Below are 55,394 nucleotides of genomic sequence, written 5' to 3' on the forward strand. Positions count from 1 at the left end.
TTTTAAAATAGAAAAAAAAAAAGACTGTTAATATTCTTCTACACACATGCACACACACACACACACACACACACACACACGACTCCGTTGATAAAACAGTCTGGTCAATGAATCCTTAATTAATGACCAATTGCAATGAGAATTCCCAGCCCCAAAGCCTTAACGTCTCAGAGGAATGACTCTCCCAGGGTAGGATTTCCAGCTCAAGACCAGTTCAGGGGGTATGGCCATTTTGTCAGGAGTCTCCCACAGCCCCTAACTCCCACTTGTAAATGTCCCTGGCTCTTGATAGCTGTGGGGCCTCTGGGCCTGCCCCATCTGTAAAATGGGAATGTCTACAGGTCTCAATGAGATAATATTGTTAAGTGTTTAATACAGTGACTGCTCCTTCTGTTGGTTTGCAAACTGGTCCCTGAACACAGAGGGCAAGGAGAGACCAAATAAAGAGACAGCCACTCCAGAGGGGTAGGTGACAGGTTTAAAATCACGGGAACTTACATATCAGGCTTGTTTTGGGTGACTGCAAGAGGAGTAGATCTCCACACCCACCAGCCAGCATCTCTAAACTTTATGTAGAGGCCTTATCTGGACTTAGTTGTATATGCCAACCAGATGGTCTCAAAACACTTGAGTATTTTAAGGCTGTGTCCTTGGGGCAGCTTCCTGGGGGATGGGAGCAGGGAGAGGGAAGCTTCTAGAGGGGAAGGCAAGCTGAAGGCACATTCCAGGCACAGGGGAACGTGTGAGGAGCTTCCGATTGCCCTGGTCTAGCTTGCGGGTCAGCTGGTGGTCCTGTCCTCTCAATTACCCCATCCTTCTCCTCCTCCGCCTCCTCTCTTACCTCCTCTTCCTCCTTTTCTTTGAGAATAGGAACACCAATTACATGGTGATTGCAAATAGCAGGTCGTGGATTGAAGCCTGGTGGGATCTGGAGAAGAAATGCTGGCAATCAAGTCTTGAGAGGATAAGAAGTCTTGTGATCAAGGAAGCCTGGGAAATGAGGTGTGTGTGCTGAGAAGGAAGTTCCTGGTAGAAGGGCATGTGATGTGTTGACAGGCTAACATTTCAATAGTGTGTACTTTTCTCTCCAGTGAAAAGCCCCACAGAACCAAGAGGGCTAGTCTCTGGGAGGTTCACTGAGGCTATGGTCTGACATTTGCAAGATTCTAGGAGAGTCCTGGGGTCATGCACTTCTACTCTTTTCAATAGAGATGACTTAGAACTGGCTTGCTAGATGTAATTGTTCATATTCATACCTTTATAGGACCTGTCATTACATAAATCAACCCATTGAAAAGAATCTTCTCTTGACAATTATTTGTTTAGAAAATAACCTTGCTTAATCTGCTGGGTTCACTTTCAAGATGTAGAGTGAGGTCTCTATCTGCAGGTTGGGGACTTCTTTGGAGCTTGGAGAGCACCGTCCTACCAGGTATGGCCACCAGGGGGCAAGCAAGAGAGCTTGGGTCAGGTCTAGAGAGAAAGTGCATTAGGAGCAGGATGCAAAGAGATAAGGAAGAGGACAGCTAAGGTTCCCAGTCACCAGGAAGCAGGGAACCTCCCAGGCCACGGAGATTGGAATTAGTCTTGCTGCCGAAGCCTGGTCCCTGGTGTTACCTGTGGGGTGGTTGTCACTGAGCCTGTGCACGGTGCCTAAGTCCTAGCCTGGGCCTTGGTGGGGTCTGCTCTGAAAAGACTGGTGCCCTAGAACCATACTGGCTGCCTGGCTGCTTTTAGGACCATCTGTCCCAGTGCTGTGCTGTTCAGAAGAGAGCCTTGGGTAGACCCTGCTGGAGCTGGACCCAAGGTTACCCTTTGCAAACTGCACTTAATCTTTTCCATCGGGCTTCCTTTATCTCCGGAATCTATCCAAGTTGCAGCTGGGTAGAGATCAGGGTTTTCTCCTGACTGGCAATCAACTCGCCTTCTGATAAGAGCATATTGCTCTGCACGCCCCACGCCTCACTGTGTACAACCTTGGGAGAATCAGGATGCCTCTCCCATGCCAAAAGGGGCATACGTGACCCGGCCAGCCCAGCCAGCCTCTCCATTTCCTGGAAACTGGATTCTTGAGAGTAACGGAATAGGGTTACAGCTGCTTTCTCCTGACAACAGTGTCCAATAAAGTGTGTCTGATGGTTCCTGCTGCCTGGATTCCCAGAACTGTCCTGCATCTTGTCTTCATTGTGACCTGGCTGTTCGGCTTTCTTTGTATTCTGAGAGTTACCCTTCCAGGGCCTTTAAACAAATCCTTTTTAAAAAGGCAGCCAGAATATGTTTCTTTTCCTTGCAACTAGAGAATGCTAAGTGACACATGGGCTGAATCTCACAAGATGACATCAAGTGTAAGGGATACTTGAAAGGGCCTGCAAATGGCTCCCAAACCCCCTGCACGTGGGCCAAATGGTGGACACAGGAGCAGAGTGTGAGACGAAAGCTTGGGGATTCCCAGAATAACACAGCAGGAGCCAGCAAGGCAGTGAGAGTGCGCTTCCCACCCCCCCAATTATGGTTTAATTAATGAGATCAGGTAATGGGGACAAGCCAGGTGACGCTCACGCGGCGTCCTGTAGAGTGATCTGTTCCTGCAAGACAGGTCACTATGGGGAGGAGTCTGGAAATCCCTTCAAAGGAGGAATAATTGGAGGAGCAGAGTTGTTCAGCCTGGAGCAGAGAAAGCACGCTATCTTAAACAATTACTTATTCAATCATCTGACAGTTATTCCTGGCATGTCAGACACGGCTAGATAAGGAAAGACACATAACTTACAGTTTAGTGCCCTGATTCGGGGGAGCAGAGCTCTGTGGCTGTGCGTGCTCCAGATGGGGAGTGGGCTTCCTGGAGGAGGGGGGTATCTGAGGTGAGTCTAGAAGGATGTGTAGGAAGGAGTTATTCCAGGAAATAGGCAGGGAGGGAGTGGTGGGCATGGGAGAGGGACTTTTAGGCAAGGGCAGTAGCAGGTGCCAAGGGCTCTACGGGAAATGGGCAGAGTGCCTTGCATAGAGTGGGTGCTGAGTGTGAGGGAGCTGGCACCAGATCAGAAAGAGCCTCAGAGGCCAGGCCAAGGGAACTATTGAAGGTTTTTAAGTAGAGAAGTGACACAGTAAGATTTGCTTTGTATGTGTGTATATATATAATATATATATATATGTATATGTGTATATATTTATTTATTTATTTTTGGCTGTGTTGGGTCTTTGTTGCTGTGCACGGGCTTTCTCTAGTTGCCTCGAGCGGGGGCTACTGTTCGTTGCAGTGTGCGGGCTTCTCATTGTGGTGACTCCTCTTGTTGCAGAGCACAGGCTCTACGCACGTGGGCTTCAGTAGTTGCAGCACACGGGCTCAGTGGTTGTGGCTCGCGGGCTTAGTTGCTCTGCGGCATGTGGGATCTTCCCAAACCAGGACTTGAACCCATGTCCCCTGCATTGGCAGGTGGATTCTTAACCACTGGGCCACCAGGGAAGTCCAAGATTTGCATTTTTAAAATATCACTGTGGAGAAAGATTTGGAAGCAGATGAAGCCTAGAATGTATGAGACAAATTAGGAGTTAGTTGGAATAGTCCAAGGAGAGAAGGGGCCTGGGCTGGTGGAGTGGCAGTGAGGGCAGGGAAGAAATTGATGGGTGAGCTTATTGGGGTGGTAGAATAAGGGGGAGGAGAGGAAAAGAACAGGTCACGGAAGGCCTCGTCCACCAGGTAAGACATTAAGTGGTGAGGGTGGCAGCTGGTCTGAGAGCCATCCTGGCCACGGCAACAGAATCTTGGGCAGCCAAATGCCACTTTGTCAGGGCAGCTAGACTGTATCTGGTTTTCAGAGGCTGACACGCAGTAACCAGGCCCATAAGGGACTGCCTCATAGTTCCAAATACCAATGTGTTAACTCTTAGTAGGGAATCAAACTTTGGAAAATCTAAAGAGATCTTTAAAGAGGGACGAGAGTACATGTGCCCGTCAACAGGCACTTCTACCCCACTCATCAAGGGCCCTGGAGGCTGGAAGGGTCATCAGGGGTCACCGAGGGAGAAGGAGAATGAAGGCGTGTGTGTGTGTGTGTGTGTGTGTGTGTGTGTGTGTGTGTAGACACTGTAAGCCTATTTATGAAGACTCTGAGCAACTTGTTGGCAAGGACTGTCAACTGAGGTCTCCATGTTGCCTGTGAAGAGAAGGCTCATGTCTGCCCAGTTCAACGTCTCTCATCCTGGAGTGGATAAATTACCAACTTTCAATAAGAGCCTATTGTATAGCACAGGGAACTACTCAGTACTCTGTAATGACCTATATGGGAAAAGAATCTAAAAAAGTGTGGATATATGTACAGGTATAATTGATTCACTTTGATGTACACATGAAACTAACAACATTGTAAATCAATTATACTCCGATAAAAGTTAATTTAAAAAATTATCAAATTTCATCTTTCCCTTTGATCTCCATTTCCTGGATGTCTTCCTCGTCCTATTTTGGTCCACTCTTTTCATATGACACATTTTTCCACTACAAGAAGTGCCTTATTTCTTACATACTGCGGAAGTTAAGGATACAAAAGTTGATAAATAGATTTACATGTCATATGGTAGAGTCCATTCGTAGAGCTCATGAATGCTATAAAATTCCATATTACATAAATGAGTATTTTTTTACAACTCAGCATTGTTTAATTTATACATGATTTTTTTTTTTTTTTTTTTTTTTTTGTGGGACGCGGGCCTCTCACTGTTGTGGCCTCTCCCGTTGCGGAGCACAGGCTCCGGACCCGCAGGCTCAGCGGCCATGGCTCACGGGCCCAGCAGCTCCGCGGCATGTGGGATCTTCCCGGACCGGGGCATGAAACTGTGTCCCCTGCATCGGCAGGCGGACTCTCAACCACTGCGCCACCAGGGAAGCCCAATTTATACATGATTTTTTTGGAGAAACATTAAAACATTGTTTTTGCAACAAGTTAATGACATGAAAAAAAAGCAGATGCGGGGGATGGTAGGGAACGGAGAGACTGTTCCAGAACAAAAGAGATTTAAGAGCCGTAAGGTGCCCTTAAAATGCATTGTGTGGGCTTGTTTGAAGTCTAATTCAAACACATCAGTCGTAAAAAGACTTCTTTCGGAAACAGTTATTGAATACCCAGTATTAGAACATGGCAAAGAATTGTTGTTATATTTTAAGGTATGATAATAACATTGGGATTCTGTGAGAAAATGTCTATATGTTTTAGAAAGGTAAAATATGGGATGAAATGACAGAACAGAGCACCATAATGTCTGGAATTTGTTTTAAAATACTTCAGCAAAGGACAACAGTGAATGAACCTGCGGCAAGATTTTGGTAATTGCTGAATCTAAGTGATGAGTGTATGGGGGGTTCATTGCACTCCTCTGTTCTGTGTGCCTTTGAACATTTTCATAATCATAAAAAGTTAAAGATGGAGTAAACAGTAGCAGCAATGAAAATTAAATTTCTAGGGTAATTTCTTATCACCCTGTTTTCATTCTCTCATCTTACTGAGGAGACACAGGAATTAATTTTGAGGTTGGGAATGAGGGCTTGCTGATGCTCGTTTTTCAACAGGGATTTTGTAGAAGATTGAGTGGAAGATTGTGATGTGGATGTGTTTCAGTGACCTTTCTTGAAAATTTTCAAGAGGAAATATTAAACACTTCTTTGCTTGAGAAAGGACTCTAATGGGCTGGTTGCCTGCCAACAGTTTTGAAGACCCAGGAAGCAGCAGCGAGCAGGAGTGAGCAGTCTAGCTTTGGAAGCAGGCAGATAGGGTTCCGGTAATGTCTTTGATCCTTAATTACACAGGACTTTTTTTTTTTTTTTTTTTTTTTTTTTTTTTTTTTTGCGGTACGCGGGCCTCTCACTGTTGTGGCCTCTCCCGTTGCGGAGCACCAGGCTCCGGACGCGCAGGCTCAGTGGCCATGGCTCACGGGCCCAGCCGCTCCGCGGCATGTGGGATCTTCCTGGACTAGGGCACGAGCCCGTATCCCCTGCATCGGCAGGCGGACTCTCAACCACTGCGCCACCAGGGAAGCCCTACACAGGACTTTTGATAAGTTACTCAATCGCTAAAAGCCTCAGTCTTCCCCTCTATAAACGAGAACCGTAATAACCACTGTGTAAGGTTTTATTAGGATTAGTTGAGATATTTCTGTGCTTGTCACATAGTGAGTAATCATTAACCATTAACTACTGTTATTATTCTTGCTGCATTTGGGTCACTGACATTTCTTTGTCGTTATTAATTTATTTTGTAATATGACTTTTTCAGTTTCCTAAAAAACATGCATATAGGAAAGAGTAGGGGAGATCCCACTCTCTGGAAGCTGGACGACTGCTCACATCAGCTTTTACAGGTTCTCTATTATTTGTGGGAAACACCCAAGATCTCTCTGCACCACTGCTGCCTTTCCAGAAGTTGTTTTAGGATCCATAGTGGAGGGACATCTTTGCACTCGCAATTAACAGACTTAGAGTATATATGGAAAGCGATTCAGGTCCACACTTTGAAAACAGAGGAAATGGAAATAGTAAAGAAAAGAAAACACAGACTTAAAAGGAGATTCAGATGTACATTTTGAAAACAAGAGGAATTGTAGTACACAGGTAAAGAATTTATCTGAAAGGAGATTCAGATACATATTCAAAAAGAAAGGAGGGGGGTCATGGTATTTGCTCTGAGGAATTAGGAATTCCTGCAAGAATCCTATGTTGGTATTCATCATGTGTGTTCCCGTTCATACCAGTGATCCTAAGGTGATTTATCCTGTGCTCCAGGTAGATGTTTTTGATCTTAATCCATCCTTTTATTTTTTATGTATTTTTTGGCTGCGTTGGTTCTTCATTGCTGCGCACGGGCTTTCTCTAGCTGCAGAGAGCGGGGCCTACTCTTTGTTGTGGTGCATGGGCCGCTCATTGCTGTGGCTTCTCTTGTTGCGGAGCACGGGCTCCAGGCGCACAGGCTTCAGTAGTTGCAGCACTCAGGCTCAGTAGTTGTGGCATGCGGGCTCAGTAGCTGTGGCACACCGGCTTAGTTGCTCTGCGGCATGTGGGATCTTCCCGGACCAGGGCTCGAACTGGTGTCCCCTGCATTGGCAGGGGGATTCTTAACCACTGCGCCACCAGGGAAGTCCCCCATCCTTTTAGAGACATCCCATTTCTTCATGTTTTAGATACAGCCCTGGATACACAGTCCCATCATTTCACAGGCGTTCTTTATTTTTTTTCTCCCAGTTTTATTGAGATATAATTGACATACAGCACTGTATAAGTTTAAGGTGTACAGCATAGTGATTTGACTTACATACATCATACCATGATTATCACAATAAATTAGGTGAACATCCATCATCTCATATAGATACAAAATTAAAGAAATAGAAAAAAATTTTTTTCCTTGTGATGAGAACTTTTTGGATTTGCTCTCTTAACTTTCATATGTAACATACACCAGTGTTAATTATATGGATCGTGCTGTGCATTACATCCCTAGCACTTATTTACCTTATAACTGGGAGTTTGTACCTTTTGACTGCCTTCTTCCAATTCCCCCTCCCCCCACCTTTGGGAACCACAGATCTAATCTCTTTTCCTTTGTTTGTTTGTTTTTGAAGTAGAATTGACCTATAACACTATGTTAGTTCCTGTTACACAGCATAGTAATTTGATATTTCTGTCCATTTCAAAATGATCATCACAACAAATCTAGTTACCATATGTCACCATATAGAGATATTACATAGTTATTGACTATATTCCCTACACTGTACCCTCCATACCCGTGACGCATTTATTGCTATTTTGCAACTGGAAGCTTATACCTCTTAATCGCCTCACCTATTTCTTCCTCCCTCGACTCCCTCCTCTCTCTGGCAACCACTGTTTGTTCTCTGTATCTATAACTCTGTTTCTGTTTTGTTAGGTTTGTTTGTTTGTTTTGGTTTTTAGATTCCACATATAAGTGAGATTATACAGCATCTGTCTTTCTCTGTCTGACATTTCATTTAGCATAATACCCTCTAGGTCTATCCATGTTGTTGCAGATGGCAAGACTTCATTCTTTTCATGGCTGAGTAATATTCCGTTGTATATATATACCACATCTTCTTTATCCATTCATCTGTTGACGGGCGCTTAGGTTGCTTCCGAGTATTGGCTAGTGCATATATGTTTTCTAATTAGTGTTTTTGTTCTTCGGATAAATACCCAGGAGTGGAATTGCTGGATTGTATGGTAGTTCTATTTTTAATTTTTTGGGGAACCTCCATACAGTTTTCCGTAGTGGCTGCACCAATCTACATTCCCATCAACAGCGCACGAGGATTCCCTTTTCTCCACATCCTCACCAACGCTGGTTATTTGTTGTCTTTTTGATGACAGCCATCCTGACAGGCGTGAGGTGACAGCTCACTGTGGTTTTGATTTGCGTTTCCCTGATGATTAGTGATGTTGAGCATCTTTCCATGTGCCTGCTGGCTGTCTGTATGTCTACCTTGGGTACATGTCTGTTCAGAGCTTCTGCCTATTTTTCAATCGGATTGTTTTTTTGATGTTGAGTTGTACGAGTCACAAGTCTTCTTTTAAAATATTTAATTAATTAATTTATTATTTGGTTGCGCCAGGTCTTAGCTGCGGCAGGCGGGCTCCTTAATTGTGGCATGTGGGCTCCCCAGTTGCGGCATGTGAACTTGCAGTTGCGGCATGCATGTGGGATCTAGTTCCCTCACCAGGGATTGAACCTGGGCCCACCTGCATTGGGAGCGTGGAGTCTCAACCACTGTGCCACCAGGGAAGCCCCACAAGTCTTCTTTTAAATTTGCCCTTTTCTTTCACTGCTGAACACCTGTCACTCACTCTCAGGGCAATGAGCATTCACCTTGGCCCAAACCCATTGCTCTCAGGTGCCTGGTGGCGTTCCGTCTTTTATCTGAAGTATATACTGCAACAGGGTCAGCTCAGGGTTTTCCCTTTTCCCATTCAGTCTTATAAAATAAGGGCAAATGTCAACCAAATGTCAAAATAACTGCATAGAAAAGCTAAGAATGGGGAAGGCTAGTGAGACAGCCTGAAGTGTTGGTTTGGGAGGGCTGCGAAAGTGTCCCAGATTAGCCTCTGACAGCCGACCTAGAAGCGTTGGAGTGTTTAAGTACGAAAGGGTCAGCGCTCGAACCGTGGAGGGCAGCTGTCTGCCTTGACAGGTTACGCTGTGGGGATGGGAGAGTGCGTCTGTTGCTGTCATGAGCGAGCCGGCCAGGGTTGGCTGGGGTTGCACCTTTTGCTTTCTCTCCCCCACTGACTGGGTTTCAGCCTCAGATATGCTTCCCTGAAATTACATCGGTCTCTGATATCAGGCCTGCCTGTCCCTAAAGCTTCAGGCCCACCTCTGAAAGAGGAGCTAATCTCACCCCAGATGTGTTGCATCTTGCTTGTTACATTCTCTAAGGGTGAGCTTATCAAGGCCCACGTTTGCTTCATTCCTTCGTATTAAATGCCCGGCTGATCTGTCCTTAACCCATTGTGATCTGACTTCTACCCTTCCTGTGGAGCCCAATATCCAGGGCACAGGACAAAAATCTCCAATAACCGAGGCCCCATAGCAACTGTTGCCATGGGCTCTCCTGACCTAAACCGGATAGCCCCCAACTCCATATTAGGTAAAATATTCACCATGTAGCATCCTGACCGATCACCTAATGCCATCCTGCCAGCAGGAATTCTCTTTGTCTTGAGGCTTTGAGAGTTGGCTGCTGGCCCACAAAGGAGGTGGGCTCTCCTTTGTCTGTCAGGAAGCTGGCCCGCTGTATTTGCAGCGCCCCTCACTAACACTGCTCTTTGCTCTCAGTAAAATCTCTTCTAAGATACTTTGTGTCTGGAAATTCTTCTTCCAACCCATGCACAGATCACAACACTTCCCTTCCCTTGTCTCACCTGCTGAAACTTCTGGGGTGCCCAGCACTGACATATCCCTCATGTCACCAATGTCAGCTGCAAATTCTTCCCTCTTGGCTTCCTCAACATTCTCTTCTGCTTCTCCTCTTCCTCCCTCTCCACCTACTCCTTCTTCCTCTGTCCATCTGAACTCATTGTGCACCTCACTGCCTCCTGCCCAGGCTCCTTGTCACTTGTCCTGTCCTCTCAGGAGGGTCTGTCCACCCCCATGGCTCTATCAGAGGCGGCTGACTCCCAGCCCTGCCCTTCCTCACGAGCTCTGGGTGCACCTGCCCGTGGGAGCCCCCTTCCACCAGGATGTCACACACGGCCACCTTGAACTCAGTAGGATCCAAACTGAACTCCGCAAGGGCATCATCTGGCCCCTGCTGACTTCTCTGGCTTCACACTCTCTCCCCTTTGTTGTAAGGTGTAGCAATACCAGATTGTGGTGGCCTTACAGCTAATTAAATCAACAAAGTATGGGAGGAAACAGAATATTTTTCAGATCCTTGGAATAGCAGCTTGACATAGTATCACAGTGATTCCATCTGCCTTCTGTTCAGAAACCATCAATACAGGCCCCATAGAAACTGGGATCCTGTTCCCAGACAACGGCAGAGCTCGGTAAAGGGGCTGCAATCTTGCTGGCCTACAAGGCCAGGTGTTCTTTCCATGAGTGAAGGTGATGGTGGGGGAGTGGTGAACTGGTGAACACACACCCCACCTCAAAACAGGGGACAGTCTCTTTCTTTTTTTTTTTTTTTTTGGTGGGATCTTAGTTCCCTGACCAGAGATCGAACCCGGGCCCACAGCAGCGAAAGCACCAAGTCTTAACCACTGGACCACCAGGAAACTCCCAAGAGATCGTATTTGTTTAATGGGTAGCACAGAGCAGTTCCAGAAATGGAAGCCAATTATTACTGTATCAGCACTATTGGTACATCTATGAAAAGAGCATGTTTATATGGTCAGCCTAGGAAAACAGGGTACATGAACACCACCAAGGAAGGGAAGAGCGAGCCTGGTTGATGGTGCCACAATCACTTCAGTCCCCAGACAGCTGTTCTCAGTGGTGGCTTCCCTTTTGCAGGGAGAAGATAGCCTGCCCCCAACCCCTCAACCATCCTCCTTCCTTTGGCTCTGATTCCTGCTCACCCAGCACATTTCTGATCAGTAATTCCATCACCCATTTCCCTGTACCGGGAACGGGCAGCCCTAGTTGAGCCATGTGGCCAGTACAGTCCGTGAGCAGCCTTCTGGTTGGCCCCCCAGTCTCGTGTGAGTTCATTCTCTGGTGCACTCAGAAAACCAGGTGCTTGAGACCATCACCGCTGGGGTTCTGAGCCCAGAACTGAGGAAGGGCCTGACCAAAATTGTCCTTCCTCTGAACCCCTAGACATTACCCTCATGGTCACCCCACAACTGGGTCAGCCATGAGGAACTCCTGCAGGGCCTCCCAGGAATCAAGAAGCCTGGGTTCAGTTACCTTATTTGAGAATCCAGGGAAAATAAAAATGAACACTTGTCAAGACAGGTTTTTTTGGTTTTTTTTTTTTAATAGCTTTATTTATTATGTTTTTTATTTTTATTTTTTTGGCCGTGCTGCACGGCTTGTGGGATCTTAGTTCCCCAGGCCCTCGGCAGTGAAAGCACGGAGTCCTAACCACTGGACCACCAAGGAATTCCTAAGACAGGTTTTTTTTGTTTTTTGTTTTTTTTGCGGTACACGGGACTCTCACTGCCGTGGCCTCTCCCGTTGCGGAGCACAGGCTCCGGACGTGCAGGCTCAGCGGCCATGGCTCACGGGCCCAGCCGCTCCGCGGCACGTGGGATCCTCCCAGACCGGGGCACGAACCCATGTCCCCCGCATCGGCAGGCGGACTCGCAACCACTGCGCCACCAGAGAAGCCCCTATAGTACATTTTAAACATTTACATTGAATAAATTAACACATTTTAAGACACACAACAGAATGCTGTTTAACTGTGCTATTCACGGGATAATTGCATGGACCTGCCTTTCCCAGGGCGCAGAAAGCCCTTCTCTATTTCTTCTCTCCGTTCGCCTGGTGACTCCATTTCACCACCTCATGCTTCAAAATTCAGCTCCTCTGCTGTGAATCCTTCTTTGACTTCCTTGTGAGGACGTTCTCTGAACTGATTTATGCAACTGCATACTTTTCTTATTGTAATTTGGAAGTGGTAGTGCTGCCTCCCACTGGCCTGGGAATTCCCTGAGGGAAGGGATTGTGTAAATGCTAGTATGTAACCCCAGCACCTGGCAGTGAGCTTGGCAAGCAGTTGATGCTAAGTGAACCGGATGGAGGGATGGAAAGATGAGAAGGTCCTATCAGGGACAAAGTGTTTAAAATGAGACCAAGAGCAGGAGTCCCAAGACAGGAAGTGGTCTGGGGAAGCTCCCCAGTCGGATAAGTGGCTGGGGAGCTGTGCCTGCAGCCCTGCACTTCTCTGGATCCTGGACAGCCTTCCTGTCTAAGGCTCAGCTGGTCACCTCACCTGGGACAGCCTCACTTCTTTCTGGTAAAATCCCTGCCCATCTTCAAGCTCGATTCAACAGCAACCACCATCCGTGGCACCTGGACCCAGTCACACAAAGTTCAGAGTTGGCATGTGAGAAGCAACAACTCGAAACAGGAAATGTCTTTACCCTCATGCTCTCTTCTCCCTTCCTTGTAATATCTAAAAACAAGAACAGCTCTCCAGAAGCTGTGGTTGGCCACTTGTGAAAAGGAAGCAGAGGCTTTGGGTGGAAGTCATGACAAGACTGCCGTTTGGATGAGGAATCCTTGCTGCAATCATCTCTTTCACAGTGGTTGGTTGTAAGACAGTGCTCTATGGGCATGAACCAACTGGGAGTGAAGAAACCATTGTAGCTTCCAGGGGCTTCTCCAAAGCTTCTAAACAAAACTTACTGAGCACATGGCCCAGGGCTAGACAACACTGTCATTAGATACTTTTCATTCCTGAGGCCATGGCAGACAGAAATAATGGATCACATGACTCCTTCCCACCAAGCCAGAGAAGCAGCCCATCTCAATGTTGCAATCCAGGCAGCTGCAATCAATTGACTGAGGTTGGTGCATGCCATCAAATCGATTTAACATTTCATTTTATGGCATGCCAGGCCCATTGCTAGGAGATGCAGAGATGAATAAAACAATGTCTCTGCCCTCAAGTCTGGAGGCAGGATGTGGGTAGGGGTTGGGAAGAGAAAATCCTGTGAACACGTACTTATAACCAGGTGAAGTCTAAAACCAGGATTAGATGTCTGAATACAGTCCTGTGGAAGCACATACTAAGCAATGATTAATTCTGCCTGGAAGTACGGTCCAGAGATGGGTCTTGAAGGATGAATAGGAGTTGACTAGGCCAAGCAAGGCGGGAAGGGTATTCCTGGCAAAAGGACTAACATATACTAAGGCTTGGGATCCAGAAAACACTGGAGTGGGTATAGGGAGAAGGAAACCTATACCCAGGGTGGGTAGGACTTTTCCCTGCATCTCTCTAAGCCACAGATATGACATCTGTGAAAATAATAGTACCTACCTCATAAAGTTGTGGTGAGGGTTGAATAAGATAATATGTAATGCCCCCACACAGTGCCTGGTTCAAGGAAAGTCAGCTCCTTTTTTTTTTTTTTGCGGTACACGGGCCTCTCACTGCTGTGGCCTCTCCCGTTGCGGAGCACAGGCTCTGGATGTGCAGGCTCAGCAGTCATGGCTCACAGGCCCAGCCGCTCCGCGGCATGTGGGATCCTTCCGGACTGGGGCACGAACCCGTGTCCCCCACATCGGCAGGCATACTCTCAACCACTGCGCCACCAGGGAAGCCCGAGTCAGCTTCTTTTGATGTCTCCAGAATACCAAGGGGCAGAATTCCCTGGCAGTCCAGTGGTTAGGACTCCATGCTTTCACTGCTGAGGTCCCAGGTTCGATCCCTGGTCGGGGAACTAAGATCCCACAAGCCTCCTGGCATGGCCAAAAAAAATAAACCAGAATACCAAGGGACGTGAAGTTGATCTCTGGCAACAGAGCCAGATTAGGTTTAAAGTAGAAGAACATCAGATTTTTTTTAATGTTATATTTTCCATGACTAAAATGCATGTTTATATTAGAAAAGTTGAAAATATTTTAAAAAGAGAAAGAAGAAAAAAAAACCAGTCTGAGGATTGTAACCTGGGAGACAGTCTTTCAGAAAGCTCTGAGGACTGTTCTACCTGTTATAGAAGCTTTTGAGACAAAAGGTTCTACATCAAAGTAACATATTGACAGTTTCCATAGTCCAAGAAGGAGAGTAGTGGGTTATTTTGACCTCTTTACAGGATTGAGAAAGAAATGTCTCCTAAAGAGTTACCTTGCTTGTGCCAGGAGAAAACTGCTTTTTTTTTTTTCAGGGGGTGGGGGGGGTGACTAGGCATTGCTGTGTGTTCTCAAGGGATCTAGTTAATGTATCATACAGCTGCTCATTGCACACTAAAGGGAGGGGGTAGTGGCTCAAATGGGCAGAGAGAGAATTTTATGGTTAAAAATGTTCTTGTCCTGCCTTGCAAATATTCTTATTTTATTGGTTAGAAGGGGCTTCTCGCCACGTGGGCACTGCAAGCTCCAGCTCTGGGACGAGCCACACCCTGTCCCATTTCCAGAGATGGACCTTGGCCTTCCATCTCTCAGTCTTAGTTCTTTATCTAGGAAATGATTCTAAGATTTCAGCTGGGCACCCCTTCCTCACTGTAGCTGACCTAACTGGGCCAAGCTTTTTTACAGGTAGGGGGAGGGAGGGGAGGGAGCCAACCCAGGGGCTTGTATGTTTAATGTGCAATTTCCTGTCTCTAGGAAGACCACAGGGTGGTGATGGCTGTGGGGAGCTTGGGCATCCTTCAGTCCACTGGTATCTAGCCAGCATCTACCTAGTTTGAGGCTCGGACTCCTTTTGGCTCAGGGGAGGGGGGAGAGTCAATAAGCCAGCAACAAGCCCATGCACAGCAATGATGGCCAGAAACGGAGCTCTCACCAACCCAAGAATCAGGCCTGTGGGTCATGGCACAAGGCTTGCCTCCAGAAATCCACTCAGCTGCCCCCTTGTCAGGGAAGGCAGCCTTTCCTGGCTCCGCTCTTTCCAGACCAGGCCAGGTTTCTGAATTAGTACCCTCAGAGTCCCACGCTCTTCTCCTTTAAATGTCTTTCTGCAGTTGAAACCTTAGTAGGATTCTTTTTTTTTTTTTTTTTTTTTTGCTGTACGCGGGCCTCTCACTGTGGCCTCTCCCGTTGCGGAGCACAGGCTCCGGACACGCAGGCTCAGTGGCCATGGTTCACGGGCCCAGCCGCTCCGTGGCATGTGGGATCCTCCCGGACAGGGGCACGAACCCGTGTCCCCTCCATCGGCAGGCGGACCCTCAACCACTGCGCCACAAGGGAAGCCCTAATAGGATTATTTGATGTCTCTCCCCGACCCTTCTAGAAGCTTCAGGGCCTGGTTGAGGGCTTTGTTTCCTCACTGCAGTCGACTTGAAAAAAATGCACAACATAAGAGCTGTGAGTTGAGTTTATTCAGTTTCTCACTGAGCTCTGAGAAACTGTTCCGAAGAGGTAACGGAGGAGCCGGGATATATATATAAATTTTTTTTGTATGTCTGGGACCATGCTGGGAGGGTGGGAGGGGCTCTGGAAACACAACAGTGTAAAGAAAAAAAATGTTGCCTGTCATTCCAGTTCTACAAGGATCAAGCCGTTAGCCACTGCAGTCGCCCACCTGATGGAAAGAAGAACACCTAGTCGAACATAACAAGATTACTGCTAACCACAAAGAACAGGCGTCTTAAGTTAATGATTGAGTACTTTTCTATGTTTGGGAAGACACGGGAATCTGGGGTCATTGAATTTTTTCTTTAGATGTGTCTCTTAACTACCTAGGGGCGGTGTCCAAAGCACAGAATTTCCCTCAGGTGTACTGTGGGTAGATGGATGGTGGGGGACCTCAGCGGCTAATGGCTGATTTCCAGAGCCTCCCCTAGGCATTGTCCCTGACATACAAGGAGCACTCAACAAATGCACTGATAAGGGAGAAAGCCAAGTAATACCATTCCCTTTTACAGGCAATAAAACTGGCCCAGACAGGAGATCCAACTGCTTTACGCCCCTATTTTTATAGTAGGAGGACCAGGGAGCACAAGCCCACACCTAAGGGCCTCCCAGGTCCTCCACCTTCTTCTCCTCCTCCTCTGCTCCTCCAAGGGCACTGCAAAGCCAGGCCCCAGCCCCAGAAACAAGATAAGCTTCCCAGGGAAAGATCCTACGGCAGGAGGGGAGCAAGTGACAGCCTATTTATAACAACAATAGCACTTACAATGTATCAGACACTGTTCTTCCACAGCAACTCTTTGAGGCAGGTTCTATTAGTACCACCATTTTAAAGGTGAAGAAGTGGAGGCACAAAGAGCTAAGTGGCATGTCCGAGATAGTAGCGGGGTCTAGGTGATGGAACTGAGGCAGTAGAGCTGGAGGCTGCACTCTTATCCACTGAGTCGCCCCTGTCACAGCGCAGAACATCAGCATAGACATCGGAAGTCATGTGTTCTCGGGCTTCCCTGGTGGCGCAGTGGATAAGCGTCTGCTTGCCAGTGAAGGGGACACGGGTTCAATCCCTGGTCCAGGAAGATCCCACATGCTGCAGAGCAGCTAGGTCTGTGCGCCACAACTACTGAGCCTGCGCTTTAGAGCCCAAGTGCCACAACTACTGAAGCCCCCGCGCTTAGGGCCCGTGCACCGCAACAAGAGAAGCCCCCGCTCTCCACAACTAGAGAAAGCCCTCGTGCAGCAACGAAGACCCAACGCAGCCGAAAATAAACAACAAGAAAAATTTTTTTTAATTAAAAAAAAAAAAGTCGTGTGTTCTTCTAGCTCAGCCTTGAGTGTCCGATGTCCTTGCTTCTTCATGAGTCAATTGAGATCCTTGATAACATCTATAGCCAATAGAGTTGTTGGGACATTAATGCACTTAGAGTTTAGTACCGTGCCCAGCACATAATAAGCGATCAATGAACGTTAATTATTGATATTCTTGTTACTGTTATGGGTGTTCTGCCCCTGAGGAGGGCAGGGCTGTATCCTGGCACGGTCTGCAGTTGAGGTCACTCTGTAAACCAGGGGTACGGGGTCCCTCGCCTCCCCTCCCCAGCCCAGAGAGGGAGGGGCCGAGAGGAAGGGGGCCCACCACTCCTGGCCCCGCCCCACCAGGCTTAAAAAAAGAAAAGAAAAAAAAAGACGCTGGGCGCAGGCGCAGAAAGCCGAGCTGTAAGCCTAGCGGCAGCTCAGCATGGAGGGACGCGCGAACTCCCGGGGCGAGCCCCGCGCCTGGCCCGCCGGGCCCGTGCTGTGCCGCGGCTGCGTGGAGCCTCTCATCTTCCTTGCCAACTTCGCCTTGGTCCTGCAGGGCCCGGTCACCACGCAGTACCTGTGGCACCGCTTCAGTGCCGACCTTGGCTACAACGGCACTCGTGACAGGGGCAGCTGCACCAACCATAGCGTGGACCCCACCGCGCAGGTAGGGGCGGCGGGGAGAAGCGAGGAGCGTGCCAGGGGCGGGCCCTGGGGGCAGCGGAGTGGGCGGGGCCTGCGTAAAGGTTGGGGGCAGCCCAGTGGGTTAGGATATTAGGTGGTGGGCGGGGCCGGAGCAAAGTTGGGGCTTGACTGAGAAATGCGTTGTGGGGATGCTTAAAGCTGATCTAGGTAAAGCGAGTTTGAGGGTTAACAAAAGAGGGTGTCCACTGAAAAAAAATGCATAAACTGAGGGACTTCCCTGGTGGCGCAGTGGTTGGGAATCTGCCTGCCAATGCAGGGGACACGGGTTCGAGCCCTGGCCCGGAAAGATCCCACATGCCGCGGAGCAGCTAAGCCCGTGCGCCACAACTACTGAGCCTGCGCTCTAGAGCCCGCGAAAACTGCGAGCCACAACTACTGAGCCCACATGCCACAACTAATAAAGCCCGCGCACCTAGAGCCCGTGCTCCGCAACAAGAGAAGCCACCACAGTGAGAAGACCGCGCCGTGCAACGAAGACCCAACACAACCAAAAATAAATTAAAAAAAAAAAAAAGCACAAACTGAAAGTTGAGAATTATGTTTTATTTGGCAGACTTTCTGAGGACTCAGGCCCAGGAGGCAGTCTCTGAGATAGCTCTGAGGGACTGTTCCCAAGAAGTAAGGGAGGCGCCAGGATATATAGGAGTTTTGCAATAAAAACCAGGTAGTTGGAACATCAAAAGATTACTGTTAATTGAGGAAAACCAGACATCTCAAGTTACTGGACTTTTTTTTTTTTTTTTTTGGCTGCACCACCTGGCTTGTGGGCTCTTAGTTTTTTAACCAGGGATTGAACCCAGCCCCAGCAGTGAAAGCACCAAGTCCTAAAAATTGGACCACCAGGGAATTCCCACAAGTCAATGAATTTAGCTCTTTTCTAAGTAAGGGAAGATGCAGGAGCCTGGGCTTATTGAAATCACTCCTCTGATATGCACCTTAGCTCTCTAGAGCCAGTATCCTGTTCTGTCCCATCCTGGGTCTGTACTTGGGGCTGGCTGCAGTGGCTGAGGGCTTGGCTGTCGGCAGCCTGTTTGTCTCCATCCTGAGTTACATCAGGGCTCAGCATCAGGGGCGGCAGTAGTGGCTGAGGGCTTGATGGCCGCAGCATCCTTTGTTTGCCGATGCGGCAGGCAACAGTTTTCATTCACAGTGCTAAAAGTAAGAGAACGGATCTTGCCCATTTCCCATACCCCTCCAGTGTCAGTTTTTAAGAGTTGTACTAAAATTCTCTGAGGTTTAGGGCTCCAAAGAAAGTCCTCATCCCTATATCTCCCAGGTTGGTGATGGTGTGGGCGATGGGCAGCCCAGAGTGAGGAACGGCACCCTGGTAATAAGACTCTTGCCTCCGCAGAAAGTGGAGACGCTTACCTCCCACTGGACCCTCTACATGAACATGGGCGGCTTCCTGGTGGGACTCTTCTCGTCCACCCTGCTGGGTGCCTGGAGTGACTGTGTGGGCCGCCGCCCGCTGCTGGTGCTGGCCTCCCTCGGCCTGCTGCTCCAGACCGCGCTGTCCATCTTTGTGGTACAGCTGCAGCTCCACGTTGGCTACTTCGTGCTGGGCCGCATCCTTTGTGCCCTCCTCGGCGATTTCAGCGGCCTCCTGGCTGCTGGCTTTGCCTCCGTGGCAGATGTCAGCTCCAGCCGCACCCGTACCATCCGAATGGCCCTGCTGGAAGCGTGCATTGGGGTGGCAGGGATGCTGGCGAGTCTCATTGGTGGCAACTGGCTCCAGGAGCAGGGTTATGCCAACCCCTTCTGGTTGGCCTTGGCCTTGCTGATTGCCATGACTCTCTATGCAGCATTCTGCTTTGGTGAGACAGTGAAAGAGGCGACACCCGCCCGGCTCTTCACACTCCGTCACCACCGATCCATCGTCCAGCTCTATGTGACCCAGGCCCCGGAGAAGTCCAGGAAGCACTTAGCCCTGTACTCGTTGGCCATCTTCGTGGTGATCACTGTGCACCTTGGGGCCCAGGACATCCTGACCCTCTATGAGCTTAGCACACCCCTCTGCTGGGACTCTAGGCTGATTGGCTACGGTTCTGCGGCTCAGCACCTCCCATACCTCACCAGCCTGCTGGGCCTGAGGCTTCTGCAGTACTGCCTGGCCGACACCTGGGTGGCTGAGATCGGTCTGGCCTTCAACATCATGGGGATGGTGGTCTTTGCATTTGCCACCATTACACCCCTCATGTTCACAGGTAAAGTGTGTATGGGTTCAGGGACAGTTTGTCACAGAATTGCTGGGTGAAAACTGGGGACTGGCCACCTGCTGCCGCCAAATGTAGTTCATGCCCATGTCTTTGGAAACATCACTGTGCCCCTAGCCTGCACTGGAGGACAGACAACTAAGAAACCTCATAAAAATGCCACCTTTGTTATACAGAAAATATAGACCTTCAATAGCCAAAGTAATTCATTTACATTACCAACCATAAATATTGTTAGTAAGATAGAGCCAAAGACAAAAATATTGCTCTTACACTAATTGCTCCACTCCTTGGCCTCCCACAGCCTATATTCGTGGTGCTCTTAAGCAAAGTCCAAGCCACTAATGCCTTAATACTCACTTCTCTGATAAGAATCACAGGACCTATCTCAAATATCCTTGGTCAGCTTCTTTGGGTTTTTAAAAAAGCCAGTCTTCTCAGACCGCAGCTATCAAATTCCTGCTTCTGTTAGTTCTTCTTTTCTTTCTTTCTTTCTTTTTTTTTTTTTTTTTTGGTGGGAGGGGGCAGCTGCGAATGAGGAAGTTAACTTTCCTGAATGGACAGATTTATTTTAATAGAGCCCTAAAATGTGTACAGTCAGCCATTCTGTAATCACAGATTTCCTAATGTGGCCGCTCGCCTGGACAGTGCTGACGGGGACCAGGTACCTTTTTCTCCTGCCCACAGCATCATCCATGGACTCAGTGCTGGGCTCAACGCCTTCGGGGGTGCAGAGATGATGAAGACACTGTCATTGCTCTGGGATTTGGGGGCCTTTCCCCTGAAGGGGCCCTGGGGGGCCTCATCGTGGATGCACTTCACAGGCACCACTGTGTTTTAGCAGTTTGCAGTTTTTGTTGAGGAGGTAACAGTTGCACAAGGGAGAGAAATGGTTACGAAGGAAACAGTGTAAGCCTGTGAGTAACTAAATGTCAAGGGAAAAGGAACTTGCATTTACTGTGTGCTTGCTGTGCCCCATCATTGTCTCCTTCCCCATCAGGGAAGTTCTTCCTGTGTCCAATCCGAGTCCCTCATGGGGTAGGTACAGGACCTCTGCTACATCTCTCTTGGGCACCCCTCTCCCCAAGCCCATTTCCTTGATGATTGTTTCTTTCCTCACAGGGTACGGGCTCCTCTTCCTGTCGTTGGTCGTCACGCCTGTCATCCGGGCCAAACTCTCCAGGCTGGTGAGAGAGTCAGAGCAGGGTGAGTATCAGGGTGTGAGCCTGTGTCTGGCTCCTCATGCCCAGTGTTTCCTGAACTGCGCAGAGGGTAGCCACGGACCAGGAGGCAGCTTACCTTCCTCCCTCCCACTCTGGAGAAATAAGTAGCCAAGACAACTGCGTTGCTGTCACAGTGCCCAGGGCTGGCAGAGAACCACAGCGATTTGGATTTTCAGACCACAGCGTTGGAATTTGCAGTCAGCAGCATACGATTATGTTCTTTTGCATAAGCCAAGCAGAGGATTTACTGTTTCCAGACTTCACCTTTTCCATCTGTAAAATGGATATGACGATGCCAGAGTTCCCTGCTTCCCTGGGGTCAGAGTGTCCAACTTTGTGATGTAGGTTTCACTGTCTCCACATGGCAGATGAAGCAGAGGCCCAGAGGGTTAAATTGATTCACCTGAGGTCACTCAGTAAGTGGTGGAACTAGGATGCACACCCAGGTCTCTTTCTAAGAGCAGCAGGTCTGGGAATCTGGGTTTTAGTCCTGGCTCTGTCACAGCGGCTCTGTGATCTGGGCCTGTTTCCTCATCTGTAACACATGTGAATTGCTCTTTTTTTGTGTGTGGGGCGGGGAGGGGTTCTTTTATAGTTTTTTTAATTTAATTAATTAATCAATTTATTTTTGGCTGCATTGGATATTCGTTGCTGCACGTGGGCTTTCTCTAGTTGTGGCGAGTGGGGGCTACTCTTCGTTGCGGTGTTCAGGCTTCTCATTGCGGTGGCTTCTCTTGTTACGGAGCACAGACTCTAGGTGCACAGCCTTCAGTAGTTGTGGCACGAGGGCTCAGTAGTTGTGGCTCGCAGGCTCTTGAGTGCAGGCTCAGTAGTTGTGGTGCGCAGGCTTAGTTGCTCCGCGGCATGTGGGATCTTCCCGGACCAGGGCTTGAACCCGTGTCCCCTGCATTGGCAGGTGGATTCTTAACCACTGCGCCACCAGGGAAGTCCCGTGAATAGCTCTTGATGACGTCTGTAGGCCCTTCGAGCTCTGACAGTCTGATAGTTTAATCTCAACTTCCGTTGGGCTGTTGATTATTTTGCAAAATTTGTGTTCTGCTGGCATATCGATTCTATTTATTTTAAAATTTTTGGCTGCGTTGGGTCTTCCTTGCTGCGCGCAGGCTTTTCTCTAGTTGCGGTGAGCGAGGGCTACTCTTCGTTGCCGTGCGTGGGCTTCTCATTGCAGTGGCTTCTCTTGTTGTGGAGCACGGGCTCTAGGCGAGTGGGCTTCAGTAGTTGTGGCTCGTGGGCTTAGTTGCCTTGTGGCATGTGGGATATTCCGGACCAGGGTTCGAACCTGTGTCTCCTGCATTGGCAGGTGGATTCTTAACCACTGTGACAGCAGGGAAGTTCCATGCTGTCATATCTATAAAGAATAGCTTATCAGGCCTCTTGGTCTTTAGATCCCAATCCGGAAACATGTAGCTCATCCACTTTTTCCCATCTGCCCTGGAAGTAGGATCTGGTGATGGCAGAGACTCTGGTGCCATGTATAGCCCACCATGGGTTCTGTTATCCTCAGAACCCATGTGCCTTCATTCATTCACTCAATAAGCATTTTTCTAACACCTTCACTGTGCCCAGAGATGCCAAGGGGAACAGGAGAAAAGAACAGCTCTTACTAACTGACTGCCTTCAGGGGGCCAGGCCCTGTGATAGGTGCATTACATGCGATTATAGTGTTACCAACAATCTATGAAAGGTATTATCCTTATTTAACAGAAGGGGGACAGAAGCCCAGAAAGATAAGTGTCTTATTCGGGGATCACACAGCTGACAAGTGTTGAAACTGAGAAATAGCCCAGAAATTTATCCTAAACAGGAGATGATTCCAAAGGGGATAAACCTAAAACCATTTTATCAGACTTTATCAGACTTTTGCTAGGAGATATCACATGTACTTGTAATATAGAGATTTAATAACAGCCATTTGTTTTGTAGCACAGGTGCTTTCCATGCATGACCTCATCGAAGCCTTATCACAACACATGATGTAGGAGTCATAGCTGAGGAAGGTGACACTCAGAGAGGTTAAGTGACTCGCTCCAGGTCACACAGCTGCGAGGTAGTGGTGTCAGGGTTTGCATTTAGGTCTTTCAGATTCCTGAGTGTGCTATTTATTTCTTCACAGGCGCTCTCTTTTCTGCTGTGGCCTGTGTGAATGGCTTGGCTATGCTGACAGCCTCCGGCATCTTCAACTCGCTCTACCCAGCCACCCTGAACTTCATGAAGGGCTTCCCTTTCCTTCTGGGAGCTGGCCTCCTCTTCATCCCGGCCGTCCTGATTGGGTAATGCAGGGCCCTGACCCAGGCTCAAAATGGACCCCTTCACCCTAAAGTTATCCTCTGCTTCCTCCTCCTTCCAACCTCCTCAGTCCTGGAGCTCTTCCCCTGCGGGAAGTCCCAGCCTGCCTCTCCCCTTGCAGATGGTTGCCTAATCGTCTGGGAGCGATTCCCTGGTAGCAAGGCAGAGGCGGTAGGGGAAGGGTCAGGCTCACAGTGCTTCTTCGCAAGGCTATGTTCTCGCACCCAGTTCCCCTCATCCCCCTCCATTCCCATTTTACAGATGGAACTACGGTGGCAGAAATGTCCTAAAGGGAAGCCTGGAGAGCTTCCTTGGCTAGTTGTGACCAGGCCACACGCTAACCTGACCCACTTGTTTCTTCCCCCAGAGCCCTCTGTCTCTGGACATTGTCTTCCACCTCTCAGCTTGGGGAGGGGGATACCTGGACCAGCCCATCCGATAAAGCCTGTGTCACTTCTCCAGGAGTTGAGGGTCCCCCCGTGTTAAATCTGAACTCTCTCTCTCTGGTCTCTCACAGGGTACTGGAAAGGGCTAATCATTGCCCTGAATTCCAGCAGTTTTCCCAGAGCCCCTGATCTGCCTGGACCAGAGGGCAGGGGGCGAGAGGAGCAACGTGAACGCCAACCAGCTGGAAGTATATGCCTCTGGGTCCCAGTCCTCAGCAGCAGCGGCAGCTCCCCTCAAAGGGCAGTGTTCACCTTGGACCAGGTGGTCAAGCTAGACCAAGGCCCCCACCTCATCCACGCCGTGCCTGCCTGTGATTCTAAGATCTGGAATTGTAACCCAGACAGTCCCACTCAGGGCAGGCGGTGTGGGAGCCATTTGGAACAGGGATCTGTTAAACCCTTTAGTCCATCAATCACATAGAACCCTCCAGGGGAGAGGAGAGGTCCTGATGGAGGGACCAGTTGAAGCATGAGGGCAGCACCTCTGCTTCCAACCCAAACTGTGCAGCTCACCGTGCTCAGTTCACGGCCAAGCAGCTACCAGTCACTCCTTAGTGATGAATATGGTACCACTGGTCAGTGCCAGCTCTGGGGGAAGGGAGGGTTGTGGGAGGGACTTGGTGCCACCTGGAGGGAGAGTGCTGCTATGTCTGCGTGGGAATCAATCCCCTGGGCTTAGCAGTGCCAATCATAATAAGTCTGTATAATCACCCTGGAATGAACCTTCCAGCCCCCAAGGCATTGGGCTGTGGGGCCTTCTGTTTTCCTGTTCCTAGTTTGCCCACTGTAGGTCAGACAGCAGTGGCTGCTGGAAGGGACAGGGGCCTCTGAGTTGCCATGGGATTGGTACTGGGCGTGGCCAGCTCAGTCCTCATCTGACTGCCCATTCTCTTCTCCGGAGCTGCTGGGAGGCGAAGGGCTGCCACGCTTGCATCAGGTCAGCAGAGAAGCTCCGGGCAGAGCCCTGGCCGCTCATTTCTCAGGGTCAGAGATCTACTCCCTGAAGACACCTTGCTCTGGTCTTCCTGGCTACACCAAACCAAGCAGAATCAGTTTTTGTTACCACTCAGCCCTCTAACACCTCCCATTGCTGGGCATTTCAGCAGGGCCATGTGCTGACACCATCCCTCGAGCATCTGTAGCTCAACAGGAACCTGGAGATGGGCCCGACTCCCCAGAGAATGAGGGGCCCATTTCTAGGGCGTTAGGAAAGCCTGGACCTGAAGTTGAAAGGCAGAATGGGATTTGGTATTAAGGCACTGGCTTTGATGAGGGCCATAGGCCCCCAAACAAATCAGATGACACTTGACTCTTCAAAACAGAATTGGCCACAGGGCATGGCCCCCTGCTGGTATTTCTACCCTCATTCTCTCTCACCTGCCCTGCTAGCCAGTTTTCTGGCTAGAAATCACGCAGGTAAAACGTGGCCCAGGGCAAACTAGGGTCAGCTGTGGCCCTCTGTAGCCTGGGCCTGTTTCCAGATTACCATCTCACTGTCCCCTGTCATTGGGAGATCAAGCAAGGAGAGGCCCCCTCCACTGACTGTCCCAGCAGTGAGGGTGGTAGGAAAAAGGCTCTGGGCTGGCCTCAGGCCCAGGCTCTACTCCGGGCATTGCCTCTGGTTCGTGTGTGGCCTTGAGCAAGGCCCTCTATGAAGGGTTAGATCAGCAATGCCTCTAATCGTCTGATCATGGTTGGACAAGTTAGGAAACACTAGATTAAATACTGTTTTAAGATCCTTCCTGTCTCATACATTCTAGAATGGAATGAATGCCTCTATTCATGGACCTAGGGGAAGGATAAATGAGTTGGAGCTGGACTTTTGACTTTTGAGTGTTTCTTGGTCGGTCATGAGCAATTCTTGGTCTTGGAGAGGGGTGGGGTGAGGCTGACTCAGCCCCGACCTGGGAGCAGCAGCTACAGCCCAGCCAAGCAGAAAACCCTGACCCCGCAGACCAGGCTGCAATGTCAGAGCAGGCTGGGGGGCGGGTGGTGAAAGGCTGTTTCTCAGCCCTTTGTCTCAGGACCGGCCCTGTGAGACCACGCCTAGGTGGAAGGTGCGGGCCAGGGTGCCTGCCCTGGCTGCGATCTGGGCAGTGTTTGTTACGGCCGGGGAGGCTGGCCCCTGAACACACTGGCCTGGCCAGGGGAGGCTCGTCACTTCAGCTGCTCCGGTGGGGCCCGGAGGCTGGGCTGTGATTCCTCAGAGACAGGAGGGAGGCAGCAGTAGAGAGTGTGCCAAACAGAAAAACAAACAGTGCTGGGCAACCTCTCTGAGTACTGCCCATGAGGGACCTCAGGAGGGAGTGGGACTGATTGGGGACAAAAAGACAGAAGGCTTCCCCTGGAGGAGACTCATCACACTGTATTGTTATTGTCTCTGCTCTTGAAGGCAACATCCAGTCTGCCTCAGTCACCGTCGTATCCAGGGCACCGGTGGGCATTCATGCGGCAAGAAGGAAAAGGGTCAAGTGCAGTCAGAGGACCGGCTAGAGGCAGTATCTTTGACAGGGAGGCGAGTGGAAGGAAGGAGTTCCAAGCCTGGAGCGAGACCTTTGACTTTCTGACGATGTGGCCCAAGAGCTCCGAGGGCCCTGGCCAGCACCTGCAGGAGGTGGCTCTGGGAGCTGAGCCAGCCTTCAGGTGTGAACCCACTGCCCTCAGGAGGGGAGGGGAGGGGCAGGGCAGGTGCCCGCTGAGCCCATTAGCTGGAGCCTGCATTTACTGGAAGGAGGATGCTTTCTTGCTCTCCTACCCTGGTGGAGGAAGGGGCCGAGGGACACTCCTGCTCGGTTATTTCTTTACAGCCCCTGAGTCAGCCTTCTGTTGTGAAAGCCTGTCCCCCCACGGCTAGATTCTTTGGGGCAAGAGGGAAGCCAGCCGTCTGTGGAGCAACAGCCCTGCCCAGGGTGCAGCCTCCAGGATGATTCTCAGTCCCCCCCGGCGGTAGACTGAGCGCCAGGAGGCCAGGTCTGCATCCTGGGGCTGCCACTGGTGACTTGGGAAACTGGGCACGACATTCAGTTCCTTCTCTGTAAGATGGAGATAATACCAGGTAAGGCTGCTCTGATGATTAGAGACCATGGAGTGAAGTGTCAGGGAAATGGCAAACATTTGTGAGGCATTTGTGTTTCAGTCTTGCTTCCTAAGGTATCATTCCTTGATCACCAGCTTCAGCCCAGGTGGGAGTTTGTGAGAAATGCAGGAACTCGGGCCCCACCCCAGGTGTCCTGAATGGGATTTTAACAAAATTCCCAGGTGATTCGAATGCACCCCATGCCCTTCTTCAGGATCTTGCCTCTTCCCAGGGAGCTACAGGTTCTGCCCAGGCTACTGCTGCTGCCACAGGGGGGCTGCCTCGCCCCAGCTCCCCCTGAGCCAGTGCGGGGGCAGCCTTGGACGGGTGAGGGGCTGAGGAAGGGAGCTGGGCCACGCTGGGCAGAGGCGTGGCGCACAGCACCAAGGCCAGGTAGGGTGGCTAGCTGCTCTTCGAGAGGCAGCGTCCCCTGCTCAGCCTCAAGCAGGGGGCTCCCGTGCACCGGTGAGCGCAGGCCACGGCTGCAGACCAGCCAGAGCGAGGGCCGGCTCAGTCTCACCCTGACCCCAGATGTGGCAAAGGAGGATGCACATCAGGAAGGCTGGGAGTGGACCTGGGACCAGACCAGGCCAGCTAAGGGCACTGAGTGGTTACAGCGCAAGGCCACAGGATGGCAGGAAGTGGTGAGCCCAGGGGCCAGGCGCAGTCTCGGTGGAGAGCCATGGCTAGCCTCTCATCCCTAGCTGGCTCCCGGGCCCAAGCCCTTGCTTGGTGGGGAGGGTTGGCCATTGCACTGAGCCCTGCCCGAGGCTGCCTGCCTTCACTCTACTCAGGTTGGCTGCTGGCAGGGCAGGAGAGGGGTTAGCATGCAGCACACCCTCATTCTCCAGTCTCCAGAGCTGAGCAATGACCCTCCCACGCCCGAGACAGGACCTGGGGGCAGGGGCTAGGGGAGGTCTTAGCACCCCCAATGCCTGGCTTCCCTTCCCTTTCCAGATACTGAGGAAGCCGGGTGTGAGGTGGACGGTGAGGGTCGGGGGAGGCAGAGAGCCATTTCCTGAGAAGAGCCCAGGCTGTCTCAGCCCAGGGAAGCCAGATTGAGGAGCTGGTCCATTGGGGGGATGATGGAAATGGGGGGTCACGGCAGGGCTTGGGAATTAGGGACTGGTTAAGCGGGGCCCAGGGGTGCAGCACCCTCCAAACTGGTGTCAGAGCCCACAGATGAGTCCCGGGAGGCGCGGCCCTGCAGGAAGCGGATGATCTTCTCGATGGTGGCCTCCTGGTACTCGTGGGACCACCTGTGGGTGCAGAGGCTGGTGGGTCAGAGGGCTGGGCAGAGGGAGCTGCTGGCTGGGGGCCTGTGTCACCCGCCCCGCCCCCTCCTCACTTGATGCCATTGAAGGTGAGCACAGCCTGCATGTCCTCGGGCAGGGCCTGGGGCTCTGGCCACTGGAATCCATCAATGATGGGCACGATGTTCTTGCCACAGTTCAAAGCAGTCACAATCTCCTAGAGGAAGAAGAGGGGAAAAGGAGGACACGTGGGGCCCCATCCAGGGACCTCGGGGCCAGGCTGAGCCCAAGGGGGGATGTTGGCCGTGAAGTCCACGTTGACTTCTCCCTCATCCCCTGTGGTATGATAAATCTACATTTGCCCTTTGTTCCAGGTTCTCGGTACAGAGCTCCTAAAGCCCTCTCGCATGACCTGGGGGGTGGGGCTGTGCCGAATAGCTTCAGGATGGGGGCTGGTGGCCAGGGAGACTAAGCTGTGATTAGAGGGTTGGAACTTTCAGTGCCCCCCTCACCTCCAGGGAGGGGAGAAGGGCTGGAGACTGAGTTCACTCACCAATGACTTAATCACACCTACATAATGAGACCTCCATAAGACCCCTAAGGACTGGTAGGTTGGTGAACACATCTAGGTGTGGAGAGAGTGGCCCGGAGAGGGCATGGAAGCCCTGCCCACGCTCCCACCCCCGCTTCCTTTGCCCTGTGCATCTCTTCCATTTGGATGTTCCTGAGTTGTATCTTTTAAAACGAACCAGTAATAGTTAAGTAAAGTGCTTTCCTGAATTCTGCATGTCATTCTAGCAAATTATTGAACCTGAGGGGGGTGGTCATAGGAACCCCTGCATTTGTAGCTGAGTCAGACAGCAGTGCAGGTGGCCTGGGCCTTGCGACTGGGTCTGAAGTGAGGGCCGACTTGTGAGACTGATCCCTTAAACCATGGAGTCTGACACTGGCTCCCAGTGGGTAGTTAGTGTCAGAACTGAATTGAACTGTGGGACAGCCAGCTGGTGCTGGTGAAATGGAGAACTGGTTGTTGGTATGGGAAAAAGCCCACACAAATTTGGTGTCAAGAAGTACATCACACCCCCTGCATCCAAACTGATCCACCCTGAGCCCTGCCAGTTGTAGTCCTTATTTATTTCTCAAATCCTCTCATTTTTCTCCACTTCCATCCCCACCAGCCAACCCCGTATTACCATTAGCCCCTACCGGGTCTCTTCTCATCCATTCTTGCCTCCTCTAATTCATTCTCCATGTTGCCCCTTCACCTAGCTACTCTTTGCAAAATGCACATCTGATCATGTCACCACCCCCCCTACTTAAAACTTCACGACTCTACATGGCTCTTTGAATAAAGTTCAAGGCTCTGTGCGGTTGGCCACAGCTCACTTCTCAAACTCTATCCCTGCACTGTCCTCCCAGCCACACAGACCTTGCAGTCCCTTAGATTTGCTACCTCCCTCCCTCCACAGGGCCTTTGCACATGCTGCTTCCTCTGACTAGAACACTCTTCCCTGCCGTTTCACCTAGCTAATACCAACTCATTTTTCTGATCTGAGCTCAATCAACTTTCCTAGGGAAGTCTTCCCTCACTTCCTGACCAGGTCAGATCCCCTGTTATAGGTTCTCATGGCTCTGCATCACATGCTACACTTACAAATTTAAATTCACTAATGAGTAACTTCCTTAATACCTGCTTCCCCACCAGACATAAAGGCGGGAACCATGTCCAGGTTTCACTCACCTTGTATCTCAGGATCTTTCACAAGCCTTGCCCGTAGTCTGCCTTTGCTAAATACTTAACAGCGGACTGGCTGAATGAATGAATGAGACAGCATAGCATTTAGGGGTTACGCTCTGGAATCATCAGATCTGGGTTCACATCAAGTCTCTGACACAGGCTCTGTCATTTGAGGCAAAAACAACAGGCTCTCAAAGCCTCTGTTTTCTAATTTCTAAAATAGAGTTAATGATAGTCCCTATCTTGCAGGATTGCTGGGAGAAATAACTGTGCTATCCCATGGCAAGTGGTTAGACTAGCGACTAGCATGCAGTGTATGCTTTAAATAAATAACAAGTGTTATTACTTCCTCCTCTGTAAAGTGGGGATAATAAAACTTACCTCACTAGGTTGTTCTGAGGATATTGCTATTAATGGGTGCTCTGGTAAGTGCTTATTGAATGTTTTTTTCCTTTCAAGGGGGTACCACAAGGATTGGACTTTTTGAGTGCAGTTCACTTGTGGTTTTCCATATTGATTACCCACTAAATGTGGCTTTGAGGAAAGCAGTTTTAAAACCAGAGGCAATTCAGTACTAAAAACAACCAAGGAGGGATGATGGAGCCTTTGGGACTGGTCCAAGGCAAAGGCTTCCACCACCTGCCCGCTCCTCCCTCCTTGCAGTTGGCTGGGACAGTGATGGACGCCAGGCACCCTCGTGGAGCAGAGCCTTCCTGGGGAAGGAATCTGCATAACTTCAACCCTGATTGGCTTCTGGGGCACCTCTCCATTTTACAACTGAGAAGAAGGAAGCCCAGCGAAGGGGAGGGACTTGCTCCCAAGTCACATACGTGCCCAGCCCAGGAGAGGGCCAGGTCTCTGACTCAAGCATTCAGATTCCAAGTCCAAGGCTATTTCAACCAAGCCCTCTGCCTCTCTGCTGAGCACTTGGATGAATTCTGGCCCTGCAGCAACTTATGTGGGAACCTTTAGACATTTGTTTCATCCAGAATTACACAGAAGCAAAGACAGCACACTGCTCACTGTACCGATTCAGAGGCTGGCCAGTCTGACCTAGTAAACCTAGTAGATACGTATGTTTCTCCCAGTCATCTCAGCTTCATCAGAATCACTCATCTATTTAATCATTGATTCAATTATTCTAAAAACTCTTCAAGAGCCTACTTTGTACCATGCATGGTTTTAGGCATCAGGGATGCAGCATGAACAAGGCAAGGTCTGAGCTCTCAACGGAGCTCACAGACACTCCTCTCTTTCTCTCAGAAGGCCGCCTGCCACCTGCTCTAAGCCATGATCCTCCAGGGTGTCTCTCTGACCCAGCATCCCCTCCCCAAACCAAACCCAGTATTCAGACCCTCCTACATGGCTTCTGGGGCCTGACCCTCTTCCCCGCTGTCAATGTGGGCTGCACCCTAGTGCAGAGCCTTCTCCCTAAAACCCACTGGTATGGCGTCACTGCCCTCACGGGATCCCTTTTGCCAGTGCTTTCAGCACAGGTCTTCTCCCTGCCTTTAGGAACCCCATAACCTGGTTTCTTAGTTCTTATCCAGCCAGTGGTGTGCTGGTACATGTTTAACAACTAGCTCTCCAGAGGGGGAAAAAAAACAACCAAACAAATAAAATCCTGATTTGTAGTTTTTACCAATTTCTTTAGGGTAACTACTCCCACCATGGCTGATTTCAAGCTACTGGCGTGACATCACTGAACTCGGAGTTGGGAAAAGATGCAGTCACTCTGGTGTCAGCTGATTCCAATCCTATCTCACCACCTCCCCTCCCACCCTTCAGATCTGAGTCATAGGACAAAGCTGGATCTTAAGAAAGTGCATGGGCTTTGGAGTCAGATAGACAGGAGGAGTTCAAAGCCCAGTTCTGATTTCTGCCCGGGCAGTGTGGCCATGGGAAAAATTATTCTACTTCTCCGAGCCTTGGTTTCTTCATCTGTAAAATGGAGAAGGCAATACCAGTGATAATGCAGGTTTCTGGCACCCTTCTCATGCCTACTTTTTTTTTTTTTTTTTTTTTGCGGTACGCGGGCCTCTCACTGCTGTGGCCTCTCCCGTTGCGGAGCACAGGCTCCGGACGCGCAGGCTCAGCGGCCATGGCTCACGGGCCTAGCTGCTCCGCGGCATGTGGGATCTTCCCAGACCGGGGCACGAACCCGCGTCCCCCGCATTGGCAGGTGGACTCTCAACCACTGCGCCACCAGGGAAGCCCCTCATGCCTACTTTTCTTCTTTGCTCCTGCTGTTGCCCTGCCTGAGATGCCTTCTCTTCCACTGGCCTAAACTCTTAAGACTCTTCTCAAGTTCTGCTTCCTTCACGAAGCCTCCCCGGATTATTCCAGCCCTTGATGTTTTTTTCCTTTCTCCATATTCTTATAGCAAGTAAGAGGTTCGCCTACCTGGCTTTACGTTGACACCAATTTATGTATGATCTAGTCATTCTGGGCATATCTTTGTCTCCTTAGCTGCTTTAGGACAAGGGCCCTATCCATATGACAACTGCTTCCCTTTGCCCTGGCCCCAATTCCTGCTGACTAACGAGTAATGATTAATAACCTACAGATGTGATACAGATCCATCCATCCATTCTACAAGTTCCCAATAAGTTTTTACTATGCGTTAGGCACTCGGGATACAATGGGGAATTAAACAGTGGTAGTACTCACAAAAATTATATTAATAATAGTCATTGCTGCTATCATACAGCAGTTCTTATGTGCCAGGCATTCTGCTAAGCACTTCATAAATTTTACCTCTTTTAATCTGCCTAACAATACCCTAGGGAGTTAGGTACTATAACTATCCCGCTTTCCAGTGATAAACATGAAGCTCATTAGGGTTAAGTAACTTGCCCAAAGCCAGAGCCAGGATTTAAACTCACAGCTCTTAACCATTCCACTGTGCCTGTCACTATGCTCTCCTGCCCCCCTTCCCTCACAGAGGTTATTTTTCAAAGCGTGTTCATCCTTCTCTGACCCTCACAACAATTCTACGAGGTGAACAGGACAGGTAAGTTACCCCCATTTTGTAGATGAGAAAACTGGGGCTCGGAGAACCTAAGTGAGTTGCTCAAGTCCTATTACAGTCAGAGCCATGGCTCCTGACTTCCAGCTGGGCTATGGAGGTTGCTGGAGTATATGCAGGTGAGAAAGAATGAAACGGGGACCTTGTGCCCTGGGCCACAGGCCAATGCTGGGACCACAGAGGCCAGCACTTACCTTGTGCACCCAGTCCTTGCAGTCGTGGTCCTGCATGCACTTGTCCAGAGCCCCAGCCGACAAAACCAGCACAAAATTGCGGGCACCCATGATACTCTGAATGAGCTTGTCCTCGAACTTGCCCGCTTCCAGCTTCTCCACATCAATGAAGACACTGAAGCCGTGCAGCTGCAGGTGCACCTTCAGGAGGCTGCAGAGAGGTCCTGTGTCACTGCCGTGGCCTCCCCACAAGGCCCCAGGCAGCCTGCCTGTCCGCCCCTCCTCACCTGGCGAGCTGGGAGCCTGAGTTCCGGCGGTAGCTGATGAAGACGTCTGGAGTGTCCCCGCAGGGCTTGCAGCCGGTGCAGGGCAGAGGGGAATGTAGCATTTCTGAAGCAGACAAGAGACGGCTTGGTGAGGGTGGGCCTTCCCCATCATTCACCACGAGGTACATAATCTCCTGCATACCCAGCCCTCTCAGCCCAGCCCAGGCAGGGTGGCTTGCTCCAAAAAGGGTCAGAGAGGTGGAGAGATGGGGCCTACAGGAAGGCAGGCTGCAAACTATCAGTGAGGCCCTCTCAGGAGGCAGGCATTGTGTTCTGGGGACACCTCCAGCACTGCCCTCTCTCTAGAGCTCCAGACCTGCACAGCCAGCTGCCCATGGGTACTCCAAACCCAACCCATCCCAAATCCTCCCCAGACCCCACTTCTTCCTAGTCTCCCACCAAAGCCAGAAACCTGGGTATCAGCCTCAACTCCTGCCTCTCATTCATTCATTCAACAAATATTTACTAAGTGCTTTCTGTGTGCCAGGCAGTATTCTTAGTGCTTGGGATACAGCAATGAACAAAACAAACCCTGCCCTCATGGAGCTGACATTCAATGCTCAGGGTCAGGCACCGTGCTCTGTGGATTCTACCTACTAACATCCTGGACTCCAGCCTCAGGGCCGTCCCTGTGTCCAGGCCCCCAACTCCAGCGTCCTCAGTGGTCTCTCCAGATCCACACCTGCCCAGTCTAACCTTTTTGCCGCAGGCACCAGAGAGCTCTGCTTAAAATCCAAATCTGAGTGTGTCATTGCCCCCACTTCAAAACTGTGCATGGCTCCCTACTCCCTACAGGAGATGTCTGTAAGCTATTTTTGCTGTAGCACCCTCTTGTTTTTAAAAAAGTAAATCTTGGGGATTTATTGGGAGCTGCAATGTAAAAATGATAGAAGTTAATCTGCTTTGGTTGAAGCAAAAGAATGGGGCCAAAGCCCAGTCCCTTGTCCCCTGTGGGAGCTTAGTACATACTTATTGAATGCACGCATGCATGAAAAGAACCCATCTTATAATATTCAGACAACAGTCACAGACAACGTTTGTCTCTTTACGAGGTATAAAGGCAGGGGTTGAGATCCCAGTTCTGTCATTTAATGACTTATAACCTTACAAGATGAATTTAAATCTCAGTTTCATCACCTGTAAAATTAACACCCGTGATGGAACTGTCCTTTATCTTTGATTATGATGATGGTTACACAGGGGTATACATTCAGAACTGTTCAAACTGGACACTTTTAAGTTAAGTTATACCACTTCTATTCTTTAAAAAGTTTTAAAAGCTGACTTTAAAAAAACAAACACCCACTGCACAGAATGGATGTAGAGATTAATGAGATAATATCTGTTAAAAACTTAATCAGGACCTGGCCTCTAGTAATTGACAATAAATGTCAGCCAAATAGTAAATTAGTAAATTAAATTAATAAATCAAGAGGGCTGCTAGAGCCCTAGGATCCACTCTGCTCTCACGACCTCCCTAAAGCACCCATACTTTGTCAGCTGTGGACTAACAGGATAAGCCCTCTGTCTTCTCACCCACATCCCCTGTACCCAGCCCCCATGCTGTCTCACCTCCACACTTGCATGTACGGCTCCCTCTGCCTGGGCTGCTCTTCCTGCTGCCACCACTCTTTTCCCCACCCCCAACACGTCCTTCAAGACCTGGTCAGGCATCCTCCCCTCTCCAAAGCCTAGGCCTGGGTGGACAGGGTAGGTGGTGCTTCCTCTAGGTTCCCACTGGAGTCCTGGGCATGCCAGCTCCTGCAGCCACGTGCCTGTTTATACATCTGCCTTCCTCCCACCCTCCTACCCTCCTCAGACTGGGAACTTCTTGAGGGCAAAGTGCAACATATTCATCTTTATCCTCAGAGCCCAGTGCAGCACAGCCTACGCGCTCAATCAACCCGCAGGGAGGCTCTGAGCGCCCCCCCATGTGTCTCCCCTCACCCCTCCAGGGCAGGGGCAGGGGCAGGGCTAGGGGCCCAGGTGGGCAGGCTGACCTCTGGCGGCCGTGAGGATGCGGGCGCGGTGCACGCCCAGGTGGATGCCGCAGTCCTCCAGGAGCTGCTGCTCCGACACTCGGTGCAGCAGGGAGCGGTCCAGGCCGCAGCTGACCAGGCCATACGTGTATTGACGGAAGCGCGGGTCCAGGCTGCCCAGCCAGTCAGCCAGGTTGCTGCGGTCGCATGTAGCATAGTTGGCGAAGGTCTTGAGCTCCGTGAGCTCCCTAAAGAATCTGCACCCAAGGGAGGAGAGGATGCTGAGATCTTGACTGGGCACTGGCTAGAGGTGGAGGGGGCGTTTAGTTAGACCTGCCCGGGGCGGGGGAGTATGCGGGCTGGAGGCTCCGTACCTCTTGCGGGTGAGGCCTGACTTCATGCCCAGGTCGGTCTGGAGTTCCTCATCCGTGAGCCGCAGAAGCAGGTCTCCATCCACCTGCTGCTCCTGGAGGAGGGGTCAGATGTAAGGAAAGGCTCCCATCCTCAGCATTTGCACCCCACCCAGCACAAGATCAAGAGCAGGGACCTGGAGATGGCGGTAGGGGAGGCGGATGGGACCCAGATGAGAACCGAATGACCCCGAAAAACACTGAGTACAGGCTCCCCACCCCCAAAAGTCCACCCTGGTGCCGCTGGCGTGCTGCGCCGGGATGGGGCGCGGTCGCCTGTGTGCAGGGCGCCCCTAGCGGCCACGCGGCCCTGGGGGATGCGCCTGCTCCGACCGCCGGCCGGCGACCCCGTGCGGCTCTACCCGGAAGCTCTCGCAGTACTGGGAGAAGCCGATCTGCTGCAGCCATGTCTGGACCTCGGCTTCCTTCCAGCTGGCCACGCTGGGCAGGATAGGCCGCGGCACCTCTTCGCCCAGCAGGCGCAGCGCGCGCTTCGCCAGCGCCGACGTGGTACCATTAGTGGAGTAGGAGACGAGGCGTTTCAGGCTCTGGATGGCACCTATGTCGCTGAATACCTGGGGAAGTGCGGAGAGGATGTCTTGGACCCACCAATTCACCAGCCGCCCCCAAACGTGCCTGGTCCCTTTCCTCGCCTCTTCTCACCGCTGAAAACCCCACCGTCTGCCCTTGCCCTGTCTTCATCCAATAAATCACCAGGTCCTGTGGATTCCCCCTCCAGAAGCTCCTTCAACTCTTGACCAGGTAAGTCCCTCTCATGCCTCCCCTCTACAGCTTCCATCTGCCCTGAAATCAAGTCGAGTTCTCAGTATGGCTGCCAGGCCTGGCACAGTGCAGCCCCTGCCCACCAATCCCCGCTCTACTCCCCCTTCACCAAGCCACCCACCCATGGAGGCTCTCCCACCTCTGGGCCTCACTCAACCTGTGGTGTTTCCAGACCCTTAGTTCTTCTAGCCTGCTTGTGGGAATCCTACTCATCCATTGGATCCAAATTGATTGGCACCTCCAACATGCAGCCTGCTTTGATTGCCCCACAGCTTGGCCCATACCTCCAGTTAGGCCTTGTGCTACACTCTGGATGCTACTGTTGTTAATTGATAATGCAATTTCTACTGGACTGTAAGCTGAGGTCATGTCTTAGTCACCCCTGGAGTCCCATAACTGGCACACTGCAGGGCACAGAGTGAGGGCTCACTATGTCTATATTGAACTGCGCTCACTTGGCCTTGCTGGGAAAGAGGTGCCAGGGCTGGTGGTCATGGCTGCTGCCAAGACCCACTCCTTGGGGTCCTCACTCCCTACTTCCCTTTAAATCCCTCCTCCCAAAACAGAATGGCCTGTTTTGTAAAGCCAGTCCTCCCATGGCCCAACTCTGGGGTGCAGAGAGGAGAATCGAAAGCTCCTAGAACACTGGACCTTGGAAGAGGCCTGAGAGACCCCCTAACACAACAGTCTCTTCTGCATCTATGGGAACACATGTGATGGGTGACAATCACCTGTGAGACACGCTCCTCTGATGACCCCTGTCCAGCCCCAGATGACGACTGTCGCACAGACAGGGTGGTCCATGCAGTGTGCACCGCTCCCTGTGCACCAGCGGTCACTAACCCCCCAAACCTCCAGAGGAATACAAAGGAGGGAGTGTGACATTATTGGATAATCTTAATTCTGTAATATTTAAAAAACTAACATCAGAAACTTTCGATAATTTAACTATTACTAGTCTCACATCCAGGGTAAGAACTGCTGCTATGGTCCACTCCTTCAGTTTTCCAGAGGTCAAAAGTGAGGCATATAGGGACTTCCCTGCTGGCACAGAGGATAAGACTCCGCGTTCCCAATGCAGGGGGCCAGGGTTTGATCCCTGGTCAGTGAACTAGAACCCATATGCATGCCGCAACTGAGAGTTTGCATGCCACAACTAAGGAGCTCACAAGCCGCAACTAAGGAGCCTGCCTGCTGCAACTAACACCCAGCGCAACCAAATAAATAAATAAATAGTAAAAAAAAAAAAAAAAAAAAGAATACCCCCCTTAAAAAAAAAAAAAAAAAAAGTGAGGCACATAAAGGCCCAGAGAGGGGAAGCCAGGTACCCACAGTCACACAGCAATTTAAAGCAGAGGCCAAAGGCTGCATATCAGGTCCTGAGATTGGGGACCCTTTGGGACTTGGGTGGGAGTTATCTAGCTGACACATGGATGTCCTGCCTCTGTTTACTCCATCTCCTTTTTGGACTCCAGACCCAAATGACAGAATGGCCCACTGGAGCACCCCAGGTTGTCATCCCTCAGGCACTTCAAACTCCATCTGTCCCATTGAACTCACTTTCTCTCCACCCTCAAACTATCTCACCCAGTTCACCTTATCTCAGCATCCTCAGCTGCTCATCTTCCTTCACCCAGCCACCCACCAAGTTCTAACTCTGTCTCTTCAGTACCTCTGGGATCTGCTTCTCTCTGCCTCTGCTGTCATGCCCTGGTCCTCACCTCCACCATCCCAGCTGCCCCCTGCCATGGCCTTCTATCTGACCCCCCGGCCTGCAGCCTCACCCTTGCCTACCCCATCTCCACGCAGCAGTCAGGGTGATCTTTGTAGAACACAGAGATCATACAGAGATGTATGTCCCCTACATAAAACCTTGGTCTTGCCTTCAAGGCCAGAATGATGGGTCCCTCATCTTTCTCCTCATTTCACCTCTCATGTGTATTTCAAGTCCTAGTTTTTTGTTTGTTTTTGTTTTGTTTGTTTTGTCTTCGGCTGTGCCACCGGCATGCGGGATCTTAGTTCCCTGACCCGAGATCAAACCCGTGTCCCCTACAGTGGAAGCGTGGAGTCTTAACGAATGGACCACCAGGGAAGTTCCTCAAGTCCCAGCTGAATGTCATTTCCTCTGGGGCGCCTTCCCAGTTTCTCTTTGACCCCCTCCCCACCCAACCCCACACCCACACCCACCTTGGTCTTGCCCTGCAGACTCTTGATGACAGCCTCGGCACAGAGATAGAAAGCCCCGATGCACTGCGCCTCCAAGCGCGACGAGTCAAGCAGTGGCACAAGGCGCTGCAGGTCGTCAGGCCCGCGGCCCTGGCTGGTGTCACTGGCGTCCACCAGGCAGCGGGCGAAGCGGCCGGGGTCCAGTGAGGCCACTAGCGGCTCCACGAGGGCCAGCGTGCCCGAGCGCTCCACCTCGCGCTCCACCTCCTTGTTGGTGGCCAGCACCGCCACGGCGAGGCAGGCGTGCAGTCGGAGCATCTCGTCCTCGGAGAAGGCGAGCGGGAAGAGCCACTCGGCGGCGCGCTTCTCCACCATGCGCCTCTGCGCCGCCTGGCCCCCGTGCAGCGCGCAGTTGGCCAGCGCCAGCGCGCAGTGGCGGAGCAGCGGTGGGTCGGTGCGGCGGCACCAGTACAGCACCGCGTCCAGGCCGCCGGCCGCCACCAGCCGCTGGCACGTCTCCTCCGAGTGCTTGAACATGTGCTCCAAAATGCCGGCCACGCTCCGCGCCAGCTCCACCGGCTCCCGCTCTTTTGCCAGGTTCAGGATCACGCCCAGCCCGATGCGCGCCACTCGGTCCCTGCCGAAGGAAAGCGGGAGGGAGGAAGTGGAGGTGCCGCAGCCCGGGGTGCTTATCTTAACCCAGGGCCTCGTTACTTATGCTTTCTGGGCCTCGCTAGCGTCAAATAGTACATGAGTCTGGTCCTCCCTGCCTCCTCCACCTCCCTCATCTCCTGCCCTGGGACAACCAGATTTCTCTGATTATAAGGGTGCTCCATCCTGGCCACACCCATTTCTTCCCAGACACCCTTCCCTGGAGAAGCAGCACGTGTAGTGGTTAAGAATTCTAGCTCTAGAGCAGATCTCCTGGGTCCTGGTTTCTTCTCTACCATTTCCTAGCTGTGGGACCTTGGGTACCTTCCTTTATCTTTATTGGTTTCCTCATCTCATAAATAGGATAAAGTGAATACCCACCCCATAGAGTTATTACGAGAACTAATGTAAGAATGCATGTAAAGTGCTTGGCACAGTTCCTGGCACATAGGAAAGACTCAATAAATGTTCATTTCATCAAAATTCTCTGCACTCTATGCTGTGTGACTGGGGTGTATTTATTCATCCATTCAAAACACCATTTATTGAGGACTTACTGTGTACCAGGCACCGCAATAGGGGCTGAAGTTAAACAGTGCCTGAGAGAGACTGGAGCTAATAACAGCTAATATGGAGACAAACAGTAAGCAAGTAAACGGTGAATGAACAGGATAATAGTTATCTGACCAAAACGACAGCAAAACCAGGTGCTCTGATGGAGAGTGCCTGGGTGGAGGGATATGTCTGAGGAAGTGACATCTGCGAGTTAAATGTCCAGAGACCCCTGCTTGCCAGTATCTGGAAGGAGAGCTTAATAGGCAGAGAGAACAGCAAGGACAAAAGCCCCGAGGGCTGATGAGCTTGGCGCGTTCCAGGAAGAGAAAGAAAGCCAGAGATGTTTGCAATGTCTAAAACAAACAAGGAAAAGTATAAAATCAACGAGGGACTCGTATATAGAATATATAAATACATATTCAAATGAACAAGCAAAAGGCAGTAAATCCAACAGAAAAGGGGCGAAGGACACAAATGGGCAACTTACCAAAGGAAATTCAAAACATTAACAAGCAAATAGAGATACTCTAATTCATTAGTAATCAGAGAAATAAAAATTAAACCAGCTATCACTTTACACCCATTAAATGGGCAAAAAGCAGAAGCTACTACAAGCGGTTGAGGTGGAAGTTTCAAGGGAAGAGTGAGGAAAGAGTTCCTGGGGGCCGTTTGAGCCATCTCAAAGCGTTTGGACTTCATCTTGATGGCAAATGGGGAGTCACTGAAGGGCTTCAGGAAGGGGAGTGACCTGGTTAACACATAGGTTTTAGGAAACTCGCTCTGGCTGCTGTGGGGAGGACAGGTCAAAGGGAGAGAGCCTGGAGGCCAAGAGAGGAGACAGGAGAGTTGCCACACTCCAGGCAGAGGTGAAAGTGTCCTGTCTTCCTGACCTCCACCAATGATGTCCCTCAAAGACTTATAGGCCCAGCCAGCTATGGAGTCCTTGCCCAGTGAGCACCACAGTGGCCACAGTGCTTATGACTTTGTGTCCACTGCAGGGCCCAGCTGAGCCCAGAACATGGCCTGAGGCCAGGACAGCTTTGCTGAGCTGATCACTGAACTTCTCTGTAGCCCAAAGGAACAGATGGGTTCTAATCATCCACTCGGGCAGACGGCACTGCAATTGTTCCTTTAACCAAGGAGAAAGCCAAGGCTCAGAGAGGTTACATGGCATGCCCAGGTTACACAGCTGGTGAGAGGCATAGCTGGGATTTGAACTCACATCTATCTGTCTCCAGGGCTCAAGATCCTTCGTCTGCACTTTGTGCTTCCAGAACAATCTGACTATATATACTTCAAGAATATCAGAACCAGGAAGTGCTTAAGAAGTCATCTAATCCAACAACACCCCCCCTGAGGCTCAATGAAGGGAAGGGCATGTTCAGGAACATCCATTCAGAAAGAGGACTTTATTCACATTTCTTTTTTTTTTTTTTTTTTGGCCGCGAGGCTTGCAGGATCTCAGTTCCCCGACCAGGGATCAAACCCGGGCCATGGCGGTGAAAGCCCGGAATCCTAACCACTAGGCCACCAGGGAACTGTGCAATTGTGCATTTCTTGAACCCCAGCCCTCACCTTTCCCTATGCACTTGGCACCTTTATAGAGTTGAACTCTGTGCTAGTTGTGACATTTATTCACTCAATTCCCAATTCTTCTACAGTCTGAGAGGCTGTGGGTCTGGGATCAAATCACAGCTCCGAAAGAGGGGTAAATTGTCCATATATACACATATATAAGCCTGTATATGTAATATACACATATATGCAAGTGCTTCTATATGCAGAGACTCTCTCTTGGAAAGACGTACAAGAAACTTGTTTCACCGGTTTGCCTCCAGTGAACAGAAAGAAGAACGTTTAAGTGTGTATCATTTTTGTACTTTGCACTTGAATTTATGTGCAATGGTTGTTTTTTTTTTTTTTTCCTTTTCCTTCCTTTCTTTTAAAAACCTGTCACCTCCACTTATTCACTGTGTATTCTTGGGAAAGCCATTTAACCTCATTATGGTCTCCTGAAGGGGGCAGGCTGTGACTTTAGAGGGCTAGTAGTAAGAGTGTGGTGAGACCAGGCTCAGAGCGCCCTACCCTGTTGGGCTTCTCCTGGTATTCGAGGGTCAGTGGAGCTGTGACCTAGGCTCCCGGGCAGTGAGTGTGGCAGCACCCAGGGAAGAAGAGAGCTGCAGGAAAGGGAATGGCAAAAGGAGTGGGTGCACTGATAGAAGAACCTTCTTTATGAGGAAGTTGGTTGGTGGAGAAAGGAAAAAATTTCATAGACACAAATTCTCAGTGTGTCATCACCCTCTTCCCTTCTTGCCCTCCCAGCCTCCTCTCGGAGCAGTGCAGAGGTGTGGGGAGATTATGCCTTTCTCCGGGAGGATTTTGATCGGGACCTGGCTCGCTGGGTTCTGTCCTTGGTCCTGAAGTGATGCCAACACCAGCACGTTGTTTCTTGGGACCAGAGACACCGGTTAGTGTGCCTCCTTTCTCAGTAATTCTGAACCAGGTAAGGATTGTTATTTTCAACCTTGAAAAGTATCAGTTCTATTTGCATCTTGCAGCCCTCCTCTTCTTAGGGTGCTGGCTGCACCCATTCTCCAGGAGTTCTAGTTATAGCTGCCCTATCCCACATACCAGGCCTACAGGACACACCCTTCAATGCTAGCCCACCACATCCAGTGAGCACCCACTCCATTTGCTAGCCCTCCACATTCACAGCCCATCCCCAACAGGACACCTGTTGTTAGATAGAAGATTAATGACTTACTGAACAAGCAGAATCCTAACTTGGCCTCCCAACTTAAATTGCTTCATTCATGCACTTTTGAAAGTTGTATCATTTCCACCATCCACAAGCTTATCTTTACTTTTTGAAAAGGGCAAGGAAAACGCCCCTAATCCATGCCCATCACACCTTTGAGAGCTTCATAAATGGAAAGTGGCCCTTCCAAAACCCTTCTAAACCTGAAGGGCCCGAGAATTCAGCATGAGACTGGAGTGTGACAGCCTGGTCTCCTCCGGCATTAGAGGGGCAAGGAAGTGGGTCAGTGGTCCTCATATTCCAGGGGAGATCCCAAGAGGCACGGAAGCATAGCAACCAGGCTTCAGTTGGACCCCACCTACTGTATCTTGGCACGTGTGGGGAAGATGTAGGGAACACATACTCTGGCCCCTGCCTAGCTCCACACCTCAGTTTTCTCTTCCCCCACCATCCATCCCAACTGAAAACACCCATCGTGTTTCCCATGAGCAGGCACAGCATGAGATCATGTCTGTCCTGTTACATGAAGCAAAATGAAAAAGGAGGAAGCAGGAAGTGGACTGCTGGGGGGTGGCATGAAGGCAGCAGGTAACCTTAGGTAAGCACTCATTTCAGCCTGGGGGAAGAGGAAAGGGGTCCCCCCTCCTATTTTCTGAGCAATGTGTTCTCTTTCTCTTTTAGTGGGAGTGGGACGGTATGGCAGAGAGAAGGTAGCACGGAAGGATATCCAGGCCCATCGGGAGGAGGGCTGTGGGTTTAGAGGGCTTGGGCAATGGGATCCCAGCTCCATCCTCAGAACCAGGGACAGATTCCCGTCCTGCTACTCCATTCCTCCCCTCTCTCATTTCTCGCCCCACCAGCTCTGGGAGTGAATCCTGGCTGCACCATTAGTTCACTGTGTGACGCTGGGCAAGTCACTAAACTTTCCCAGGGCTCAGTTTCCTCATCTGTAAAATGGACACGCTGGTCCCCAACAGGGATATAATGCAGGGGTTTGTGAGGTGAGGCAGGAAAGGCACAGTGCGAGGCACACGGGAGACCGAGGCACTCGACCGCCCTTGCGACCCTACACCACGCGGCGCTCTCCGCCCCAGCCCGGCCCCCTCACCGGTTCTCTGCCACCAGGATCTGCTCCAGCAGGCGGGCAGCCTGCACGCGCGTCTCCAGCTCCGGCGCCTGGAGCAGGCGCAGCAGCAGGTCCAGACCACCGTCCAGGCGGATGGCGTCGCACAGACCCTGGGCTACCTCGCGGCCCACGGCTGGTAGCAGCCAGGCCTCCTCCACCAGCTGGAAGACCTCGGCTAGGCTGGCTCCCACGGCCCGCACGCCGCCCGCCTGCTTCAGAGCCGACAGCGCCTGCTGCAGCTCGGGCAGCGCGCGCTCCAGGGCGCCCTGCACCTCGGTGCTCGCCCCTGGCGACACCTCGCGGGGCCCGCGGCTGCCCGCCGCCCACCACGGCCCAGCGCAGCCGCTCCCGTCCGGCCCCGGCACCGCTAGCCGCTCGGCGCCCGACCGTGGGCCCGACATGGCGAAGAAGCGGCACAGCTTGTAGGCGGAGAGAAGCAGCGTCAGGACCATGGGCACGGGGTTTCAGGGGACATCCCTGGAGAGGCGGGGCCGGGCGGAGCGACCCAGACCTTGGGAAAAGGAGGAACCAAGAGGGGACCAGGGGGAAGATGATGCAGGAGGGAGGGTGGAGAGAAGGGTAACAGGCAAGGGCACCGACCAGAAGTTTGGGGGAGGGGTGAGGGCAGGATATAGGACGAAGAAGTTGGGGAAGGGGATGCAGGCCCAGATGCAGGGGACAGGCGGGAGGAGAGAGCGGGAAGGCGAGGAATGGACCCAGGGTCCAGAGGGTCTAGAAAGCAGCAACCAGAACAAAGAGCGGTTCCAGTTTCGCCTAGGTTCGCAGGGATGCTCTGCAGGAACCCCGCCCCTGAGAAGCTGTGGTCTGGGAGCCGACGCCCCGCCTCTCGGTCTCGCGGGGCTCCTCCCTTGCCGCCTGCGTAGCCCCACTCCCAAGTCTTCTCCAGCTACGCCCACACGCTGGCCAGGCCTCTCCCCCTAGTCACGTTCCCTGCCCCCTCTACTGGTTGCAGGGGAAGGAGGTGGGAGGCGGAAGGACTGCTTCGGTTTTGCGTTGGAGACACTGGGATGACACTGGAATGTGAGGGCAACACGGTTGAGTGTGCCTTTGCCCTACTAGTGGTTAATGCAATCATAATAGCAACTCTTGAGACACTTTATGCCTGTTTCTCAAGTAAGTCTTACATCGTGCCTACGAGGTAGCAATTACTGCTCCCATTTAACAGCTGAACCGACTGAGGTCCGTGGAGAAGATTCTCCAAAGTCACACTCCCCTCTGATTATAGAACAGAAAAAAAGCATCGGAATCTCTGAGGATCACTCCCTCCAGGTGGTGGGAGGACTTCCAGAGGTATGTGAACCCCTGAAAGTGGGCACAAAATCAGGTGTTGTGTGCCAGTGAGCATTTTCTAGGTAGAGGGATCCTATTTCTCACTGGAGCCTAAGAGTGTGGGGAACTGGGCCACTTGTTACCCATGGGGGAGGATGAGGGTGGGGACAGGGAGTGGCCTGCTGAGAAGCAGTAAATTAGTGGAAGACTCAGGAATCACATCCAGTCCAAAGGGTTAATATTCACCCAACTTACCGTGCTGTGAAGACCAGCTTGGGGACATCAATGCACCCTGGAGATGAACCCAGAAATGAAACTTTGTTCTTTTGTGATAAAAAAAAAATGTCCCCAGCTCCTACCCCCTCTTTCACCGCCCTAAATACACAAGGGGTGGGTGAACCACCCAGCCAGGGATGTGCCTGATCAAACAGGTCACAGGTCAATAACCACTAATGGAGAATGAAGTTGGAGCTACTCCAGCAGTTGGGCATTTTGTCTGCTTTAGCTCCCAACACCCTGTGAGGCGAGTATGATTAGTCTCATTTTGCCAAAAAAAAGAACTAAGGCAGGTAAAGCAGTTTGCCCCAGGGTCCCACAGCCGGTGAGCGGCAGAGTGGGACTTCTTTCTGCCCTCCAGATTCACTGTGCTAGTGCACTTCAGAGATGCCCCTGAGCTTGGTAAGGATCCTATTCACAGCTCTCCCAGGCCCGGAGTTCCAGGAACATGACCCTCTGCTGCAACAGCCTCTGGGGTCGGGTCACTGGGGGCTGGGCTGGGGGTTGAGCAAACAGAGCAGTAGAAAAGGCAGCTCCTCTTCTCTGGTTCCCCTCCTCCTTGTCTTGCCACTCCCTCCCTTCCTCAGGCATCAGAGCAGAGACCGCAGAGAACCTACTTCACCAGGCTCGAGGCCGGAGGCCCTGCCATGGCATCCCCAAGGCCCCTTCTGATGCTGGCCCTGCTGGCGTGGGTTGTTCTGGCTGACCAAGGTGCCGGAGGGTGTTGGTGGCCATTTGGGTCAATGTAGGGTGGGCAAGGGTGGTCTGGGCCTGGCCGTGCCAACTGATATCCCCTCCCCACAGAGTCGTGCAAGGGCCGCTGCACTGAGGGCTTCAACTCCGACAGGAAGTGTCAGTGTGACGAGCTCTGCTCTTACTACCAGAGCTGCTGCCCCGACTACGTGGTCGAGTGCAAGCCCCAAGGTGCGTTCAGAGTGGCTGGGCGGGCCTGGGGTCCCCTCTGCAGCTGGAGACTCACTACCACCCTCCTGCCTGCAGTGACTCGTGGGGATGTATTCACTCTGCCAGAAGACGAGTACACCTTCCATGACTACCGCGAGGAGACCAGATCCAATACCAGCGTCCAGGCACAGCCAGAGAGCCCCACCCAGACCTTTGTCCGGCAGGCGCAGCCTGAAGAGACTACTGAGCAGGCACCTGTTCTGAACCCTGAGGAAGAAGCCCCAGGACCTGGGCGGGGGAACTCAGAGCCTGAAGTGGGGCCCGTCATGCCCGAGACTGGTAATCTAGGGATCTCCGAGTCCCCAGCAGAGGAAGAGCAGTGCAGTGGGAAGCCCTTCGATGCCTTCACCGACCTCAAGAATGGTTCCCTCTTTGCCTTCCGAGGTGACTCGAGGGGCAGGTTATGGGGGTAGGGGTCTGCCCCAGGAGCATCCTCCCTCACACAGCCTCCCTTCCCTCTAGGGCTCTACTGCTATGAGCTGGATGAAAAGGCAGTGAGGCCTGGGTACCCCAAGCTCATCCGTGATGTCTGGGGCATCGAGGGTCCCATTGATGCTGCCTTCACCCGCATCAACTGTCAGGGGAAGACCTACCTCTTCAAGGTGCCAGGCCCAGGGGCTGTGGGTCAGGGCCAAGCGTATCTAGGCAGAGGTTGAGGGCTGCTGTGCCCAGGATCAAAGTAGGCAAGAAGGCTGGATTCTGGCCTGTGGTCCCTGGCTGGGGCTCTGTGAGGACACAGAAGCCCAAGGCTCCAGGTCCTGGGTGACAAGCCTGGAACTAGGGCTGCCGCCTTGGGCGGGGACTCTGCCTCTGTGCACAGCCAACTGTCTCCTCACCCTCTTCTCCTTCCCGACCCCTTAGGGTAGTCAGTACTGGCGCTTTGAGGATGGTGTCCTGGACCCCAATTTCCCCCGCAACATCTCTGAAGGCTTCAGGGGCATTCCGGACAACGTGGACGCAGCCTTGGCCCTCCCCGCTCATAGCTACAGTGGCCGGGAGCGGGTCTACTTCTTCAAGGGTACTCGGGAGGTGGGAGGCAGGGTGCGCATGCGCTGCAGCACTCTTGGTCTTCTTTAAACTTCACTGGCTGGCGACAGGCCTCAGATTATCCCCACCCCCCTTGCCAGGAGCTCCTAACTTCTGCAGCCTCTGGGCTTTCCAGCCTTGCTCATGGCCACCCTTCCCCAGGGAGACAGTACTGGGAGTACGAGTTCCAGCAGCAGCCCAGCCAAGAGGAGTGCGAAGGCAGCTCCCAGTCGGCCGTGTTTGAACACTTTGCTCTGATGCAGCGGGACAGCTGGGAGGACATCTTCAGACTTCTCTTCTGGGGCAGTTCCTCTGGTACAGAGGGAGGGCAAGTCTTGCTTCCCCATCCAGAGGGCTGGGATCCCCCAGGGTAGAGGTAGGGCTGAGCTGGCCTGAGGGGCTGTGACTGTGCATCTATCAGTCAAAAGCTGTTTGCTCAGGCCAGACTTTGCTTCTGTTGACCTTTGTAGGGGAGGCTTGCCTCCACCCGGACCCCACACCTTGGACTTTGCCTAGCACAGCCAACAGCACAGCCAGCAGAAGGAGGAGCTGTAGCTGAGGCAACTGGGGAGGGATATGGTGGAGGGAGGCCAGGGGAAAGCGTATTGAACAGGTAGTTGGAAGGCTGGGATGCTGGGCTCTGCCATTAACTTGCTGTGTGTCCTTGGACAAGGCATAGCCCGTCCTTGACCTCCAGGGCTCCCCATTAACCCCTTCCTTGCCACAGGTGGTGCTGGAAAGCCCAGATTCATCAGCCAGGACTGGCATGGTTTGCCTGGACAAGTGGATGCGGCCATGGCTGGCCACATCTACATCTCAGGCTCAGCTCCCCGCTCCTCTTGGACCAAGAAGACCAAGTCTGTGCGTCGCAATCGTAAACGCTACCGCTCGCGCCGTGGCCGTGGCCGCGGCCGCAGACGCAGCCAGAACCCCTACCGGCAATCTCGCTCCACCTGGCTGTCCTGGTTCTCCAGTGAGGAGTTGGGCCTGGGAGACTATAACTATGATAACTACGAGATGGACTGGCTTGTGCCTGCCAACTGTGAGCCCACCCAGAGCGTCTACTTCTTCTCAGGAGGTGGGAGCCCTCGCCAGCCCTGTAGCTGGTCTAGCTGGGTCGTCCCTGCTGTCCCTGGTCCCCATGGGCTGAACACAGCCCTTGAGTGGTGACTCCAAAATGCCAGGCCGGGAGTCCTCTGGTGCATTGCCGATGTTCACTTACCCTTCCAGGAGAGACCCAGGTCTTCTTAGGGCAGGATGGGCAGGGCCAGGCAGGGTCTCATGCACCCTCTCCCAACCTCTCTTCCAGACAAGTACTACCGAGTGAACCTTCGCACACGGCGAGTGGATGCTGTGATCCCTCCTTACCCACGCTCCATTGCCCAGTACTGGCTGGGCTGCCCAGTCCCTGCCCACGAGTAGGAGTCCGAGTCCAAACAGCTGGGCCTCTGCTGCTCCCTCCTCCAACATCCTCCTCCCAGCTCAATAAAGATCCCTTGGCCCTGAGTTTAAGACTACTGTCCTGACTGGGGTGGACAGGCAGGAGGCAGGGATCTGCCTGGGTAAAAGAGGGGACCTTGGGCAGTCAGAGTGACTTGGGGGAGGGGACAGAGAAGATCCTTCTTTGTGTCCATCCTGTGTTGGGCTCAGGCCCTCTCCATGAGCCAGAAAAGCTGTGGGTTGGGAGAGCCTCGTGAGAGAAAGCCTTCCTCGCACACGGAGCAGCCCCCAGCAACCCACCAGCAGCTAAGCAGGAGCTTAGACCCCTCTGAGGATGACAGGAGTCACCAAGCTACCCTACCCAGCCCTGGGTTTGTTTTGCCCCTTGTCATTGACTATGGTCTTGGAAGGGGCAGGGGGGCAGGAGGTGGTGGGTTCCAGCTCAGCTTTTCTGCCCATCCTGGACCTGAAATGCTGTTAGCTCAGACCCTTGGGTCCCTGGGGAAGTGGTCACTGTGCTCCCCCAAACCTATCCCTATGATAATGAGCCTTTGAGGTCTCTGTCTTGGGTCTGGGGTGCAGAGCACTGAGGCAGGAGAGACAGGAAGGGCAGGAACTGAAAGGAAATTCAAATGCACCTATTTCTCTTAGAAAAGTGGCCCAGAAGACTTCCAAACGATGAGTACACTGTAAAAACAAACATCTTTCTCAAAACCCCTCAAATGTAATTGTGGAACCTCCTCCGGTTCCAAGTTCCCGGACTGTAGGAAGTCCATCTGGGCTCTTGAAGGGCCAGGGACAAAGGGCTAGGTGCAGGCAAAGCTCTAAAGCAGAACTGAGGGTGATCTGGTGGCGACATCTGCTCCCAGCCCTGTTGAGGGGAGGGTGGCTGCCGCTCATCTGCTGTCCAGCTTCTCATCCTGTCCAGCTTCCCCAGCCCCATCCTCAGTTGTGGGATAGGACTCCACCCACCCTCCCCCAAGGCAGCCAGCACCAGAGCCCCAGGAGGAGCATCTAGAGAGGGATCTCGTTGGCTTCCTGGACGGAGCCCTGGGAGGATTTTCACAAAGTACAGGATTTCAGACACAGACTGCCAGAGTTTGAGCTTTGAGGAGGGGGGCTGGGGCCAGCTTCTTTTGTGAAGCCCCAGAGGAACAGGGTTGCCCCACCCATACCCCTGCAAGCCCCCTTTTCCTCCGGGGCTTCTCAGCCCTCCTCGAGCTGGATGCTAAACCTCCCGCCTCCTGGAGGCGGGGCCAGCCTTCTGAGCAGGATAAAACTCCACGCAGAGGGGAGCGGTGTGGGCACAGCCTTGGCATGGCCATCGGGCTCCTAACTGTGCCGGTCCCATGGCCAGCCCAGTGGATGCATCCCCTGCAGGTAATCTGGTGGGGAAAGGGTGGGCAGGGCGAGGATGTGGGGAAGGTATGATGGGGAAGGTTGAAGAGGGGTGGGGAGTAGGGGCGTCAGGGTCTGTTGGCTTTGATGCTGCAGTGGAGGCTCTTGCAAGGAGACCTGACTTGACCCCCATCCTGGCCTGCAGGCCATGCCAGTGGGTTGGGTCCCCACCGGAGAAAGAGGACTACCTTCAGCAGAGGGCAGCTGCTGGAGTTGGAGCGGGTGTTTGCAGCACGGCCTTACCCCGACATCGGCACCCGTGAGCACCTGGCCCGGGTCACCTGCCTTCCTGAGGCCAAGATACAGGTGAGCTGTGCCCCTCCCCCCGACCTCAGGGTCGGGGTGCTCTCACACAGCAGATTTCTAAGCTTGAGTCACAGTCCCTTCTCTCTGGATATCCTGCCTCCAGGTTCTGCTTTCCCTGTACCTGGGGGGAGGGGATGCTGGCACCAGAAGAGACTCCTTCTTTCCTTACCAGGTGTGGTTCCAGAACCGCAGAGCCAAGAGAATCAAGAATAGGAAGCCAGGAGGCCTAAGTCCCAGGCCTGAGCCTCCCCAGAGATCCCTTTCTCTTCCGGACACCATCCAGCAGTCCTGGGAGCCCCGCACCCTTGGCCAGCCTCCACCCTCCAACAGCACAGCTCAGTGTGCCTCTGTGTGTCGACATGCCTCCTGTCCAGCTCCTGGCTTGGGTTCAGGGCAGGGCTGGGTAGGGGCCAAAGCTACGGCCCCATGGGGACCGGCTGGGGCTTCAGGGGTGTACGTCTCTTCAGAGCGAGCTGCTCCCCAGACCTCACTGGGCAGCCTGTCTGACCTCATCTATGCCTCGGCAATTGTCACCAACCTGGACCACTCCTAATCTAGGTCTAGAACTTGCAAGTCCCTTCCTCTGGCTCCTGTAGCCCATCCTGCCCCTTAAGACTGAACACACCAGGAGTGGATCCCCTGCCCTCTCCTTTTACACGAGGGAGTCCTCTTATGGGAAGAAAGTTTAGCTCAGGGATCCCTCTCTTCCGCTGTCCTCCAGGCCAGCCTAGATGCGGGTGACAAGGGCCTGGCTTCTGCTACCCAGCACCCTGCCCCTCCAGGGACACCTGCCCATCATCTTGGCGGGAGGCACCCACAGAGGGATGAGGTGGGAGCCCATGTTTCCCACTTCTCCTGCCAGGCCTGGTCCCCAATTCTTCTCATGCCAGCTGACAACACGTCCTCCCTCTAAAGGAGAATGGGCAGCTGCCCCTCACCCAAGGGCCCTTTGGGCCATTACCTAACTGACTGTCAAGTGAGCTAGGAGAGTGCCGATCCTAATTTTAGACTGCAGGGATCAATCCTTTTACAGTTCAGGGCCCCCTCTCCTGTCCTCCTGCCACCTGGATGAATTAATCACAACCATGGATCTGAAGAGGGAGTGATATTAAAGTAATAAAGTAGAAATAGGAACGCAGGGCTTACGTTTATTTAATTTTCACAAATATCAGATTGGCTGCCCTCTGACCTAGGGCTGCGGAGACAACCTGACAGATTTCGGGATGGGGTGGGTGTGGTGCATGTGGCAGCATTGGGTTTTGATATCACTGTCGTCTGTAATACCAACTAATCTCCAAATAAAACCCAAACTCTGTACCTTAATCTGGATTGTTGTGTGCTGCAAATGAATTGGGACGACGGGGGCCGTTTGCTTTTGAAATTTATCTCCATCACCTAATCCCTAAACAGGGCCAGGTTCCCCGCAGATTCTGGGTGGGAGGTATTACCCAGGCTTCTGCTGGGATTGGTTAGAGGGAGAGTTAATCGAAGGGCTTAGGGCTCTGGCTGACAGACCCCGGAGAGATGGGAGCCTCAGCTGCATCGCCTGCTCCCGGTCCCACTTGTTCCAGGACACTCCAGCTGCCTCCACTCCCGGAGCTGCTCTGCCTCAGAAAGAAAATCTTGGGATCTGCAGTTGGTCTGTGCCGGATTCAAATCCTGGCTGCTATGTAGTCTTGGAACTCTGCAAAAGTCTATGAACCCAAAAAATGGGGATGATAATACTCATCTCCTCTCTGTGTTGGGAACGAGAAGCAATAATGTAGGTGAAGGGCTTCACGTGGTGCGTGACACGTTGTAAAAGCTCTCAACGCACGCTAGTTCCCGCTCACTCCCCCTACGGCGGGCCATGAGAAACTGGGAAGGTCCCAAACTTCTTGCTCCTCTGGCCTCCTGCCAAGGACTCCCCTTTCTCCCTGGGAAGCCTTGCACCCAGACTGCACTGGAGAAAGCATGGTATAGTGAAACAGAGAGAGTGGCTGGGGCTGAGAGCAGAGTTCCCTTCTCTGGGATGAGAACTAGAGGACAGGTCACCTGATTCCTATTTCTCATTCTGCCCTTGCAGATGGACGCCACCTGCACCATGGCCATTTCCTCAGCGGGCACTAAGGCTTTGACTGCTTTAGTCTCAGAAGCCAGCCCATAAAGGAGCTCTATATTAATGCCACGGAAACCTATTGGCTTGTGAGTAGGGGGCTGGGATCAGGTAAGGATGCCATCCCAAGAAAGAGGAGTGTGTGGGGAATTTACTCCAATGGCATCCTGAGAAGATGCCCTGGGTCAGAAGCTATTTAAGAAGCCCTGCTCCACGGGAATTCCCTGGCGGTCCAGTGGTTAGGACTTGGCCCTTTCACTGCTGTGGGTCCAGGTTCGATCCCTGGTCGGGGAACTAAGGTCCTACAAACTGCTTGGCAAAAAAAAAAAAAAAGAAGGTCTGCTCTTTATCTAAAATTTGGAAGTCTTTCAACCTGAATCCAGGTACATGGAGGCTGTGGAAACTTGAGGATATGTGGGCACCCCGGCCCACGGAGTTTAGCACAGGTAAGTACAGCCGTGACTCTCCACAAAGCTTCAGTGTAAGCTTTTTTTTTTTTCTCTCATGTTTCAGGGTTGTATAACAACTTATTTTGCACAATAGTATCTTTGTATAATAATTGTTATTTTAAAATGTATTTATTACTATAATCTACTTAATCATCTTACTGCTGATTTTTAAGTTGAATCCAATATAGAATTTTATTTTTTTTGGCCTCGCCGCTCAGCTTGCAAGATATTACTTCCCCAACCAGGGATTGAACCCAGTCCCACGGAGCACCAAGTCCTAACCATGATGTCTCCATGTTGCCTGTGAAGTGAAGGCTCATGTCTGCCCAGTTCAATGCCTCTCACCCTTCTCACCCTGGAGTTGATAAATTACCAAATTTCGCCTTTCCCTTTTTTTGGGGCTGCACCACGCGGCTTGCAAGATCTTAGTTCCCCAACCAAGGATCAAACCCATGCTCCCTGCAATGGAAATGCAGAGTCCTAACCACTGGACTGCCAGGGAATTCCCTCCAATATAGAATTTTATTATTAGACATAACTCTGAGATGAACACTGGCATGTATTACAAACATCACTTACAGATACTGATAAATCACTTTTTTGTGGGGGTAGCTTTTATTTTTATTTATTTTTTAGGGGGATCCTATTGAACTTTATTTATTTGGTTTTGGTGCTTTAAAATTTTTTTTAAATTTTATACTGGAATATAGTTGATTTACAATGTTGTGTTAGTTTCAGGTATACAGCAAAGTGATTCAGTTATACATATAGATATATCTATTCTTTTTCAGACTATTTTCCATTATAGGTTATTACAAGATATTGAGTATAGTTCCCTGTGGTACACAGTAAGTCCTTGTTGATTTATCTATTTTATATATAGAAGTGTGTATATGTTAATCCCAACCTCCTAATTTATCCCTCCCCCAACTCTTTCCCCTTTGGTAACTGTAAGTTTGTTTTCTAAGTCTGGGAACCTGTTTCTGTTTTGTAAATAAATTCATTTGTATCATTTTTTTAGATTCCACATATAAGTGATATTATATATCTTTCTCTAACTTACTTCACTCAGTATGATAATCTCTAGGTCCATCCCTGTTGCTGCAAATGGCATTATTTCATTCTTTTTTATGGCTGAGATAAATTGCTTTCTAAAAGGGTTGTTGGTATGCTTTTTTTAGATACTTATTTTTTATTTTTTTATAAATTGATTTATTTATTTTTGGCTGCCTTGGGTCTTCGTTGCTACGCGCGGGCCCTCTCTAGCAGCGGCAACCGGGGGCCACTCCTCGCCGCGGTGCGCGGGCCTCTCACTGCGGTGTCCTGTTGCCGAGCACGGGCTCCAGGCATGCGGACTCAGTAGTTGTGGCGCATGGGCGTAGCCCCTCCGCGGCACGTGGGATCCCCCGGGACCAGGCCCCGAACCCATGTCCCCCGCACTGGCAGGCAGACTCCCAACCACTGTGCCAGCAGGAAGTCCCTACTTTTTTTTTTTTTTTTTTGCGGTATGCGGGCCTCTCACTGTTGTGGCCTCTCCCGTTGCGGAGCACAGGCTCCGGATGCGCAGGTTCAGCGGCCATGACTCACGGGCCCAGCCACTCCGCGGCGTGTGGGATCTTCCCGGACCGGGGCACGAACCCGTGTCCCCTGCATCGGCAGGCGGACTCCCAACCACTGCGCCACCAGGGAAGCCCCCTACATATTTTTTAAATACCTCTTTTTGCTGATCCCTGATGTAGATCATCAGAACTGTCCAGATATCTTTAGGTCAGTGTGTGAAATGTTTTCTCTAAGAAGAGTTGAAATGGAGGATGGTTCTATATTACTGACTAAAGCCAAAGGACAAAGTGATGATCAGTTTAATCCCCAAGTCTGTCTTATGGCACATGAGTTGTCAGCCTCCCTAATACCAAAGCTTAATGGTGACCCCACAAAAGTGTAGGCAGTATTCTCCACTCTTCCCTCGAGCACCCTAAGTATGAAGTAAAAGAAAGGAGAGAAAATATAGAAAATTAGGAACTGCATCAGACACAATGAATACTTCAACCTCAGATTCCTGAAGGTCAGGAAGAGAAAAAAAGAGCTAACAATTATTAAGCACATGGTGAGAATGAGTTCCCACTCCATGTTAGTACTTCATATGTACTTTCATTTGACCAATTTTCTAACTTTAGGAAGAGACTGAATAGTGTTAAGTGTGGAGAATGGTGACATGACAGCCAAGAGCCAGGGGTTCTAGTCTAGGCTCTAATAAGCTCTGTGGCCTTGGACAGACCAGGTGACCCTCCTGAATATTAGTGTCTTTGTGAATTGCTTAGTTGGGAAAATTAATCTAAGTTTTTGTGGCATTTAAAAATTCCGTGGTTCTCTGTTGTTTATTTATTTATATTTTTGGCTGTGTCGGGTCTTTGTTGCTAC

The 55,394-nt window shown here is 51.5% G+C and overlaps 4 protein-coding genes and 1 long non-coding RNA gene across 8 annotated transcripts; 4 read left to right on the top strand and 1 right to left on the bottom strand.

Moving 5' to 3' along the window:
- The first annotated feature begins 17,201 nt into the window (after nucleotides 1-17,201).
- On the top strand, nucleotides 17,202-26,241 carry SLC46A1 (solute carrier family 46 member 1). The gene is made up of 6 exons (XM_029211472.1): nucleotides 17,202-17,484; nucleotides 18,874-19,726; nucleotides 20,858-20,941; nucleotides 23,093-23,249; nucleotides 23,783-24,648; nucleotides 26,104-26,241. The coding sequence occupies exons 1-5, from the start codon at nucleotides 17,257-17,259 to the stop codon at nucleotides 23,838-23,840; spliced, it is 1,380 nt and encodes a 459-aa protein (XP_029067305.1). The 5' UTR covers nucleotides 17,202-17,256; the 3' UTR covers nucleotides 23,841-24,648; nucleotides 26,104-26,241.
- Nucleotides 26,242-27,867: 1,626 nt separating this feature from the next.
- Nucleotides 27,868-45,315, bottom strand: SARM1 (sterile alpha and TIR motif containing 1). 4 transcript variants are annotated; one of them, XM_029211470.1, is made up of 9 exons: nucleotides 45,279-45,315; nucleotides 38,665-39,280; nucleotides 36,057-36,269; nucleotides 35,659-35,750; nucleotides 35,306-35,541; nucleotides 33,267-33,369; nucleotides 33,001-33,190; nucleotides 28,136-28,257; nucleotides 27,868-28,046 (listed from the first exon to the last, which is right to left on the bottom strand). In XM_029211470.1, the coding sequence occupies exons 2-9, from the start codon at nucleotides 39,178-39,180 to the stop codon at nucleotides 27,917-27,919; spliced, it is 1,602 nt and encodes a 533-aa protein (XP_029067303.1). In that variant the 5' UTR covers nucleotides 39,181-39,280; nucleotides 45,279-45,315; the 3' UTR covers nucleotides 27,868-27,916. The 4 variants fall into 4 exon arrangements, with proteins under 4 accessions (XP_029067303.1, XP_029067300.1, XP_029067301.1 ...); XM_029211467.1 differs by lacking the exon at nucleotides 45,279-45,315 and adding an exon at nucleotides 43,716-44,836; XM_029211468.1 differs by lacking the exons at nucleotides 27,868-28,046; nucleotides 28,136-28,257; nucleotides 45,279-45,315 and adding exons at nucleotides 29,003-29,940; nucleotides 43,716-44,836.
- LOC114888858 lies at nucleotides 40,449-43,885 on the top strand. Its single transcript, XR_003791902.1, has 3 exons — nucleotides 40,449-42,352; nucleotides 43,100-43,205; nucleotides 43,733-43,885. It is a non-coding gene; the product is annotated as an uncharacterized LOC114888858 (long non-coding RNA).
- On the top strand, nucleotides 45,028-48,795 carry VTN (vitronectin). Its single transcript, XM_029211471.1, has 9 exons — nucleotides 45,028-45,044; nucleotides 45,887-46,010; nucleotides 46,104-46,223; nucleotides 46,299-46,646; nucleotides 46,725-46,864; nucleotides 47,124-47,280; nucleotides 47,451-47,603; nucleotides 48,016-48,366; nucleotides 48,598-48,795. The coding sequence occupies exons 2-9, from the start codon at nucleotides 45,947-45,949 to the stop codon at nucleotides 48,708-48,710; spliced, it is 1,446 nt and encodes a 481-aa protein (XP_029067304.1). The 5' UTR covers nucleotides 45,028-45,044; nucleotides 45,887-45,946; the 3' UTR covers nucleotides 48,711-48,795.
- A 1,255-nt stretch (nucleotides 48,796-50,050) lies between these two features.
- On the top strand, nucleotides 50,051-51,755 carry SEBOX (SEBOX homeobox). Its single transcript, XM_029211476.1, has 3 exons — nucleotides 50,051-50,108; nucleotides 50,272-50,432; nucleotides 50,605-51,755. The coding sequence occupies exons 1-3, from the start codon at nucleotides 50,078-50,080 to the stop codon at nucleotides 50,983-50,985; spliced, it is 573 nt and encodes a 190-aa protein (XP_029067309.1). The 5' UTR covers nucleotides 50,051-50,077; the 3' UTR covers nucleotides 50,986-51,755.
- The last annotated feature ends 3,639 nt before the right edge of the window (nucleotides 51,756-55,394 follow it).

The sequence above is a fragment of the Monodon monoceros genome, unplaced genomic scaffold, assembly GCF_005190385.1.
Source record: "Monodon monoceros isolate NGI ecotype Baffin Bay Population unplaced genomic scaffold, NGI_Narwhal_1 Super_Scaffold_9, whole genome shotgun sequence".
NCBI lineage: Eukaryota > Metazoa > Chordata > Mammalia > Artiodactyla > Monodontidae > Monodon > Monodon monoceros.

Coding starts and splice junctions, on each gene's coding strand:
- SLC46A1 (XM_029211472.1), top strand. CDS start 17,257: ATGGAGGGACGCGCGAACTCCCGGGGCGAGCCCCGCGCCTGGCCCGCC. Junction 17,485..18,873: donor GCGTGGACCCCACCGCGCAG/GTAGGGGCGGCG, acceptor TTGCCTCCGCAG/AAAGTGGAGACGCTTACCTC. Junction 23,250..23,782: donor ATCCCGGCCGTCCTGATTGG/GTAATGCAGGGC, acceptor GGTCTCTCACAG/GGTACTGGAAAGGGCTAATC.
- SARM1 (XM_029211467.1), bottom strand. CDS start 44,185: ATGGTCCTGACGCTGCTTCTCTCCGCCTACAAGCTGTGCCGCTTCTTC. Junction 36,270..38,664: donor GTCTGCAGGGCAAGACCAAG/GTGGGTGTGGGT, acceptor GCACTTCCCCAG/GTATTCAGCGACATAGGTGC. Junction 35,542..35,658: donor TCAGGCCTCACCCGCAAGAG/GTACGGAGCCTC, acceptor CCTTGGGTGCAG/ATTCTTTAGGGAGCTCACGG.
- VTN (XM_029211471.1), top strand. CDS start 45,947: ATGGCATCCCCAAGGCCCCTTCTGATGCTGGCCCTGCTGGCGTGGGTT. Junction 47,604..48,015: donor CTTCTGGGGCAGTTCCTCTG/GTACAGAGGGAG, acceptor TCCTTGCCACAG/GTGGTGCTGGAAAGCCCAGA. Junction 48,367..48,597: donor CGTCTACTTCTTCTCAGGAG/GTGGGAGCCCTC, acceptor CCTCTCTTCCAG/ACAAGTACTACCGAGTGAAC.
- SEBOX (XM_029211476.1), top strand. CDS start 50,078: ATGGCCAGCCCAGTGGATGCATCCCCTGCAG. Junction 50,109..50,271: donor AGTGGATGCATCCCCTGCAG/GTAATCTGGTGG, acceptor CCTGGCCTGCAG/GCCATGCCAGTGGGTTGGGT. Junction 50,433..50,604: donor TTCCTGAGGCCAAGATACAG/GTGAGCTGTGCC, acceptor TTTCCTTACCAG/GTGTGGTTCCAGAACCGCAG.